We start from the raw sequence: 72089 nt of genomic DNA on the forward strand, positions 1-72089 counted from the left end.
TTTTGGGCCTTATTATTAGCTTTCAATAGTGAATTTGCTGTTATGCATTGTAATTAGTATCTGTTGTTAGTAACCGATACAAGCATGAGTCATGGTGTATGTGTCCTGTTTTTATGCTTTCTGTTGGAGTTCTTAGAGACGTGGCATATATGCCTGATAGGGTCATTTTGTGAATCAGATTATCAATATACAGAATCATTTCCTTTGTTTTCTCTGATTTTCTCTTGAAATTCATCTTGTTCCTTCGTTGAGATTCCACTGTAGGATCCGCTATCCTATCATTGGTGCTTTCATTGATTTTGGAGCTCTCCAAGATTTCATCATGCGTGTCCAGGAATTGGCCGATGAGTTTAGTGCGTTCCAGCTTCGTGTTGATCGTAGCTTGGACGATCTGCAAGCTTGGGTTGAGTTGCGTTTCACTGAGCATCAAAATCAGTTCATCAGTCTTACGGCTCAATTACAAGAAATTCATGTCGCGGTGGTTGGGGCCAATACTCAAACACATGGCGTGCCTTCTGCTTCTGTTCATGATTCTGGCGGAACATCACAGCCGCGTTTCAATGCTGATGATCCTCGTTCTCTTCTGAAATCTATTAGGATGGAGTTTCCTATTTTCAATGGTTATGATCCCAATAGTTGGATCTTTCGTACTGAGTTGTATTTCGGGTTGCAGCAAGTCCCGATTGCACTTCAGGTCCGTTTGGCTGGCATGCGGATGGAAGGATTGGCAGGACCTTGGTTTCAGTGGCTTTTTAATGGTGGTTCCATTCATTCGTGGGAGCAGCTGAAATTAGCAGTTCGTCAGCATTTTGGAGGAACGACTTATACTGACTTGAGGGGAGTGCTTTCCAAGCTAACACAGGAGGGCAATTTGGATGAGTATATTAAGAAATTTGAGGCTCTTATTAAACAGGTAACTGAGTTTTCGGATGAGGTCCTGATGAGTTTTTTTGTCTTCGGATTATTACCTGATCTACGCAGGGCCATTCAAGTACATTCTCCCACATCTCTCCATCAAGCTATGCAGCTTGCCATTACCTATGATGCACATTTTGTCGAGTTGCGTTCTTCTTTTTCTTCCACAGGGAGCAAGAAGATCTTTGCTAAAAATTCATACACAGTGGAGCAACCCAAGCCTTTGACTTCCATTCTGCCAAACCAGAAGCCTTCTTTTCCAGCATTACCTTCGAATGTTCCTTTTAAGAGGTTGAGTAATGAGGAACTAATGAAGAAGAGAGAGCTCAGCTTATGTTATACATGTGATGAGAAGTGGAATTCTAGACATAAGTGTAAGTCCAAGTTGTTTCTCTTGATTGGTGATTGGGAGGATTTGGGTGATGAGACTGAAGAACAGATTATGTGGGAACCAGAAGAGTCACATGAAGTGACACATGAGGTTGCCTTGCACTCTTTAAAAGGGGATACTAATCCAAGGGCTCTCCAATTTCAGATTGAATTCAAAGGCAGGCACATTCCTGTATTGGTTGATTCAAGGAGTTCCCATAACTTCATCCAAAAGCATTTGGTTGATGAGCTGGGATTACAAACAGTGAAGGTTCCTCGCATGAGGGTGTTCTTGGGGAATGGAGAGTTTCTCATCTGTGACAGGAAATGTTTGAAAGTCCCTTTGAGCATTCAGGGATATTCTTTTGTAGTTGATTTGTGGATAATTGAACTCTTTGGATTTGGGATTATATTAGGCATTTCTTGGCTGAGTCTACTTGGCAGGGTTATCCATGATTATGCGGAGTTATCCATGGAGTTTATGACTAAAAGAGGCAGGGTGATGTTGCAAGGTGAGACTCATTGCAGGAATGGAAAATTGGTTGACCAACAATGTCTGAGTTTAGAAGGGAGGAAGGAGAATGTGGAGTCTTCTATTTTACCCGAATTGTAGGAGTTGAAACAGAAAATCCCTGCTATCATTTGGGATGTTTTGGTGCATTTCCAACCTGTTTTCCAATTACCCAAGGAGCTGCCACCTTCCAGGAGCTGCGACCATGCCATTAATTTGGTAAATGGAGCTCGGCCAGTTAATGTCAAGCCATATAGATATGGCTATCATCAAAAGGAGGAGATAGAAAATCAAGTCTCTGAATTATTGGCTTCGGGACTTATCAAAGAGAGCAGGAGCCCTTTTTCTTCACCTGTTTTGCTTGTCAAAAAACAAGACAATTCATGGAGAATGTGTATTGATTATAGGGCCCTGAACAACATCACCATTCGAGATCGTTTTCCCATACCGACCATTGATGAGTTACTAGACGAGTTGAAAGGTGCCCGGATCTTTACCAAGTTAGACTTGAGGAGTGGCTATCATCAGATCTTATTGATTCCAGAAGATACTTCCAAGACTGCTTTCAAGACTCATGAAGGGCATTATGAGTTCTTGGTGATGCCCTTCGGCTTAACCAATGCTCCTTCAACTTTCCAAGCAGCCATGAACCACATGTTTAGGCCTTATCTTAGGAAGTTTATTATATTTTTTTTATGATATCCTTATTTATAGTGGTTCCAGGGATGAGCATTATAATCATCTTGTAATAACTCTGACTTGTTTGCAGGAAAATTTGTTTATAGTCAAGCTTAGTAAGTGTGCTTTTTCCTTGGCTGAAGTGGATTATTTAGGCCACTTGGTGTCTGGAAAAGGTGTGAAAGCTGATCCCACTAAAATTGCTGCCATGAAGCATTGGCCACTGCCTAAAACCATCAAACAGTTGAGAGGCTTTATTGGTTTGACAGGGTATTACAGAAGATTCATTCAACATTATGCAGCCATAGCATCCCCATTGACAGATTTGTTGAAGAAGGATTCCTTTCACTGGTCCGAGGAGGTTGCCCAAGCTTTTGAAGCTTTGAAGGAAGCCATGTCAAGCACTCTTGTCCTTTCTCTCCCTGATTTCTCCTTGCCCTTTGTAGTGGAGACTGATGCCTCGGCTGTTGGAATTGGTGCTATGCTCCAGCAGCATAATCATCCTATTGCATTCTTCAGTAAGAAGCTGGGACCTAAAATGAGGGTGGCTTCCACTTATGTTAGAGAGTTGTATGCTCTCACTGAAGCAGTTAAGAAGTGGAGGCACTATTTGCTGGGCTCTAAATTCATAATTCGTATAGATCATAGAAGTCTGAAGGAACTCTTAACTCAAACTGTCCAAACAATTGAGCAGCAAAAGTATGCTTGCAAATTAATGGGATTTGATTTTTCCATTGAATACAAGCCAGCATCAGCCAATATAGTTGCTGACTCTTTGTCTAGGCGCTGTGAGGAAGACCAAACCGGTTTGACTTTAGCTTTACTATCTGAACCTACCTTTTCTTTGGTGGATCAGATTCGGGAGGAGAACAAAATTGATCTAGAGTTGATCAATATTCAGATGAAGCTGCAACAACAGGAGCTGGTGGATTCTGATATCATGGACAGGGATGGAATTCTGTATTATAAGAGTTGTTACTGGTTGGGTGCAACTTCTGCCTTGAAGGATGGTATTATGCAGGAAGCCCATTCAACTTTAATGGGGGCATGCTGGTATTGTTCGAACTTTTTTAAGGCTATCTGCCTCTTTTCATTGGAAGGGAATGAGGAAGGATGTTCATGACTTTGTCAAAAGATGCTCAATATGCCAAATGATTAAGACTTCCACCTCACCTCCTTCTGGATTGCTTCAACCGTTACCAATACGTGATGGGGTCTTCGAAGATTTGAGCATGGATTTCATTACAGGGCTGCCTTCTTCTAAGGGATTCACTGTGATATTGGTGGTGGTGGACCGCTTGACCAAATTTGCTCATTTTGGTGCCTTAGCCACTCCCTATACGGCTGCAAAGGTTGCTTCCCTTTTCTGTGATATGGTGGTCAAGTTACATGGTTTTCTAAAAACCATAGTTTCTGATAGGGATTCAGTATTCTTGAGTAATTTTTTGTCACAACTCTTCAAATGCAGTGGCACCATATAGGAAAATTACTTTAGCTAACAGGAAGTGCCAAAAGCTTGCTAAGAGGTACTTTGTTCCTTTCCCTATCATTAGAAACTTGGGACCTGTGGCTTATCAAGTAGAGTTACCTGAAGGCTGCAAAATTCATCCATCCTTTCATGTTTCTGTTCTCAAGCTATATAAGGGAGATCATGTATCTGCTGCTTTGGCCTTGCCAAATATGAATCATGGTAATCACCCTATTCAATTTCCTATGGCTGCCTTGATGTCTAAACAGGTTTCGGATGAACAGGGAGGCAAAAAACAATGGTTGATTCAATGTTCCAACTCTCTCCCTGAAGATGCAACGTGGGAGGATGAGGCTGACATTCTGCTGTTCTACGCAGATTTTGTGTTGCCTATTATGAACCTTGAGGACAAGTTTCCCTTTGAAGATGGGGGCAATGTTAGGAATGATCAGCCCAACATGAAGAGAGCTGGTGCCCCTTCGTGGGCCAAGGATTATGTGGTTTAAGCAGCCCAAAATATTACTGTTGTCATGGTTCTTTTATTTGCTGTCATAGGTTCTGTTACATACCATTAAGTGGAGTAATTGTTGTTAGTCACTTTGGGCCTTATTATTAGCTTTCAATAGTGAATTTGTTGTTATGCATTGTAATTAGTATCTGTTGTTAGTAACCGATACAAGCATGAGTCATGGTGTACGTGTCCTGTTTTTATGCTTTCTGTTGAAGTTGTTAGAGACGTGGCATATATGCCTGATATGGGTCATTTTGTGAATCAGATTATGAATATACAGAATCCTTTCCTTTGTTTTCTATGATTTTCTCTTGAAATTCATCTTGTTCCTTCGTTGAGATTCCACTGTAGGATCCGCTATCCTATCACAATCACTCTTTGAAGAAGAGATTAATATCCATAAAAGATCCATTTAATAAATTAAGATCCCCAAAAAGTTAACATGAGATAATTAAAAATAATTAGTTAAGTAATTTTATTTGTTAATTTATGAAGTCCGGGACATTTAAAAGCATATACATATATAATATATTTCTGGACCAATTGAAGATGAGCAGTTTCAGTTTTTGGGATGTTTGGTAGAGAGATAAATTTTAGAATCCTTGGAAACTGAGATTGTGAATCATATTTACCCACATTTGATATAAGGATTGTGAAAACTTTTTTGGGAAAATCAAATTCCCAGGATTTCAATTTATGAATACTCCATCTCTCCAGAAAGTATCTGAATTCTTTCACTAAGGTATTCGCATACCACATGGTATCCGAATACTTTCACCACAATATTCGAATAGTTCACATTGTTCGAATACTTCCACTAAGGTATCTGAATACTTTTCTTCCCATAAAAGTATCTCAATACTCCTTCAAGAGTATTCAACTACCTGCTGATGAGTATTCGAATACTCCACGAAAAGTATTCGAATACTTATCAGACAGAATGCAGAAACTTGTGCAGTTTCTGTATAATCCCATTTTTAAGGGTCCAAATGTGATTGGGAGTCCAATAACTCCACAAACAGAAGTCCATTAATGTATTTCAAACATAGTTCATTAACCTTTAACTTATATAATCAAAGTTTCCTCATTTAGTGGCTTAATCAAGCTAAGATCATGAAAATATAAGGGAGGTGATCATTGTATACCTCAAGCTCCAAAAACTCAGAAAATGGGACAGACTTGGAGCCTCCAACACAGCTCCAAGGTTCTGGATTTAAAGGACCACGAAAATACACCACAAGCTTGATCCTTTTACTATAAAAATGGCTTTTTGAAGCTCCCACAACCAACTAAATGGCTCTCCAACTCAACAACCAAGGATATCAGCCTCACACACTCAAAACAGCAGCTAAGCAACTCAGAATGTGGGGTCTCTCTACCTCCCAATGTTTGCTCACAAGTTTCTACAAGGCTATAGATGAAGAATCCATCATAAAGGTGGTGTCTTAAGGAATTCTATGAAGAAAATGCAATGGTTTGATGAAGAAGAAAGGTGGCAGCAGCTGAGCACCTAGAGAACTCACAGCCTAGGGTTTAGTGCCAAGCACTATTTATAGGTGGTTTAAGTTTAATCACACTATATTAGCACTAATAGCTACGCTTATCATTTTAATCCCAAACTTTGGATTCTGAACCTAGCCATTTTTCTAGGATTTGTCATATTTTTATTTTATTTTTCGCAGCACTTTGCCGGTACGCGCTTTTACGTAACTGATATCAATCCTGACGTCAATTCTCATTATTTTGACTCCAAACTTGTTATACTAGTCCTAGATATTATTCTAGTGATATATACATAATTTTCATAATTTTTCGGAATACCTTATCGGTACGTACTTATACCGTGAGGCAGAATCGGTATCTGCACTTTTCCTCAGAAAAACGACTTTCAACATTATTAGTCACTTACTATAATTATTTAAGCCTTCTCATAATTATTAGGGTCAATTATGGAATTATCTCTTAATCTCATAATTAAATTAATTAAATTTCTAAATTAACGGTGCAAGTTCTTACACTGAGCAATATTGATTCTTCTTCTTCTTTATGAGTTCTTCTTCTTTTTATTTCTTTGTTTTGTTTAAGCCAGTTATGTTTGGCAAATTTTCTTTTGTAGTTAGGGTCATGGATTCGATGTGAACCTTTTATGATTTCTGAATTGTTTTTATAATTGTTTTAATTCAAATAGTTTTATTTTACCTTGAATGAATTTTTCCATATCCTTAGTAGAATTGATCACTATATTATAGGGCTTTGAGGGTTAGAGCTCACAATAGGCATATTGAGGTTTTAATTCAGACTAGGGTAAAATAACAATTTGTACATGATCTAGACATAAGCTTATATGAATTGCAGACTTTTTAATTCATTCACTTAATGCTTGATTCAAGAGGGATTACTAGGACACTAGGATTCTAATTGGGTTAAAGGGTTAAATACACTAAGACATTAGGGTTTAACTAATTAATTTGAGAAAGATGAATTGTCTAAACTAGTGAGTTAATTAATTATAAGAATTAATTCAGATTTATAAGGGAGGATCAAAGATGAAGTGTATCATGGCTACAGTTCTGTATTACAATTTCTTTGCTCATATATTTTCTTTGCGTTCTTGATTTTCATTATAATTAATTTTAATTCAAAATCTATTTGCTAAACCAGATTAGATTGTCCAAATTAAGGGGAATAGTTAGGATAATACTTGGTGTTTTAATCCTCGTGGGAACGATACCCTACTCGCACTTTTATTACTTGAAACGATCGGTATACTTGTCGCAATCGTAACAGAAACCAAGCAAGATTTCACCTTTGTTCATATTCTCTCACTTTGATCATCCCAAACACTTGGAAGCAAGCAACTTGTAGGATAAAAACCCATTCTTGAAAGGTTCTAGCTGCCGCCTTGTGAGGTTAGAGAACTATTCTTCTTTGTTGATTGAGTTGGAGGCCTTTATACCACAATTGGAGCACCAAGGAGTCACCTTTGAGAAGAAAGAACCATCCTTTGACAAGTCATTTTCGGGCACTTGTTTTGGCAGCAGTGGAATGTGTGTTGTAGACCATGAAGTCCCTTCCTTTTGCTGTCTTGAAGCTCATGGGTATATGCCTCATCACTTCCCTTATTGTTTTCATGAAAATAACTTGATTTGAAGATGTAAAATTATGAGTTTTGATAATTTGAACATTGGTTGATGAACCTAAGTGTTAAAATGCATTCTAAGTCGATGGGATAGATGTATCTAGGTAAAAGGTAGCAATTTAATGGATTATTTTGTGTTTAGTTGCTGTTTTTGGCCACTGTCGCAAAATATCCGGATATGTGCAACGACAGCAAACCTGTTTTAGTAAAAATTTGATATCTAGAGCTACAGAGCTCCAAATCAAGTGTCGTTTGGATCTATGTGTATCTAACACTTAGAGAAACAACCCTGTAAAATTTCGTAGCAATTGGATAAGTGGTTTGATCTCAGTATTAGTTTGAAGTCGCGTCTTGGTTGCTGGAAATTCAATTTGCAGTAGTCACTTTGCGAAAATCATAACCGGAGTTATACAACTCCAATTGAGACAAAAAAATATGTCGTTGGAAAGCTTAAGATGTCTAGTTTAAAAATTTAAAATCTTAGAATGTTTGGTAAATATTTGCAACTGCAATTTTAAAAATGGTAAAGACAGTTTGTGCTTGGGGGCTTTGGGAGAAGCCTGCAGTACGCTAAACGAAAAAGAAAATATGTTCCGTTTGACATGAAATTGTAGGATATGATTATTGATGATGTGTTTCCAATTAAACCAAATTGTGGCTCACTGGATTGTTTTGTTGTTGGTGATCACGTTGATACTGAGTTGGTATTAAAGGACTTTACCGATACAGGTAAGCTTTTGGTCCTTGGTTTTATCCGTTGCTTGTTCCGCCAAACCCCATGGGGGATTGTTTTATGTCCATGGTATGTTTTATGGAATAATATTTGTTTATGTTATGAGTATTGGATAAGCTATTGAGCTGGATTATGGAATTATATCTGTTTATGTTATGAGTATTGGATATGTTGTTGAGCTGAATGATGATATAATGCATTTGCCATATGTTATGTATGTGAGGTGCTCCACCTAGACGATAACCCCTGAGTATGTGGAGACATACAAGATGGTAACTCCGTGGGTGAGGTACAAGAGTACTGTGGGTTATAGACGTACGTAATTCCTACCTTTTATTCTCTGGCCAGTAGGATGCATACACACATGACATGGACATATGCGGCATTGCACACTCATTTGATATATTGCATGGCATGCTCATTTTATATACTGCATTGTTTACTTCTATAAATGGCCCGGTATAGCCATTCCCTTCACTTTATTATTAATCTGCTTCTTTATATACTGCCTTCACTGTTTTAGAACTTATATTATACCTGTAAGTGAGCTTGGGGTGGAGGATTCCTTGAGGACCCCTTGTCTTACTGAGATTTCTGTTAGAAATATCACCTTTTTTTGGGGCACGTTTTCAGGAGATGACGTTCGTGAGACGAACACTGATAGAGGCAAGAGGCCAGCATAAAGTTTTCATTATTGATATGAGCAATGCATATTATGATTATGTATTTTGCCATGACGAGACTTTATTATGACTAGACTTGATTGGATTATGTTATTATTTGAGGTGAGCATAGGGGTTGTCTATGCCACTATTTAATGACCTTTTTATTTGTTGACTTGAGTATTTGTATTATGGCACTATGAGTTATGGATGCTTTTGAATTGTTATTTATGAGTACAAGGTATTTCAGGTTTTACTTTAGTGTTGCAATTACATAAGTATTGTTATTAAAAGAAAAAGTTAATCCACCATAATGATTAGACTTGTTTATGTGAAGAAAACAATTATTGCTTCCGCGATTAATTATTGCAAGCTGCGCTTTAAATACCATTTGTATGTTAATACATCGGCTGCAGACGGGGTGTTACACTCGCTAGCCTTGCTCGCTCAAGCAAGCAGGCTAGCAAAGAAGTAGGCAATTTTTGGGTTTTGTGGTACAAGCTTGCTAATGTGAGAAAGCCAGCAAGCATAAAATAATGCTCTTTCTGGTATTTCTTGGCTTGAACTTCATCTTTTTTTGGCTCCCTTGATCCATTAATGTTGTGATTTAGCATTTTATACCTGAAACGAATATAGTTCAAAGTCAGAATGATGTCAAAACATTAAAACCTTAAAGTATTTTTCATTTAATTAAATATGTTATATTCTTGACAAGCTACAATGACATTCAACATACTTTTTCACCTAAAAATATAATGTGTGTGACACTTAAGAATTACCATATGATACTTTCCTCCATTTTCTTGGTGAGCAAACGGAGAAGAAGATAGTTGTTAAAAAGATTGAAAATATTGGGGACTGCATTGCAGTTTGAGGTGTTCGTGATGAGGATCAATTTTACATTTCGGTGAAGGCAACGAAGAACCAGAACCAGCGTAAACAAGCTGAGAGAGCCAAGAATGGAGAAACTGAAAGTGCATATTCAACTCCAAAGAACAAGCTTGATGTTTATGAGAATAACGACTCGTAGTACTCCTCGACAAGAATGGCTGAATGTTAACTACAAAAGTTTTGAAAGAAAATGATGGGTCAATTGAGAATTATAAAGGGTAGTTTTGTAAAATCAGCCCACATTCCCAGTAATTATTGACAATCAACCAAATATAGACTCAGGTAACTTGAGCCAACATTGATAGAAATATTTTGGCCTATCAAATAACTTTTTGATAGTATTTTTGTGAAATTCACTTTCCCAGCATATTCCAGTGATCACTTTTTCAGGAATAAAAAATTTCTCTTCTATCAAACATCCCCTAATTAAAGTCACAAGATTACCTATGAAGGTTACTTTCTATATCATTCCATCATGTATAACTCATATTTTAACTGACTGCATAATAAATATTTGACACCGATGTAATCATCTCCAAGTGGACTTCGTCCAATTTCTTTCATTTGTTTGTCAAATCACGAGGGTTTTTAATTAGACGACAAGATAAAGTCTTTATAAGAACTCATTCTTATTAAAGAATACGTCATCTTAATGATTAGTTCTAATATGGATTAAGTCTGCATGCGTAAGGATTAATTATGTTCAAGCCGACCTACTCTACAAGCCCATACCTAGAACCTCTTATAGGACACCCATGATGAGCCACTTTTCCCTTTGTTACACACACCCCTTTGGCAAAGTCGTTTATAGTTCTTCAGTGCACAGTGATCTGCTTGATTCAAGGGTATCTAACCTACAGATACCTTGGAGAAAGCACCTAGTATAATGACCTTAACTGGTAAATCTTAATTAGAGGTTTAATTTAAGGATTTAAATGCCATAATTAGATTCAGAGCGTGCTTTCGAGTATTTTGACTGTAATCATGACTAGGTCATGAACAGTGCGTTCTGCCGGATAATCTGCATTCTTGTGAATTAACCGGTAGAGCTTAAATGAGAAAAATGATTTTAGAGACATAATTTGATAATTCTGACGCCAAATATGAGTTCAAAACGAAAAATTGTATAGTCTGGCACTTTCCGTGAAAATCTCGTGAATGGTGTTTTCTACCGGGTATTTTGTACTGCTGTTTAAGCAATCGGTAGAGTCCAGAAACAAATAATTGATGAAATAAGAATAAGAAAGTCCAATATATGCCAAGCAAGTCAAAAGACACCCAAGAATGATAAATTAATGAGTTTTAAGTTTTGTATGCAAACGGTGCACAATTAGTGAACCACAGTGCATTTCGTCAAAAACGGTGCAGAAATCGTACTGTAAATTACGAATATTGTTCCGTAGAAAATAAAAATTAATGTAAATGAGTTCCGAAAAATAAAAATATGTCAGTAGCTTTAAGTTAGTTCCGAATCAGTTTAAGTGAAAATACGCGATAGAAAAACAACCGGTAAAAAGGGTCACCTATGCATATAAGTCCAAATCACTTAAGATGACACTATTCACATCAGCTCCCTCCCCTTCTCTCTCCTCAAGGCCGAGCCTCTCCTCTATGGAAGGCTAGGTTTTCAAGCTTTGTTCCTCCTTTGATTTCTCCCTCCACACTAAACCAAATCCTTATGTCCATTACACGAAATTCATAGGAAATCACCTAAGGAATCCATTCCACCACTTTGATTGAGCTGATTTGGCTTGTGGAGAGAGTTATTCCTCACCCCCAATTTGTGGCACTATTCATCCAAGTGCAAAGGAGTGGATTTTGAGTGAGCTAAGCTTAGGTTTTGTTCTTTGGACCTTGAATAAGCAACTATAGGTAAGAAACCTCTATTTCCATGGTTTTATTTTTGTGATTTAAGTCTTGAAAGTTTGGAGCATGTTTTGGGTGGGAAATAATTGAGTTTAGAATTTGATATTGATGATGGATTGTTGTTGTTTAGGAAGTTGTAGTGTGAATTAAGCATCAACATGTGATTAAAGATTGAAAAGCCCCAGTGCACCTCCCTCCCTAGGTTTCGGCCTTGATAGGTAAATAGGGTTTATTATGCAAAAAATTTAATTACATGGATTGTGAAGGTGGTATGGTAGGGTAAGTGGAGATTTAAATGTAAAAATTGGAAATACCAAAGTGAGAAAATGCTATGGTGTGTACCCCTATGTTTGGGTCATGATGTGCTAGTGAGGGGCTTGATATTCCAAAATTTAATTGGAACCTTGTGGATATACATATATATATATATATATGTATGTATGTATGTATGTGTAAGTTGTTAATTAAGTGAAGAAAATGAAATGTAAAAGAAAAGAACCCTTTGCCTTTACCTTTATAGATTTCGGCCTATAGGGTGATTTAAGGATAGATTTTGTTACATTTTATTTTAATAAAATGTGGAGTTTTCAATGCATGTAATTGATGAATTGAAGGAGTAAAATGACTTGAAAATTGTTGAAAGAAATATTGGTTCCCGTTTAAGTGTACCCACTGCTTTATGAAGAAAAATGGCATGAATTATGTTTAAAATTCTCAAGTGGATACTTAGTTAATTTAGGGAACGTTAACGATTATAAAATGGTAAGTTAAAGGAAATTATAAAGGTGTGGTTTTGACTTGTGCATTGGCATAGGATTGGCATAATGTGAGGAAACGAAAAGGAACAATAAGATGTATACCTTGTGTAAATTTCATGGCAATTGTAAAATTTTATTGATTTTTGTTTTGAATCCTTCTCTAGGTGTGCCTAGGGACTGAGAGGGTTTGAATTTCCATTGAAGCTATATAAGTAACTTGCACGACAAGTAAGCGAATTATAAGCTCTATGTTTAAGGAGTCTTTTCCTGCTTGAGTGCTCCACCATAGTTAGTGAACTGTGGTTGGATTGTATGATTGTTTTGATGTTTTGTATAGATGCATTCATATAGAGCTATTTGATAACATGATATGACTTGTTCTGATATGATTTCTGTATTCATTGTATGGTACACTGATATCTTCTTGGGGTTCCCCTGAGATTAACGATGTACGCCTCTGATATGTTCTGGTTCCGCTTGGGGTCCTCCCTTGGGAACACGTGCGTTGATTTCCGCTTGGGATCCTCCCTTGGGAATGACTGTGTACGCCTCTGATAAGATATGTATAAGTGCTTTGTTCTGTTATGATATCTGTTATATGTTGCATTGGTATACTCTGTATCTGACTTTCACGCAGGAGTGAGCCAGGGGTATAGAGAATTCTCTATAAACCTGGAGCTTATTGATATTGTTATCTCACCCCTCTTTGGGGACATCATTTCAGGTTCTCAGATTCCCGGTGAGCCCTCACTAGGCAGGGACGCGACCTGTGGTTGAGGCGTTTGGACAGATCAGATTTTGAGTAGCTGTAGGCTACTACTATTTTGGAGTGTATTTATGTTATTTAGTATTTTAGCATTTTGGTGGATCATGATATCTGATCCTTTACTTTGTATATGGTCCGTATATGTTTTGTAAATGTCTTTCAGTTTGATGCATGTACATTTGTGTATTCAGGCAGGTTGATATGACGATGTAGTATTCAGTTATGTTTACGTGTTGGATTGCATGCTGTTAAATATAGGGGCACGGAGCCCAGTTATGCATTCGCCCATGGATGGGTATATGATTTTATATGGATGTCTAGTACTGCTGAATGTATATACTGTATAAGCTGTCTATCAGGAACTCTTGGGAGTGGGATTGAAAAATCCCCAGTTGTCCGATTTACAGAGGTTACTCTGCCCGATTTTCGTGTCCATCGAATAACAATTAAACTAGAAAAAGAAAAAGTTAGCTCGTATTTTCGTAAGTTAAGTCTTCCGCTGTTTCTGTTTGTATCATATGCATGTTAATTGAACCAGCTCGAGATGGGAATGTTAGTCCTAGATCCAAAAGTAATTTACTAGCCCATTGGGCTAGACATCTCTGTCTCTAAGATATAACACCCTTTATCCCACATTGCTGCCCACTGAGTACTAACAATATAGCAGCATGCCTTGTCACATTGATAAGACAAAGCTAGGCATCAAAAAAGCACTCTCTCTCCCACACTTGAGAGGACTTTCCCTCTCTAAATACTTCATTCACCCATGGAAAAGGCACATTCTCCTTTATTCTAAAAGAGAGTTGTTACTCTGCCTCGATGCAAAGTCATTCTAGCCATACATACTCTCCCCCTTTGCAGTACACATGCCTTGCAACATAGGAAGCTTCATCAGGGCATTGGTCTATACCATTGTCACTATAAACACCCCTATATTAACATACTTCACCCTCCATGGGACACATTTATGAACTCTCTACAGTTCAATTTCTGTTACATCACACTGCATTTCCTTTTTATTTTTTTAATTCCTTTTTAGTTCAATTTGAACAAGTGGAATAATAATAATTATTCTTTTTTACTTTTAACAATATTATTAAGGGTTTATCGGATGTCCTGTTGTAGAACATCCTGCAACTGTTTTTAATTATGTACTAAGGATAGTATATAGTTATACTATTAAAGTTACTTTTTCTCTCTCCTCTACGTCAACAAATTTAATATTTTAACTATGTATTACTCTTAGTACATAATTAAAAAATGATTGAAGGACAAAAAACTTATTCCTACAACATAATACTTATATTTCCTTATTATTAAATTGAATAAATTATTATAAAAATAAAACCGTATGCGTGAAGTGCACGTTGGAATGGCAGAATACATATTATTAGAAAAATAAAACCATATCCGTGAAGTTCACGTTGGAATGGCAATATATATATATATATATATATATATAGGGAAAAGTGTGTGTCATTTTAAAGGATGTAAAGTTGTGTCATTTTAAGAGAGAGAAAGAGATAAATAAAGGGGAAGAGAGAGTTGACAAAAAAAATAAAGGTGTGCGTAAGAACCCGCACCGTTAATTTAGGAAATTAATTAAATAAATATTAGAATTATGAAATAATTTCATAATTGACCTAATTATTATGAGAAAGCTTAAATAATTATAGAAAGTAATTAATAATGCTGAAAGTCGCTTTTCTGACGAAAAGGGCAGATACCGGTTCTGTTACTCGATATAAATGCGTACCAATGCAGTATCCCGGAAAATTATGAAAAGTATGTATATGTCACTAGAAAAATATAAGACTGGCATAATAAGCTGCAAGTTAAAATAATGAGAACTGTTTTCCAAAAAAAATATTAATAATAATGAGAACTGGTGCCAGAACTGATACTGGCTATGGAAAAGCGCGTACCGGAAAGGTGCTGCGAAAAATAAAATAAGCATATGATAAATCTTAGAAAAATAAGTAGGTTCAGAATCCTAAGTTTGGGATTAAATTGCTAAGCGTAGTATTTAACGCTAATACAGTGCAATTAAGACTTAAGTGGGCTATATATACCTATTTGGCCCAAAACCCTAGGCCATATTGTACCTCCTACGTGACTTGTGCTTCAAAATTCTGAGTGTCACCTTGCCACCCTCTTCTCCTCCATAGAAACCTCCAAGAGATCATTTTTCTTGGTTGTTTCTTCACCTAAAAACCTTGGTTGAGTGGGAACTATCATTGTGAGTGTGTGGTGAGCTCCATTTCTGAGTTGTGGTGACTGTGTGAGGTGAGTTGTGGGATGACTTCTTTGTTGGGGAAGAAGGAGCCATTGTCATGGCATTTTATGCTTCAAGGTGTGACCTTTGAAGAGAAAGGGACCTCTTTGTGTGCCATTTTCGTGCATCCTTGTTGTCTGAACTTTGGAGCTGAAGTGAGAGCTCCAAGAGCATCATCCACCTCTGTTTTGGTGCTTGGGGTAAGTGTTGAACTTAATCATGAGTTTTCCTTGTTTAAAGATTGTGTCTTGGCATGTTAATGAGTTAAACAAGTAACCAACCAGAACATGAGCCTAAAAATGATTAAAAATGCATGCTTGGACGTAATAATGGGTTAAAAACCCAACCTTTGGAGTGATATCTCGCGAAATGCAGAAACTGCATTCTATCGCGAAATATCCGGATATGATATCCGGATATTGATATCCAGATATGGGATCCTATGATATCCGGATATGGGATATCCGGATATGGGATATCCGGATATGTCCCCGACAAATATCCAGAAATTCTGGGAATTTCGAGACAGTGCTTGTACTGTTCATACATAATGCTATTTCTGGGTTTGTAGACCCATGATTAGTTAATGTGGACTTCTGTATGATTAATCTAAGTCAGAATCAAAGTGATTAAGGGCTTGAGGCTTTGTGAGAAGCCTAAAGACATGAAACGTAAAGGAAAGGCATTGTCTTTTTATTGTATGCTTGTAGAGTATGAATATTGATATGATTGTTAGCCTAAAACAGATTGTGATCTGGCTATTTGTGGACTTTGAGCTTGTGTGGACTCTTGGCTTGGATAGTTAGCTTGCAAGGTAAGCTTTCGTGTTCTCGGTTTAGCCATTGTGTGGTTCCACCATACCCCATGGGGGAATGGTTTATATGCATGATGTGTTTACATGCTTTGATAATTGAAAATGTTGTTGAGCTTTGTGTGCAATTGCTTATAATATGTATGTGTTGTTTCACTTAGACGGTAAGCCTGAGTATGTGGCGTCATACAAGACGGTGACACTGTGGGCGGGTGCAAGTGGCGTCTTGCATTAGTGTGGGTATTAGACGTATTCCTGCATTTCTCTGTCCAGTAGATTAGTTATACCACACATGACATGATTATCTGCTGCATTGCACTGGTTTTGGAACTGATATTGAATTACTGCTTTTAGAACTTATATTGCACATGTAAGTGAGCTTGGGGTGGAAGATCCTTGAGGACCCCTTGTCTTACTGAGATTCCTGTTTAGAGATCTCACCGCACGTTTGGGGCACAATTTTCAGGTTCAGGTAATGCGGGGGCTGAGACCTCTAGCGGCAGGAGGCCAAAGCTTAGCTGATATTGCTGTTTATATGATGATATGTTTGGATGCTGGATATGCCTGTTGCTATTTTGCTGCTAGTTTTACTATAATGTTGCTGTTGTTGAGACTATGTTGGGCTTGTTGCCTTATTTGGTGAGCATGGCGATTGTCCATGCCACATTGATTGACTATGTCCTGTTTTAGATTCCAGTTGTAATAATGTATCAGGATTATGTCCGGGATACATGTTGTAGTTTCGTGATTTTAGATACTCACTTATTTATGATATGAGGTTACTCAGTATAGATATCTATCTTTTGCATTTACATACAGGCAATGTTTTGGAAATGAATTAAGTAATTCAACTTGGTAATAATAATGACATCATAATTGAAAAGAAAAAGAATATTCCGCATTTTTAATTAAGTGTGGCTTAATACGATGGCATGTTAACAAACCGGGTATACACGAGGTGTTACAGTGTGGGTCTCACCTCTTTGTGAGAGTGAAAGGATATAAGTTGTGTCTTTTGAAAGGATAAATATTTTTCCCATATATATATATATATATATATATGGGCTTATCATTTCTCAAGCTGCTTGAGACAATGTTATCTCCGGCTACTAAATCATAACCGTACAAAGATGGATCAATGGTGATAATGGAAGAGAGAGAAAAAGGGAATCATAACCATTTAAAGGTGAATCAATTGATATACGAAAATAAATAAATAAAACGACGTAGTTTTGGGGTGGCTGGAGATAAACTTTTCTCAAGCAGCTTGAGAAATGTTTCAACTTCTCATGTTGCTAAAAATTTTATTTCTGATGTCACTTATTATAATTATGTACTTTGGGGACATACTTATAACATTAAAGCTTTTTTTTCTCTCTCTTCAGAAGTTGTCGGATGACGTGAAGAGAGAGAATTTTTTTTTTTAATATTATAACATATTATAACTATGTACTTCCCGGACTATATAGTTATAATGGGTGACATAAGAACATTTTTTTTGCAGCAACATGAGAAAAAAGAACCCGATATATATACATGAGTTTAATGTCTCTCATGTTATAAGAGATAATTTTATCTTCCAGATACAAATAAAAGTGTATGAGACCTATTTTTTCTCTCTCTTTTTTTCATATGGCCTCACATGGACCCAACACGCTTCTATGTTTGTGTAAGAGATAAAATTATCTCATACAACATGAGAAACATAAAACTCTTTATGGGAAATATGTTTCTCATGTTTCATGAGACAATTTTATCTCATGCAACATAAACAATATATTTTCCATTATTTATATAGGGAAAAATTATTCTCAAGTTACATACGATTAATTTTTTCTCCTACACACTCATCGATAAATGTGTATTTTTTTCTTTTAATTTTTTGGGATGGTGGATCCCACCACCATGTGTCTATAACTTCAGATTTCCCCTCATATTACATTAGAATAGATAAGCCCATTTATATACCACAAAAGATTTCTCAAGTCCCGAGTTGAAGCTTCTTACAAATTTCTTCTCGTCTTTATTTCACAACATTGTTACTCTTGGCTTAATATGTGATTTTATCTCTTTCGCTGTCATGCATTTATGGAATGATCACTGATTGCATGCAATGTGTAGCTAGAGTAGTGTGAGGCAATATTTGAACATTTCTCGGGCGTTGTTTGGGTCAACAGTATTGAGCAAAATCCAGTTGGAACACAATGATATAAAAATTAAAATATTATGTTGAGGACTCAAGCAAGTTAATTGGAGTTACTTGCTACTTTCGCCCTATATAAATCCTCCCCTATCATTATATGTAACTCACACATCAATACCCTAACTAATATAGTTCGAGCCTTATAAAAACGAAATGGCTTTTCATCTCCAATGTTTACTTGTGCTTGCCATGACCACATTTCTCACGATACCTTCCCATGCACAACTCACTCCTAATTTTTACAACGAAGTTTGCCCTCAGGCATTGCCAATCATTAAGTCAATTGTTCAGCAAGCAATTTCCCGTGAACGACGCATGGGAGCATCTTTACTGCGTTTGCATTTCCATGATTGCTTTGTCAATGTAAGTAACACATCCATGAGATATGGTCTAGTGTCATCAATTACATGTTGCCTAGTTTATTTTACTCTCTCATACGTCCAATATATATATATATATATATATATATATGGAAAAGTGTTTCTCTAGTAACTCGAGATAAAGTTATCTCCAGTGAGCTCAAAATTACGTTATTTTGGGGTTATAATATTAAAAAATTATAATGATAAAGACTAATATAACCCTCCAATATATTAGAATTACAAAAATACCTTGATTTAAACAACGCTTACCGGAGATAATTTATTTTCATTGACAGGAGAAATCTTTTACCCATATATATATATATATATATATATATATATATATATATATATATATATATATATATATGACAGATTATTATTATACTGATGTAAGAAAAAGAAGTCTAGAAGTCTTACACTCAATTTTAACTATTGATCTGCTTAAATCTAATGACTCACATATTTAATAAATCAAAATCGTTAAATATAAACAGGATCAACGACCAAAATTGAAAGTGTAAAATAATTGAAGCTCATATATATATTAAAGTATCCAATTTCATTATGTCAAGTTGATTTCATTAGAGGTAATTTTCATTCGTACTCGATGTAAGCAAGTAATAGCATGCAACCATGTCACTGCTATTATATGTTATTATGCTCTGAAATTAGTGTTTATGGCTGCAAACTATAGGGTTGCGATGGATCAGTTTTACTTGATGACACCCCAAACTTCATTGGCGAGAAGACAGCACTCCCAAATAAAGGTTCAATTAGAGGTCTGGAAGTGGTTGATGAAATTAAAGCAGCGGTTGACAAAGCTTGCAAAAGCCCTGTGGTATCATGTGCTGATATCTTAGCTATAGCCGCACGTGATTCTGTGTCCACAGTGAGTATCATACAAATCTTTCATTATCTCACTTCTGTTTAGTTGCATGCAAAATTCAGAAGATTAACCAACCGTGATTTTATGTTTTAAAGTTGGGAGGTCCACTCTATTCGTACAAAGTGTTATTAGGCAGAAGAGATGCAACAACCGCTAGCAAGAATGCTGCAAACTCCAATCTTCTTGCACCGCTTTTCAGCTTCTCCCAGCTTCTTTCTAATTTCAAATCTCATGGGCTTGACCTTAAAGATCTCGTAGCTCTTTCTGCTGCCCACACCATTGGATTTGCACACTGCTCTACCTTTCTAAACAGGATCTATAATGACACCAACATAGACCCCAAGTTTGCATCTGCTTTACAGGGTACGTGTCCTAAAAGTGGTGGACATAACAATTTGGTTGCATTGGATCATGCCACTCCTACAATAGTTGACACTTCATACTATACGGCTTTGCTGAATAAGAAGGGTCTCCTCCATTCGGATCAAGAGCTATTCAAGGGTGATGGTAGTGAAAGTGACACATTGGTTCAGCTCTATAGCAAGAACCCATCTGCTTTTACTAGAGATTTTAAATCTTCCATGATCAAGATGGGTAACATGAAGCCTCTTACTGGGAATGAGGGAGAGATCAGAGTAAATTGCAGAAAAGTCAACTAAACTACAGTGTCAAAGTGATATAGGTTTCCATAATGATGTGTGTTATAGTTCAATGCTGTTTTAAATCTTGAATTTATTTGATTGTGGTTAAATTAAGTTGCATTATGCCTTTATCGTATACCGTTTGTTTTGATTCTGTAAAGAGTAATATTTTATCATGATCATATCATTGGTGACATTTGTATAAAATAAGAACCTAAAGTGTTTTTCTATTGAAGAAGTAACATCCGTGGGACTTGTTGCAAAAACACATGTTCAACCATAAGTATGTCAAAATCCTAGGGCACCTTTAACACCTCGTTAGCTCGTTGAATTAACGAAACGTTAAACCAAATAAGATATTGGATATTTAACTGTTTTAGTAACAGCATTTTTAATCCTTATTTTTAACCCCCGTACTCTATATGCCCTTTTGTATGAGCAAAAAAGAAGAGCAACATAAAAGATTCTTTTTCCAAAAAAAGATAACTATAAAGTAAAAAGGAAAAGTAATTGAGGTATAGAAATAGGGTTCGCTTTTTGTCATGTGACATGACTAGAGCACTTTCCTGCACACACAAACCAAGTGTGGGTCCCACGCTTAAAAAAAAAAGTCAAACCAAATCAGGATATGACGCCGTATTCTTAAGATACGGAAGCGGATCCTTGTTGCAGTAATGAACAGTGTCATTCCTGCAACATGATTCTTATATTTCCCATAGAAATAATGTTGTTATAACTTCAAATTGTTTTAAAGCTTTCATTTTCAACTAACATGTAAATTCATTCTATCAATGAAAGTTATCTATACTAATAAAAATAAAATAAAATTCACGTGTCAACATATCTATATTCACTAGTCCAAATTTTAATATTTTATGACTGGTAAGGTGGAATGATAAGATAAGAACTTTTAAACATTGTTTTTAAAAGTTTAAACTTTTAAATAAAATTCTATGAATAGATCATTTATTAAATCTCTAACATATCATTATACATAAAGAGACTTGAAATAATGATTCAAATTTTCGACTATTTACGATTTTGTATAATTAAAAATTTATGAAAGACTTTATTACATCTGTAACAAACTGCGTGTCACAAGATAGCTAGAATGTAATCCTTTGGGTAAGTGCTTAATAAAAAGCTGAGCTTTACTAGACATTATTTGCAGGCCAGCTTCGCCTGCAGTATCAAATAAATAAAAAGTTAAAAAGAAACCCTTAAGCTTTATGCTGAGCGCGTAACTTATATAAGGAACAAGTTTCGAAGCAAGTATTACATCTAGTGAAAGTGAAAGAATACAAAAGGAAAGCTTTACTATTTCTTGGAATTGGTATGCTCCTACAGTAATTTTCATTATTATATCTCACAAATCATTTAGATTAAAAATACTAGCATCAAACTGATGGAGACCAGCGAAATTAAGTTATTTGTCACATTATCTCCGTATTATAGTAATAACACCTACCCTATTTTTTAGCTGTATATGATTTTCTAGCCGTACATCATTACCCTGGCTTCTGCTAATTAATCTCTTTCAATGTGTTTGAAATTACTGTTTGTTTTTTCCTTGCTGTGAACAACTCACTCCAGAATTTGGATGTTTATGAAGATGAAAAGAATTTGGCTGTTTATGACAAAGCAGGTCGTAGTTAATGCATTGCCATTTGCCAACTATCGGGTGGGCCATGATTAAAGAAGCCGGCAATGTTATATATGCCTCCATGTTTCTTAAGCAGATTGTGCTTCTGTTAGCTATTTAATTAGCACTGGTATCATGGGGACTTGTAAAAGTTTCCGAATATTTCTGTCTCGACAACCCGGCCAAATTATAAGTGTTTACATTGGCTTTTTAGTAATAAGATCAGCAAATCCCTATTTGGCGACTCCAGGCACAGCTATTCATAGATATTATGGAGAAATCCTTTCGAAAGAAAATATACTAATTACGTTTATGGGAAATAGATGTATCTTGTTGTAGGAAATTGGTTGTGTCATATTATAGACACAACCAATATGGACCCCACCACTTTTAAAATAAAAAGAAAAGAAAAGAAAGTGGTTGGGTCCACATTGGTTGTGTCTATAGCATGACACAACCAATTTCCTACCACATGATATATCCATTTCCCTACGTTTATATATGAAAAATCGAGATCAGGAGATATAACACAAGGTCCGAGGATTAGGATTTAAGCACTAATTATTTAAGTAAGATGGATAGATTGAATGAGATAATTGAATAAAAACTAAAGAACGATAAGATTAGAAACAATAACAAGAACACAAAGCAAAGGTTTATGCAATCAAGAAAAACACAATTGGGGATTCGATTTACCACAATCTTAACTTGTGCCCTGAGTTAAACCCTAATTAATCGCCTTTTTTATATTGTCAATCAATTTATCCAATTTAGTTGAAATTCAATCCCTTGGTATTCTAACCTTTTACTTCCTCAAAATTAAGAATCATAACTCCCTTGTATTTCTTAAAAGGATTTAAGCATTAAGATAGCACAATTTATATGTCTATTTCTCGAATCATACAAATTAACGATGAATGAGTCAAAATTCACATACCAACATCTTTATTGTCATACATGAACCTTAAATTAATCTATAAGAGCAATGTTGCGGATCCGGCAAGTATATTGGTCATACAAGTAATAAAATGTGAGTAGAGTATTGTTCCCACGAAGATTGATCTATCAAGCATTACTTTCACTACGCGATCAAAGTTAGATCAACCTTAGAGTTTTTATGAATAAAATTGGAAGTTAAAAATAGAAACTAAGACTATTAAGAACAAGAACAAGAACTAGAAATAAAAATTAATAATGCAAAAAGCGTATCTAGGGAATCGATTTCCCCAATTTCATCCTAATGAATCTGCATTTTCCCTCAATCAATATTCAAACTCCTGTTATTGACAATTCTTCAATATTAATTAAAACTCAATCCTTTGGTATTTCAATTCTTTACCCTATTAAGAACTCTATTCCCTTAGTGATCCCACCTAGGGCAAGTATTAAGAACAAAAAATCGAAGCAGTTATAGGTTTCGTTAGTCTATCCCTAGATCAAACAAAACCTAGCAATTAATCTAATTGTAGTTTCACACCAACACCCCAATTATCATGCAAAACTCTTGTGTTCATCTAGGATTGGCTAGATCACAATGAAAGGAAAAAGTAAATAACATCAAGAATTCATTAGTTTCATCTAACCTAACTATAAAAAAACTTAGCCTGACACAGTCAGGAAAATTAAGACAAAGATGAAAAACATAAAAGCACGTGTTAACCTGTAACACCCCGTATATATCCGGTAGTGTTATCATTACATTGTATTAAGCGGTGCTTAAATAAAAATGCGGAATATTCTTTTTCTTTTCAATTATGATGTCATTATCAATTACCATCTTGATTACTTAATCAATTTCATAAAATATCGCTTGTATGTAAATTGCAATAAGACATCTACTGAAATACCTCAATATATAAATAAAGTGTGTATCTAAATCACGGCATTACCTCTCGTAATCCGGACAATATCCTGATACATTATTACAACTCCAAAGACTCAAGACATAAACAAGACATAACAGTACTATGTGTCATGGACAATCCCCATGCTCACCAAATAAACATAGTCTCAACAAGATAGACATAAATCGCCATAAGCATGCTCTGAAGCTATAAGCAATAAACAGCATACAAATCCAGCATCCAACATGTCAGCATAAATAATAGCAAATCTAACTCAGCTCCGACCTCCTGCCGCCTGAGGTCTCAACATTACCTGATCCTGAAATAAGGATTCCCTAAACATGGAGTGAGATCTCTAAACAAGAAATCTTAGTAAGACAAGGGGTCCTCAAGGATCTTCCACCCCAAGCTCACTTACATGTGCAATATAAGTTCTAAAAGCATTTATATCATTATCAGTTCCAAAATTATGTAGTGCAACAGATATCTATGGCATGTGTGTAATCACTATCTACTGGCCAGAGAAATGTAGGAATATGTCTATTCCCTACATGTAGTACAAGGAACACCGCTTGTGTAAGAACCCGCATCGTTAATTAAGGGATTTAATTAATAAATTATGCAAAATTAGGAAATGATTCCATAATTGACCCTAATAATTATTATGAGGCTTTAATAATTATAGTAAGTGAGTAATAATGCTGAAAGTTGCTTTTCGGAAGAAAAGTGCAGATATCGGTTCTGCTAGTCAGTATAGATGAGTACCGAAAAAGTGTTCCGGAAAATTAAAGTAAGTGCATGTTAATTACTAGAATAATATTTAGGACTTGTAAAACGAGTTTCAAGTTCAGATAATGAGAATTGGTGCTAGAAACCGGTACTGGCTTGGAAAAGCGCGTACCGCAAATGTGCTCAGAAAATTATAAGAAAAATATGATAAATCTTAGAAAATTATGTAGTTTCATAATCCAAAGTTTGGGATTAAAATGCTAAGCGTAGCAATTAAATTTAATACTGTGTGTTTAAGTGGTTTGGGCTATAAATACCCATTTTTAAGGGCACATAGCCCTGGAAAACATAAAACCAACGTGAGAGGGAGCTGACCAGCTTCTTGGTGACTGCTCTATTGGCCTTTCCTTCCATTCTTGAACCAAGTCTTGATCTTTCTTGATTTTCTTCATCCTTTCACTTGGGAAACATCTTGAGAGGGTGTGAGGGTGCTGTGCTTGAGGTTTGGCCACTGTTTGTGTTCTGAGTTGGGGTTTGGGTGGAGTGCCTCCTTGCTCATTGGGTTTTGAGGCTTAAAGGAGCTTTCTTGTTGAGTAAAAGGACCACCTTGGTATACCATTTTCGTGTGCAGAGAGAGACATAACCTTGGAGTGACCTTTTGAGCTCCAAGAGCACCTCTTGTTGGCTGGTTGAGCTTTGGTAAGCCTTGTCACCTTTGGTCTTGAGTCTTTGAACTTAAAAATGGTACCTTGAGGCATCTAAAGGCTAAAAGATGATTGCTTGTTGTTGGGTAATGTTGAACACACCTAGAAATGCATGTTTAGGTGCTTAAAATCGTTAAAAACCCAACCTTGATGGATATCTTCACGAGATGCAGTTTCTGCATTCTGTCGTGAAATATCCGGATATCTGCTCGATGAATATCCGGATATGTGATATCCGGATATGGGATTTGGATATCTGGATATTGGATATCCGGATATGGGATTCTGGATATCCGGATATGTGATATCCGGATATGCCCCAAGGAATATCCGGATATTCTGGGATTTCGAAGAACAGTAGCTGTGCGGTGATGACAGTAGGCTATTGGGGGTTTGTGGACCTTAGATTGAGAAAGTTGAACTTCTATTTTAATTAAACTAAGTCAGAATCAAGTGATTAAGGGCTTATGGCTTGGTGAGAAGCCTTAAGACATAAAATGTAATGAAAAGGCGTCGTCTTTAAATTGTATGCATGTGGTACATGTTATTGATTTATATTTGGTCCATATCAGATTGTGATCTGCTGTGATTGGACTTTGAGCTTGTGGCATTGGATAGCTAGCTTAGAGGTAAGCTTTTGTGTCCTCGGTTTAGCCATGTTGTGGTTCCACCATGTCCCATGGGGGTATGGTTTATGCATGCTGTGTACATGCTTTTGGATATTCGATATGTTGATTGAACTTTACATGTAATGGCTTTTAATATGCATGTGTTGTTTCATCTTGACGGGAAGCCTGAGTATGTAGCGTCATACAAGACGGTGTACCGGGGTGAATGCAAGTGGTACTTGCACGGTGTGTAGGTGACAGACGTATGCCTGCACTGTCTCTGGCCAGTAGATTAGTATTGACACACATGACATGATTATCTGCTGCATTGTATTGTTTTAGAAATGATAAATGATAAACTGCTTTTGAACTTATATTGCACATGTAAGTGAGCTTGGGGTGGAAGATCCTTGAGGACTCACTGACTTACTGAGATTTCTAGATTAGAGATCTTACCCCACGTTTGGGGAATGCTTATTTCAGGATCAGGTAGTATGGGTACTGATGCCTCAGGCGGCAGGAGGCCGGAGCTTAGCTGATTATGTTGTTTCTGCTTATTTGTTAGCATGACTGGATATTGATGCTGATTATGTTTTATGCCTTTTATCATTATGTTGTTGTTGAGACTGATGTTGGGCATGTTGCCTTATTTGAGTGAGCATGGGGATTGTCCATGACACTTTCTGTTAGTACTTTTTGGATTGGAGTTGTATAAACTGTCAGATGGTCCGGTCTACATTGTTGTAGTTCCGTGACTAGAGCCACATTCATATTCTCTATGTTATGAGGTATTTCAGTTAGTTGCTTTATTGCAATTACATACAGGCGATGTTTTATTAATTGATTATTAAGCAAGTTGGTAATGTTAATGGCATCATAATTGAAAAGAAAAAGTAATTCCGCATTTTTAATTAAGCGCAGCTTAATACGATATTATGATAACATTGCCGGATATATACGAGGTGTTACAGCTTGCACCTCACCCACAGCCTCACCCTCTTGTATGTTCTACATACTCAGGCTTACCGTATAGGTGGAACACCTCCATGCATATCAACAAGGCACTAACATACAATAGCTCAACAGCATTTCCAAAACATCAAAAGTATGTAACACAGCATGCATATACCATATCCCCATGGGACATGTGGAACCACAACATGGCTAAACCGAGGACACGAAAGCTTACCTCTAAGCTAGCTATCCAATGCCACAAGCTCAAAGTCCAATTACAGCAGATCATAATCTGATATGGACCAAATATAAATCAATAAACATGTACCACATGCATACAAATTAAAGACAACGTCTTCTCATTACGTTTTATGTCTTAAAGCTTCTAACAAAGCCACAAGCCCTTAATCACATGATTCTGACTTAGTCCATTAATTACAGAAGTTCAACTTCATCAATCTAGGGTCTACAAACCCCCAATAGCCTACTGTACACACAGCACAACTACTGTTCTACGAAATCCCAGAATATCCGGATATTTCTCGAGACCATATCCGGATATGCAATATCCGGATATCTCACTGTCCATATCCGGAAATGCAATATCCGGATATACAGATTCCCATATCCGGATATCCAATATCCAGATATCCCAAAATCCCATATCCGGATATCACATATCCGGATATCATATCCGGATATCCAATATCCGGATATTCCACGGGCAGATATCCGGATATTTCACGACAGAATGCAGTTTCTGCATTTCGTGAAGATATCCTTCAAGGTTGGGTTTTTACCGATTTTAAACACTTAAACATGCATTTCTAGGTGTGTTAAGCCTTACCCAACAACAAGTTATCATCTTTTAACCTTAACATGCATCAAGCTTCCATTTTTAAGCATAAAACTCAAGATCAAAGGGTGGTACAACATACCAAGGCTCAAAACTCAGAATGGAGATGCTCTTGGAGCTCAACACAGCCCCTCAAGTCTGACTCCAGGATGTGCACGAAAATGATACCATCAAGAGTAGGTTTTTCTTCACAAAGGTGACACTTTGAAGATCAAAATGTCAAGAATGAGACTCCCACCCTTCAAACACCAAACTCAGCAGTTCAACCCCCCTCACACAGGTTCTCTAACTCAGAAAAAGGCCAACAATGCAGTCCCAAGGCCAACCCTCACCCTCACCAAGTGTTTTAATGGAAGAACAAGCATCAAAGGTGATTACTTGATCAAGAAATGGAGAAGGAAGCCTAAGAACACTATTTCTGGTCAGCCTCCAAGAAAAAAGCCACGCAGCAAATCAGTTTTCTAGGGCTTTGTGCCATTACAAAGGGTATATATAGCCAAAACTCATTAAAACACACAGTATTAACTTTAATTGCTACGCTTAACATTTTAATCCCAAACTTTGGATTCTGAAACTACACATTTTTCCAAGAATTAACATATTTTTATTATATTTTTCTGAGCACCTTTCCAGTACGCGCTTTTCAAAGCCAGTACCGGTTTCTAGCACCAGTTCTCATTATTTGGACTTGAAACTCGTTTTACAAGTCCTACATATTATTCTAGTAATTATCATGCACTTACATTAATTTTCCGGGATACTTTTTCGGTACGCAATTATACCGACTAGCAGAACCGGTATCTGCACTTTTCTTCCGAAAAGTGACGTTCAGCATTCTTAATCACTTACCATGATTATTAACGCCTCTTAATTATTAGGGTCTGTTATGGAATCATTTCTTAATTTTGCATACTTAATTAATTAAATACCTTAATTAACGGTGCGGGTTCTTACATAACCGGTCTCCGCGGTGAAGCTTTAATCGTTTCTTCAACTTCTCTGCTTCAAAATGGATCTTTCTTAACTTTTAGGTTGCGGTCATCACGAACTGAATCGCCCACTTTGTAATGATCCTAACCTGCAAATTATGAATTTACAAATTGATTAAGGATTTAATTATAATTAATAATGATTAATCAGATGAGAGGTCTAATTAAATGAATTAAAAATTAATTTTGAGAAAATAGTGAATAGTGAAAGTTTTGGGATAAAAAATGTGAATAGGCAAAACTACTCGAAACTCAAAAATAAATTAGAGGATATTACGAAAAAAATATTCTAAGCCAATAGGACAAGTTTGAAAGAGAGTTAAGCGAACCAGATAAATGAATCTTTACCTAGTTGGATGTTACAACTCACTTAAAGTAACAAAATACACATATTCTCTCATTAATTTTCCTCCTTCTCCTAAGGGTGTCTTCTCCGTAGCCAAAGGAAAGCTTATATTTTCCCCACTAATGTGTTTCATCTTCACTCTCTAGAAATAAGAGAAATCCACTCTCAATCTTCATATCAACCTCATCCCTTTATCTTTTTCCACTTGGTAGTTGTGTTTGAGAGAAAGAAAGAAGACCCACCTAGTTGCCATTTTTGGATTAAACAAGAGAAGGTGTTGAAGGAAATGGAAAGCTAGGGGGAAACCTTCATTTCTTGGTTGTTGAAGCTCCCAAGGTAAATACCATGACTTCCTCTTGTGTTTTTATGGAAATGTCGTGATCGAGGTTAAGGAAAAGTAAGGTTTTGATAAATGGATGGTTCAAATATGAACCCATATGTAGAAATGCATGCTAAGGTGTTGAGAGAGTGGCAATTGGTTGTATTTTGGTGTAAAATAGACTCCATTTCGTGTTAGTTACTGATTCTGCATACTGACGCAAAATATCCGAATATGATATTCGATTATGCATATCAAGATATGCCCCCAAGGAATATCTGGATATTGCCCTGTTTTCGAGAAAAGTTATATTTTCCGATATAGAATCGTCCCAATACTATTAATAGGGCTTAATGGGATTAATTAGAGCCAATCTACTACGAATTTAAGTCTAAACCAACTATATATTGCTTATGTTTAAGTGGAAACATTAAGTCGTATGAATATGAGATTGGGTCTTGATAGTCATGATGTTCATGGGTTATAGAGTGGAACCAAGTGGACTAGTGGAGCAAGAGCAAGAACTAGATCAAGCAATGGAACTTGACCATGGTTCTTAATTGGTCGACAATAGGTAAGTTTCTATAACAACATGTGTCCACCCGGTGTATTATCATCAATTATGGCATTAAGAACAGCTAGATTATTAGTTAGTTAGTTAGTACTAACTAATAATCTAGCTGCGCTTAATGCCATAATTGATGGAAATACACCGTGTGCACACGACGTGCTACATTTTTCTTCTTCTATCATTGTAGGTTATGTAATGCTTGTGGCATGATATATGTATGTGTTACTCATACTTTCACCTCTGAAATAAGTGTATTGATTGAGATTGAATAGTGTTAATATTCAAGTTCTGGACTTTAATTGGGCTTGAAGCAAGCTTTGGTCGAAAGCTATTAGAGGTAAGCTTTCGGTCTTTAGAGTTAATTGCCTTTTTGTTCCACCTAACTCCGAGGGAGGGTGATTTATATATATAGTATGTGATGTTTTATTGGAAAATAATTTTTGTGATATAATGCATTTCTATGTATGTATGCTAATGCTTATGTGCCACACAAGAGGATGGTTCCTTGTGTGTAGCATACGATGATGGTTCCATATGCATGGTACAAGATGATGGTTCTTTGTACTAGTATGTTGCAAGAAGATGGTTCCTTGCATAATTCATACATTTTAGGTTATGATGGAGAAGAGTTATGAAGTGTGTGCAGAGGAAAGGGGTTTAAATAGGGAGAGAACTGGGTTAATCGTGCCCAAATAATGCAGGTTAGGGTCCCTAGTCATGCCCAATGTTCGGCATTTTTCTTTCCTCACTCACGCCCCAGGCTGGACGTGTCTTTCTCCTCATGACTCACGCCCCATGCAGGGAGTCTCTCTCCTCTAGGTCATGCCTAATGCAAGGCGTGAGTGGTCACCACCAATTTTAGGAATGACTGAGTGAAATAGATCTGTTTTTAATTTCAAAACAACTATGTTTTCGTAAATAGTTATTAAAATGGCAATATTTTAATTTTTTTCCCTACCATCGACCACCAGCTCTTTCAATCTTTCCAATATGCTCCACATTCCTCAGGCACCAACTCAGTCAAAGTTAAATCTAAAGGGAGAACCTCGGACACATCCAAATTCATCTAACAAACCTGAATTAAGCTTCCATTAAGTGTCTTGCAAACTCCCAAGTAAAAAAAAATAGGAGTGCCATGCAAAATTGAGATTCACATGGAATGCATCATCCCATATAGAAGACAGAAAACCCTCAAGGGAAAATAATTACTAAAGTTTAGTAGCCAAATGAATCATAACATCCAACATTATAATCCTTGACCAGGTAGTGTGATCAAAAGATAAGTAACCTTTTGTCACCAAAATTATATTTTGTATCAACCTTATTGATAGTAAGCACATTCTTCAAGCCACTAGGGTTTGTTTAGTGGTGAATTTTTTTAAAAAGTTGTATTAAATCATGTATTCAATTCCCACTTGTATTCAAAAAAAAAAAAAGCGCACATTCTTCAATCTTATCTCAAAATTTCCTTCCTCATAAATAACCAGATTCATCAGTAACAGCTATAGAAGATTACAATGGTACATTTTGAACCTATGATTTTATGAAATGGCCTTATTATTCTCAAACGATTAACCATGGGGATTAGCCTCATTCTCGGTTACACACTCATCCTAACCACGCGCTAAATGGCATTAATTTTTTGTTTTACACTGAACCAAATCGCGCGCAGTGAATGGCATTAACTTATGGTTTCACACTCATGATGGCATTAATGCATCCTTTCTTCTTATTTTGTTTTAATTTTTTTTTCAATCAATAGGATATTAGAAGTTGAAATTAATGTAATATGCACATGTTACCATTTTAAGGCAAAGTTTATTTTATTTTATTATTTTTTAATGATTTCAAACACTCTTCTGAGCAAAATGGTAACATACATGTAAGGCATAAGATGGTGTTTTCTTATGCATAGTATGAGACGGTGTTTCCTCTTACGGTATGTTGCAAGATGGTGTTTCCTTGCGTAATGCATACTTGTTATATTCTCTGGCCAGTAGGATTTATTATTTGCATACTATATTGTCATACATATTCTGATGCATGCATGAATATTTTATGTACTGTGATTATACCGAAAATGAGCTTAGGGGTGGAGGAGCCCTCCAAGGGTTCCTAACTTACTGAGGTAATTATATTGTCTCACCTCTCGTTATGGGGATTGCCATTTCAGGTACATGAGCTGATGGTGTTGAGGCATCATGTGACAGGAGGCCAGATGAGAGATACTACTTGGCATGATTATTAGGGTCTTGTGGATATTTTGATTTGTACCAGATATATTTTATTTTGAGTTATGTATGCCATGTATTCTTTTGAGAGCATAGGAGATGTCTATGCCATTGCATATACATATGTATGTTGGTTAGGCTGGAATGTATAGGTTTAATTATCATTACTTCTTGATAGCCACGGTGCGGTGTGGTGATGATATGTAAACCTATTTACATTCATTTTGGTTATGCCAGTTATATGATGGAAGGGCTTAATTGCCTATTTGATATAGTAAATTGTTAATCGGATGATAACTGCATGACGGGAGATAGTCCCAATAGTTCAAGATACAGACAAAATGTCGTACGTGATATTTAAAGATGAAAGTCTTTAAGTTTGTAATACATAAGGAAAAAGATTGAAGATTTATTCAGTTAGCTTCCTCATTAATTAAGTTGAGCATGTTGCGCTTACTATTATATGAATATTAATTAATCGACTACAGACAGGGCGTTACAATCCATATGTCCAAAATTGCTAATACTCTTAATTAATTAAGAACCAATAACAGAAATTTTCTATCAGCATTGCATGTAATCATATCACTTTTTATTTTATTTTTTTAGTGGATGGTGATCATGTCACATCTATCATAGTATTGTTATGCCCTGATCAAATGTCTATGGTTGCAAACTTCAGGGCTGTGATGGATCAATTCTGCTAGATAATGACACCCCAAACTTCATTGATGAGAAGACAGCACTCCCAAATAATAGTTCAATTAGAGGTTTGGAAGTGGTTGATGAAATTAAAGCAGCGGTTGACAAAGCTTGCAAAACGTTCCAACAGGGACAGAATACATGCTCTGTTTCTCTCTTGATACCTCATTTATGCACAAACTCTGTTTCTCTCTCAGAAACGGACCTCCATTTGGGCTTCAAACCCATTGTTAGGGAACAGGTCTTTCTAGAAGAAAAGCTAGTGCAAAGGCCCAAACGTTTTGAAAATTACGCATCATGGGCTAGATTACGCAGAAAGTCCAAATTTCTATTCCTTTATAATTGCTATACAATTTCTAATTTTCATTAAACAGAAACTCGTATTATTTTTTTATTTTTTTAGTACACTGAAACTCGTATCATTTAAATAGCCAGTGGTATGGAATAGAATAATTTTAAAATAGAATAAAATAGACTGAAATAAAATAAATAAAGTGTTATGGAATAGTATACAATACGGCAATATTTTATTTCATTCTATTTAAAATAATTAATATCATTTCATTTTGTTTTTTTGTTTTTTATTTTTATTAATTCAAACATAATTAGGCCACATTTTTTAAAAAAAATATGTAAGTTTTGCGTTGAATTGACATTAATGATATTTTATTGATAAATAATCTATAAGTTTCACATTAGCTATATATAAAATAAGGGAAAATTTGTCTATCAAAAAAATAATAATAATAATAATAATAAGGAAAAAATTTGTGTCATTTAAAAGGATGTAAAGTTGTGTCATTTTAAGTGAGAGAAAGAGATAGATAAAAGGGGGGAGATAGTGGACAAAAATAAAAATAAATATGTAGGTCTTACCTCTCTGAGTGAAATGATATAAGTTGTGTCATTTAAAAGGATAAATATTTTTCCCATAAAATAATCCAATCTATAAGTTTCTGCTAGTGCATACATCACCACCATGTCAAACCTCTCACGGGGACGATTAGAGAATAATTACACTGAATTGCAGAATATGGTTTACTGCTAGGATCTTTATATCTTCTGTAATTCAACATATATCTCATGCTAAAATTTAAAAATTGTAATCTATTTCTTGCTCTTTCTGTCCTTATTCATGCGTAGGGATTGTAATAATATAACTTTTACACCACAAAAGTGGTATGAGAATAACAATAACACTTCTTTTTTGAGGACAAAAGATAAATTATGGAGAACTACAAGAGCATTTGACTGACTATCACACCTTATAATTCAGATTCTCAGATCACTATGACTAGACACATACTAAGCAATACCATAATACATGAAATATTGTGACTGCATGAGCTTGTTTTAGCTCATAATATTTTATTTTCTATGTTTTAGTTAACTTTGCTGCAGCTAGTACGAATCTGGCCATTTTTCCCTGTTAAAGGGCTGAGGTTTCCCATTTTTACCATGGCACTAGCAAAGTCTGCAGAGAAAGCTGAAGGGTTGGTGCTATAGTTTTTAACCTGAGAGTCTGTAGAACCACCACTGAAGAGTTGCTGATCAGAATGTAGAAGTCCTTTGTTGTTTACCAGATTCTTGAAATATGCATTGTCAAAGAACACATTGGTGGTGACATCAAGTGGGGAAAGGTTATTGTCACCATCAGTGCTTGGACAGTTTGACTTTACTGATGTTGCAAAATTTGAATCAATGTTGGTTTCATTATAAATCCGGCCTCTGAACAACTGGCATCTGGCTTGCCCTGTTGTATGAGCTCCTATACATACAAATATAATGAAAAGAAAAAAAAAATCATTAGGTAACCTGATTATGTTGAGATAAAGGTAATTATGAGGCTAACTAGAGAATAAATCCACTCATATTGAACAGATCATGTGAAATAATCTCAGCCATATAGAGACGAATGTATTAAAATATAAGGGAAGAAAATAATAACTGATAATTTGTATATAAACGGTTGTGGACCTCTCATGTAACCTCATGTCACATGAGAGGATCCATTCTTATTAATCAAATACTCGTGAAAGTTCTTGTAAATCAGACATGTTTAACGTGGTGGAAAAATATATTAAGATACAAGTTAAGAAAAAAACAAATATAGATTTATATCAAAACAAATATATATTAATCACATGAGAGGATGTATGATAAAAGATTTTAAAAAAATAAAAATAAATGTGCTTTAAATTTACCTGAGAGGGCTACCATTTCTTGGGCATTAAACCCCTTATTTGAAAAAGCAGATATAAGGTCACTAAGATCCATAAGAGGGGATGGGATATCCTTAGTGGCAGCATCTTTACTTGCAGTGGTTGAATCTCTTCTGCCTAGTCCAACAGTCCATGATGGACCACCCAACTGAGATAATGAAAAAGACACAAAAATGGCTGTCAATTAATTAGCTTTAAATTAATCATATCAAAAAGTTTCAAGGAATGAATTTTCTGGTCAAAATGTCAATGTATAAGTGCTATACTTCTCAAAACAATCTCAGTAGCTTATAATAAATTAAAGTTGTTTCTGTTCAACAGATTACAAAACATTTTTTAATAAACACAGTGAATTTTTAAAAAATTGAAAAACATATACAAATGTAGTTTTTCTTGTTTATTTAACTGTGTTTCTATATGTTCATATTGATCATTGGATTAAACTTACTGTTACAACAGAATCACGGGCAGCAACAGCAAGAATATCTGCACAAGAAACAATTCCAGGACAAGCAGTCTCCAATTGAGTTTTGATGTCATCAATTACATTAAAACCTCTCAGAGAATTCACATTTGCACCAGCTGATTGCTCTCCAGTAAAGCTCGAAGTGTCATTCAATAGAACTGATGCATCACATCCCTACAAGTTAATTTCATCTAACAATCAATAAAAAGATACAATTTTCTGTATGATACAACTGTAAATTAATTTGTAATGCATAGAAACCCATACTAGCTACATTCTATTCCATGACAAAGTCCAAGATGTGATGAAATATTTCTAGACCATCTAAAGTTGAAGGTTTTTTTCTAGTAACTGTTAGTAAATTATATTTTTAATGTGTTTGGGGGATACATATTGTATAAATAATTATATTATGCTATTTAGTATATATTTTGAGTAAATTAAAGTGATCAAATAAAGATGTCCAAATAGATTTCTAAGTAAGTGTGAGATAAGTGGGTGGATATCAGTATTGGATTAACTAGGTATAATGGGAGCTTATTGGCCCAACAATAAAGAAAAACACTATAAAGGGTAATGATTTCCAATATGTCAAATAACAACCTTAATTTCTCTTTCTCATCAAGAGAGAGACAACACACTAAAGAATAAGGATTAAGGTTATTTAACTGAGGAATATCACATTATACCCCAAAGATGAAGATTGAACTTATTCCACTGCTATGGAGACAGGTATGCCTCCAAATTTCTGTTAATATTCCTTTATGATTTGGTATAATGGATCTTGGTTTGTTGGTGATGGTTATCACCATAAGGTTAAGAGGAATTATTATTCCAACAAGGTATTAGAGCCAGATTGGGCTCGGGCTAGCTAGGTGTTTGGCTAGGAGACGGGTGGAGTACTTTGGACCTGGGTACTCGGTTAAGGGAGAGCATACCAATACTGGGTTTCACACTTGAGGAAAAGATTGTTGGAGTATTCAAATGTGATGAGTCCCACATTGATTGGTAATGAGCTAAGTGAAGAGTATGTAAGTGGAAGAACCCATAAACCTAATCCCTTAAGGTTTTGGGTTGAGACGTGGTATCGAATCTACTTGGTACAGTGGTCTAGTTTAGCTCATTGATAATGGTCCTCCACCGTGAGCTTCCCCTTGACCCGTATGAGAGTAACCAACATGTTCGACACCACATGATTGCATCTAGCTATTTTTCCACTTGTGCTATAACTAAGTTCAATAACTTACAACAACTATACACCAAAAAATTTTCTTATTCTTCCACTTAGATAAAGCAGCTTGAATTTAAAAGTTGCACTCATATTTATAATGGACCGTGTGCAAGTCAGAATAGACCCTGAAGCATGTTGTGGCAATTCACTACAATGAATAAAAGTTTATTTTCGCATCTCAACTCAAAATTTTAATTTTGTGTGTTCTTCCAATTATATAGCCCTCATTCAATTCGTTTCTAATCAACATGGGATTTTATAACACGCCCTCGAATTCCCTACAATTTGTGTTTAATGAAAATAATGCTCCTAATATGAAACTATTAACATAACAGAGGCACACACACGTAAAAGGAAAAAAGGAACACATGATAAAAAAAATTCTAATGAAAGAATACAGAACAGTAATGTTATGTAAATATTTTGTAAGTCATGCATGCATGCTCATGCAAGGTGAGTGGATATGAATCCATGCACTTGTGCATGTGCCACAGAATGAAACAAAAGAAGAAGGAGAGAAAGAAGAAAGAACGTGCATTAACAAAGCAATCATGGAAATGAAGACGAAGCAAGGATGCCCCCATGCGATGCTCTTTGTAAACAGCACTGCTCACTGCAGATTTTATGGTAGAAAGGGCTTTGGGACATGTTGTTCCATAGAAATCTGAAGATAACTGAGCAGAGGTTATGGCAAACAGGGAAAACAAAATAGAGAAGTAAAATCTTTCATAATGTGAGTGGAAAGCCATTGTACAAATTAAACACAACTGAAATCACTAGCAATGAGAAGTAAGTAAGTCTAGTTTGGAAAACACTTGTGATTCTGCAAGTAAACACTGCTCCTCTAGCTTAATTTATAGAGAAGCTTGCGCGCTCCATTTTGGACCTTATGTAGCATTTGTCTCTTGTTATGATCAACTTTGGTCAAAAAGCCAGAAAAGAAAATACTACTATACTAATGCACTATTGGGTTTCAACCAAATCCTCTCATCTTATTGATAATTGATAGTGGCTTATTTTGAGTTGTATTAATATTAAAGATATGGAAAAATAAAAATAGATTCTTGTTCTACCACCAAACATATGGATCAACTCGTACACAGTTATTCCAATTTAATAGTAGTTTTGAGTTCGGAAAAGAAAGCTTTGTTATCTTTATCCGACTCGACCGGATTAGTAGATTAACCTATGAATAGATGAAGAAATAAATAAAAAAATAAATAAAAAATCTTGTCCTATTAGTGGATTTAGAAAAGATGCTTGACAACCATGCATTTTAAATACTTGTAATGAAAAAATATTGGAGTTAATTAAGAGAGACTAAATTGAAAATTGAGAGTTATGCATAAATTGTTCTCAATTAAAAATTCTAGATGTACTAAGCCCGTAAATATTAAATAATTAAATAAATGTGTGTCACACATATTTTATAGTTTAAAGTGATAATATAGTAATTATTAATTAATTTAATGCATCCAATTATGCATACCAAAATTACACTAGAATCTCTCGTTTAAACATGTTGTTAGATAGTTGGATTCTTTAAACATGTTCTAGTATCCATGATTGCGTGATCTCTCCGCCTCGAGGAGATTAGTCCTTGATTTTTGGCTGGGGATACTCTTAGAACAATTTCCAAAAAAAAAACAATTTTGGGTTGAATCACGATTTTATCCTTGCACCATTAAATTTATTAATAAGTTATTATTCAGGGCTTTCATAACTCAAGTTCGTGAAAATGCGACTGAACCCTAAAAGGTGCGGAAATCGGAGGACTCAGGAAAATAAAATTACTCTTCTTATTTAATTTCATCTGGTTCAATGCCTTAAGACACTGTTTTGCTTGTAGAACACCAACCTCCGATAACTAATTTTGTCCAGCATGCATGGAAGACGGCCTAATCTTCAACAATGAATAGTAGTCATAAATTCTAGCTACGTGCCAACTTAAATAACACTTATAGTATAAGAAAAATTAAATGTTAATACCAAACGAAAATAGTAGTCATAATATATCTAATTACGACTGATGAAGGGAAAAATAAATAGAATGGCAATAGTGCTTTCATTTATAAACTATTGCACTTTGGAATGTGAACATGCCATTGAAGGAATCAAATTAGTCAGCCAAATTATTTCCAAAACTTGGCAACCAAGTTCTATGCCAATCTGCCAAACTTCAGAACATTCCAAGTGTATGATAATATTAGTAATAATAGAAAAGTAAACGTTATATAAAAAAATTGGTCCAAGAGATTCATATTTAAATCTGGTTCGTGAGAGGTCTAAGTTACTATTGCATTACATCATATACATATAGGGACTTTACTTACGTCACTAGCACTAGCATATTCAACGAGCGTCTCATGCGAGGCCCACCACCATTTATCCTTTGTGATACAACTCATATTGATAGAGATGGAGTATTGGTTTCTTCTTTCCACTACTCATTTGAATTTGCAAGGTAGCAGTCGAAATGGAAAATAAAAAGCAAAACGACGACAACCTACTTACCCTTGCCCAACATCCCACTAACTCATGGTTGACATCTTTCTTTTGGCTCTCTCTCTATCTCTCATGGCCATATTTTTAGTGTGTATTCGTTACTTAAAAACAAAATAAAATTGGAACTCAGGTGATATTAATCATGCAGGAAAAAATCGAATAAATGCAATTAGATGGATACTTTTGTTTAACTTTAATAATAATTAATGGATCGAATTTTTTCAGTATGCAGAGTCCTGAAAATGTCTATAGAATATAGAAGTAGTGAAAATACTTTCTGATCTGGATATATATTATAAAAATACAAGATCCAAATCAAAAATCTTCGCAATGAAGCAAAGCCTTAGTCAATAAAGGCTACAAGCTCCACAATAATAAAAGGCTACATGATAACAAGCTCCTCAATATTAAAGCAACCTCATCTCTATCACAATACTCATCAAGCTGGACAACAGTAAAAACTTATGACAGCAAAGATTCCTTAATAACAGCAAGCTTCTCAACATTAAAAACTACATGACATCAAGTTGCCCCTTCTACATCTTTCTGAATACTTCATCTCCAAGTATGTCTCACCACTTGCAAAGATGTTCATCTCTCTACTATAAATATATATGTATCCACACTAAGGTACACATCTTCTTCTACATAATTGAAACCTGCTTGAACCATAACTGACTTGAGCGTCGGAATGTCTTGCAGGTACACCCCCCATCTTGTTCCATTGAAGACCCATGAATTAAAGCTGTTCCAAACTGCAAGATGCTTTGACTCAAGAAGGATCCAGGCCATTTGTATAGAGGAAGATCACATGGTCAGCCCAGTTGTAAAATCAGTTCTGATCACTTTCCTTTTTCAGAATGTATCTCTGCAAGTATACAGAAGCTTCAAATTGCGAACTTCAAGCTAAAGATTAAATCAAAAGGAAAAAAGAAAAGCAGCTAAAAGAATAATCTATTAATTTCTTCTATGTAATTAAGTATGTTTCCTTGGTTAACATAATAATATGAGAATTATAAAACTAGAAAAACTATAGAAGTTATGCATACTTATTCAATTATTACAATAAGATATATCATGTATCAAATAAGATATATAAAGATGAACAAATTAAAATGACAGCAAATACCATATACTTCTCGTTATCAATAATTTGAAATTACTAGAAATATTGAAGGCAAAATATATATAATGAAAATCTAACTTAAAAAAAAAAATCAAATGAAAAGAACATACGATTTTTTTGCTAATACAATACCCTTAATACAATACCCTATAATGTATCCCATAATTCAGCCTGCTTCATGTGGAATAAAAACTTTGAATCCTTTTTTAGTTAAAAACAAAAAATTATTGGATCTTCATTGCAGCCCACGTTCTAGTAGCCTGATACAACACTTGTGTTAAACGAGCATCTCGCTAATTTCTTCCCACAGAAATAATAAGTGCATCTATGCATGATATCTTCATAAAGAAAATAAGTTGCATTACGTCATAAAATGTATGTTTATCGTATTAAAAAATAAATAGGTATCTATATTCACAATGAAAAATTGAACTATGAACAGAATAAAATAACTAGCAAATACATATTTTGTTTTTACAAACCATACAGGCAGGCTTATACAGTCGAAAATAGTACCATGACTAGTCATGCATATAAATACCATTCTTAAATTACTATCGCCTCCCCTATTTCAAATGCTGTGCTGCTACCTTCCTAGCATTTAATTTTCATGAGATAAATAACCCATTTTTCCCACACACATGCCAATAGTCTTATCTTCAGTGCAGCCTGCCTTCCTATTAAACATATACACTCAATATACAGAACATCAACTGATGAAATTGAACAATCACAATATAATGGCTATCTGAAATTCTAACGTCGACATCTAAATCTGCGGTCATCTCTATTCCAAGAATCTATATCATGATTTTCTTTTCTCTTTCACTTTTAAACAAAAAATAGCAAATAAAAATTGGTGAATTGGGGGGGGGGGGGGGGGGGGGGGGGGGGCTCGTTACCTCTCCAATATGCATGTTGCTAACTATTTTGTTATAACACTTAGAATATAAACTCTTCCTCCGAAGTATTATTAAGCAATTCTCCTGTCTCCCGAAGAGCAGCTGCTGTGGAATCATTTATGCCCAACAAATACTGCAAACGAGATAATTTTTCAGGAGTTGGATTACTCTTCATGTATATAGTGTAAAGATCAGCAAGCTCCTCTGGCACTTCCCATGAGAGGGGCTGTGAGGGTACTGCTTTGTCACAAGACAGCATATCATTGAGTGAAGAAACCTGCGCAAAAGGAGAGAAGCAATCACAATTGACTATCCACAATCAAATCTAGAAATATATTAGAGTTTTCTGAAAATAAAGCTTCAGAAAATCACTCACCACTCCTTCATGATTTCTCTGTCTTAATAGTGCCACGGCCTGAATGAGTGAATTAGATAACCTAGTTTGTGCCAGCTCACAAACAACGCCTCTTGCTCTCCCTTTATTAATGTTGAGATCCGATGGGATTTTTTCAAATACTTCCTCCTCATCAAAATCTCCAGTGCCTGATGAGAAAATATCATCAACAGTTTTTTTGAAGAGTGTCTCTCTCAAGTTCTCAGATACCATGCTGTCTATCTCAACATTGGCTTCCTTAAGCTCTCTTATCTGCTTAATACTCAGCCTCCCTTGAGTTACTGCAGTTTCAAGTGCAGCTGCCATTTTGGTAGTGGTAATACTCTTGATTATTTTCTGAGCATATTCTTGAGGTAAGCCTACTTGCTTCTGCAGACTATTAAGCTGCTCCACCCTGGCCTTTGTCAACTGTCCATCAGCTAAAATGACCTCAGCTTGTTGCCTAAAAGCTTGCTCTGCTAGACTTTTATGTACTTCCACTATTTCTTTACTACTCAAACCTAGAATCCCACCAAGTTGATTTAGAAAAACATATTCTGAATCATCCTTTTTAGTAGTGATCTGGGCACCAAATGGAACCCTTGTCACTTCACCAGTTAGGCAGAAAAGCAGGTAAGTCTTATAAAGATCAGTCCTATCTCTTTCAGGAAGGTCATCTTTAAGAGTAATTTCTGTCTGACCAGGGTTCCCCAACTTAGCTACAAGTTCTTTGTTTGGCCTTATTTTCTCAAGTGTCTGAAGAGAATCCCATTCTTCATCTTCAGTTTGTGTGACGTCCTCCTTTACAGGATCTTCATCCGATACATCAGCTGACTCCCCAGCTGATACATCAGCTGACTCCCCTTTAATGTCCTTCAGCAACTCAGTCACAACCAATGTGTTGAAAGCTATCATCTTCTTGAGTTCTTTAGCAGACTCTGTACGATTTCCAGCTGCTCGTGCACGTTTTATGTAATTAATAAATATCTTCCTTACCTGTAGTGTCATAAAAATAGCATAAAAAAAGTTAAACATGTTTCAAATCCTCATAAATTACCATCATATTTCCTGACAAATGGTACTCACGGCCTTGCTTGCAATAGACATAGCAGTCTCCCGGGTTAGTCGCAAGCCATATGCTGCTTTTCTTACTGATTTCTTGATATCAGCATCATATCCATCAACCCCTGATGCAATTGCATCATTGACAACCTATTCAAGAAAACAACTTATTAATTCAAATTCTTCAATATATCAGGCATGAATTGAAATATATATACCCTTACATTACAACACAGAAAAATTAAAAGAATACCTTAATTTCTTTGCATAACATAATCAACCAACTATGAATTAAGTGTTCCTTTTCAGCTTGGATGTAAGAGAATCAAAACCAACACAGATTTAATAGCAAGTAGATACATGTCTTCAAACTGAAAACGGAACCTAATTAAACTACAAGAATTTTAGATTAACAGCACCGAATGAAACACATTTCAAGAGAATATTGACAATATGAAGTGCAAACACTATGACAATATAAGTAACCCATGTAAAAGATAAAATATAAGCAGACTGTTTCAGGGTCTCCATCTCCATGCTACAGTTAAATAAAGTGTATCATCACCACACGAAAATGTGTCTTACCATTCTACCAATCCAAATAGAGGGTAGGGGAAAAAAAACTGTCCTCAAAAGAGAAATAAATGGCAGGAAACAACAATTCTGTGGAGAAAACCTCCTCCATGCCCCTGCCTCCTAGAAGCTACAAACCATTCTAATTAATTTCTAGTTAGATATGTCAGCAGCCAGCAACTACCGTGGATAAACCTTAATCTATCAGTCTCAGAGGATGCACAAGATTTGTGCCTCAAACAACAAATGAGATGAAGACGCATTATCAGTTTGTCACAAAATGGGTGAATCAAATTTAGTAAATATAACCAATGAACTAGAGAAGAAGAAAGAAACATAGTACCTTTTCAAACAAACTGCCACAGATATCTGAGTGAGCTGCTTCAACAGAATGTTGAGGTATACAGAGCATTACACGTAACCTCAACAAAGCAGAAACGTCCTCCTCACTGAGCTCCCCATCAGCCACCAATTGCTGAAGCTTTTGCCGGTAGATTTCTTAATACAAGTCATTACAGTTAGATTTTGATAAAATAAGATATCATGCAAAAAGATAAACATCACAACAACTAAGAAAACAGATACAAAATTGAAATATTACTGTTGCAACCTTAGGTTTAAGAATCACATAAATATAATCTTAGAACACAAAGTGTTCAAAATTCTGGCATTACTTACGTAAAATTCCAGCTAACCCAAAACATGGAAAAGATAACATAGAACAAGTTACCTTCATGAATTTCACTGGCCTTTTGTGGATCAAAGTGCAATTCATCACACAACTTTTGAAGGAATGCTGCTTTGCTATCTGCCATTTCTAGATCACCACCTGAAACAGCCTGTGCAAGGAGTTTGCGATATACTTTTGATGTAACATCAAGTCTAATGGCTTCTGCTTCACGTTTACCCAACCCAAATATATTCCTCAGCTGATTTAGTGCAGCAAGCTGAAATATATCATAAATAAATTAGAAAATAATATTTACCTTTAATAAATGAGTTTTAAACTAAAACAAAACTACATTCCAGGGGGAATCTTGTGATTGTACATCTTAAGTGTTAAAAGACTACCAGAGTTTAAGACTATAAACAATTTAGTAAGGACCCGAGAAGTAATTTACAATATCTAAAGGCTCCCACAAGTGAAAACCCATTAGCATTGAAACATGGCAAACAACTAACATGTACAATTTTGTTGAAAACAAATTCTACTTTAATTGAAATATTTATAATGAGATTGAGGGCAACAAGGATATAACTCTAATCAACCTATTCAATCAGGCTTTGCACTGTGCCAAAGAGAAAAAGTATAAGGCAAAGAATAGAGAATAAAGAAGGACCGGAAGTCTCACTATAGACATAGCTTCAACTTATATCAATGGTTAAAATTAAATCCACAGTTGCACCTATTGAAAGTATTGAGGAGCCAAATTAGAAGATAAGAAAGCATAGAGCACTAATTTACAGCTACCTTACTCCATTCATCTTTACCAAATATCCAACAATTTTCTGAATGTTCCCATACACTTTTTTTTTTAATATTCAATTAAAAACTTGAAATGTTCCTCCTCAAGAAAACACTTACCCAAACTCAACTTCAAAATATCCTAGTTTCTCAACAAAAAAATGATATTATAAAAAAAAAATCCATAGTTTATGTTCGAATCAGTGGCCATTTACCTTATTATCTTCCATGCAACCACCAGACAAAGTATTTGTAACATATGCTCTGTAAAGGAGTTTCAAGTCCTCTATTTTTCCGTCATCATCATACTCACCACCTTTGTCACCAAAGATGAACTAGAGTCAACTTAAAAAATTTCTACTCAATAATTGAAGTTGAAAAGAAAAAAAATATACATAAAATAAAATCAGTGAGGAAGCTTACCCAGTAAAGAAACTGGGCCAACACCTCGGGCAAAGCGATCGACATCCGGATGTTTCTTTAATGAGATGAGTGAGTTATTGAATGCCAATGTCTTATCAAGCTCCTCCACGGCTTGGCTGACTCCAGGGCTGAAATTTTTCAAATTGATTAGAAGAGGAAAGTTCTACATGCGCAAATTGCTTGCAAGTATAAATTTTTTTAAACAAAACATGGGTAACAGATTGCAATTAAAAGCATCTCCAAAATTCAATATTTCATATGGAAGGATTTTTGCAACATCAATTTTCACAAGCTCAACTACTAATCAAAACCTGCAACGATCAAATCTCTCAAAGAAAAGAATAGCCGAAGTTAGGAAAATCCACCAACATTGGGTGTTTAAGAACATGACTATAAGATACACTTAAGAAAACTTACGCTGCTCTAGTGCGGGATTTAAGTATATCAAGTGCTACTGAAATATTTTCCTCAACCAATTTCCTTGTACTCTCCTTAAACAAGTTTTCAGCAAGCTTCAAGAGGAAAATTCCATTTTAGTTTATAATAATAGATTATGCCACCTCCAAGGAACTCTGTGATAGTGAGAGAAATGTTTACACAATAGAAGCATTTTAAAGTTCTATTTATGAAAGAAGAAATAAAGAAAATGAACCTGATCAGAAAGGTGATACAAACATTGAGCTTCTCTAAGCGTAACAAGTTTCTCTGCATCAATATCTGGTGAGCGATACTTAGTTAGCACTAAAGGAAGCAAAATCAGCTCACTACTTCTAAAAACTACTATGGAATAATTTTGAATGTTTCAATAACAGTTATTTTAGAGAATTACAGAACTCAGTATATACTCTAATATATCAGATGAATACTACCAGAACACTTAAGGCTTCATTTAATAAGATAGACACATGTATAATTAACTAAAGAAAAGTATAATTTGCAACCAATTAAAAGTATACCAAACTAGCTTCTTAAAATCCATGCAAAAGCATCATATGATTATTTTAACATAAAAGGACAACCCAATGCACAAGACTCTCCAACTTCGCAAGAGTAAGGATGAAGGTCAATTGTATGCAAACTTACCTTTGCATTTTTTGCAAAGAGGTTGTATAAACAAATTATGACAAATTAACTTGAGGATTAACTGATCAACTAGTGCGTCAACCACTTCATTACAACAAGACCAACAAGGTCTAGATGTATTACAAAATTACCTCTGCCAACTGATTTCAGCTTGGAAGCATACAATCGCTGGGCATTGTCACGTATAGCTACTTCAACCTAGAAAATATATTATTGCCATCTGGTCAAATAAAAAAAACTAGAATAACAAACAAAATGATAATGAGAACATATAAATATTATCAGAAAAGAGACCATATTCATGTCAGCATTGCCACACGTGGAAATATGCAATTCTGGCAGCAAAATGTCAGTTCTTCATTTTCGGGGAAACACCCATACATGATAAAACAGTTATGCTCCTAGTATAATTGCATGATACAAATACAAACCACGTTACACATGACACGAGTAGTGAGTAACAAATAAATAATCCACCCCTATATACCAAATTAAAGTCCACTCTCTTGGGAGTTGTTAAATCTCTTAATGTACTCTTCCATGAAGAGTGACATGTCATTTTTAACTTCTCTCCTTTTACATTTGAATTTAAATTCTTTTGAACTATTATGCACATCTTCTTTATAATTTAAATATTTTATTTTTACTCTTTACTTTTTCCATTCTATTTGAATTAATTATGAAAATCTCTTTTATAATTTTACTTTTTCTCTAAAATATTTGTTCTCTTTTAATTTATATTTTACTGGAATTCAAATAACTATCCGTGCAATGCACACAATATTGGCTAATATACCTGGGAATCAGTGACCTTGAAAACACGCTTCCAAGGCAGAAGGAAAGATGATGCTTCTCCAAAAACAAGATTTGACACATAAATCAACTTCTGAAATGCCTGCACTGGAGACTCACTAACAATGGTCAAGTTCCAAGTATCCAATTAAATCCCCAAAGGTATTTCAATCTATTGTTTGAGATAATAGTAAAAGTGACTTACCCGGCGTTGCTCAATATCTGCTTCACGATCCCCAACTTCAAGCCTCTGCCTGAAAATTTTCCTACCAACCTGTGGTCAACAAGCACCAAACCAGTAAGATAAGCAACACCTTCCCTTAACTATAATATACATTCTCATTCTCCATAGACATGGACACAAATTAATATACCCCAAGAATACCTCCATATGCATAGCAGCCGCATCCGGGTCATCAATTCCTAAAGAATTCTTGAAGCTGATGATCCTGTCAGCCTCATCACCTTTAAGTTCCTCACCACCAGGAGGAAGCACAGACGACACGAACCTGAATGTAAAGTTGAAATGCAAATTAATCACTCGCAGCTGAAGTTCAACAGATATACAACAAAATCACAACTTATTTCTCACGAAACATCATAGCAATTAATCATACACTCATGCACAGATATGAAACTTGATTTGTCACTCACTGGCAATATATATCACAAATCTCTGCTTTAAATGCCTCATTCTGCTTGTTCACACCATACCTAAAAAATTAGCCATTATAAAAGAATCAAAAGAATTAGATTCACAAAAATTAATATAAGAAAAAAAATTACATTTCACTGATAATCAATTAAAATGACTAATTATCATCATTGATAATGGACCAAAACTACCTTTGAATCCATAAGTTCCAACTTAGATACACATTTTAATGAAAAAAATTAACAGAAATTCAGATAAACCTGTTGGCGATTCCATCAATGTCTTCCTTCTTCAACATGGAAGGGTGATCAAGCCCGGCCACATAGTTATGCAAATTCACGGCTGCAACTTGCGGAGCAACCGCATTCAGAGCGTATGCGGCGGCGCCACCGGCCACGCCCAAAGCAACGGCTCCGCCCAGGGCGGCATTACGGCTTCCGCCAAACTTGGAGCCTAGACCGTACCCGGCGGCGATGGCGCCGGCGACGACAGCGGCGGAGGTAGCCAACCGCAGCGAAGGCGATAGCTTGTCGACGAGGAGCTCAACTCCGGTGAGGTCCTTATGGACTGGCAGCGGCGAAGAGGAGGCGGAAGAACAACGTGGTAAGGAGACTCTAAAACAGCGTCGTTTTGAAGTGAGAGGGGTGAAGGGAAGAGGAAGGAGGGAACGGTGATGCTGTGAAGAAGGGATGAGAGTGAACGAGGGATTCATAGCTCCCTCCAAAAACGACGTCGTAAGATGGGAGTGTGGTTGTTACAGAACAAGAGAGGATTCAGTTATTACAGGGTTTAACGAAACAGAAGATAGTGAGAAAAAGCAAAGATCGCATCTTCAATGGACCTTTCGATTAAATGGGTCATTTTACTTCTACGAATGATCATTTCCAATCATTAAAATCCCCCCAATAATATATTGGAAATAACAAATAAGTTATTTTACCTATTATTTTTTTATCTACTTTTATTTATCATCTTTCAATGTCGTTAGATCAAAATCTCAAGAAGAGAGAGAAAGATAAATGTTAATTAAGATTCTAATCTAATGGTATTTTAAAGTGATAGACAAAAGTAGGCAGAAAAAATAATAAATAGAATAAACTATCCCTAGAAACAATAATTGTATATACCTCTTAATCAATTTTGTAATATTTCTCCATAAAGAAAATATTTAATATTTATTCATTTTTATATATTAAGAGTATTTAATATTTTTATATATTATTGTTAAATATTAGAAGAAATATTAAAATAATATTTTGGAAAATATAATCCACTCGTATTGTATTACCATGAAAATGTTCTAGATTAATGAAAAAAAAAAAGTTTATACAATGACAAAAATGACACGTAGAAGAGCGAAAAATCTTAAAGGGTTGTTTGGTACGAAGAATCTGATAGGAATGTAGGGAAAGTTGTATAGGTAAAATATATTAACCCCGTTTGGTATGTTTTCAAGTTAGAGAATATCAGTATAATATTCCTCCCATGCATTTCGTTTTGTACTGCGCAATGGAAAAAAAAAATTACAATCTGAAGTGTAGTATTTTTTTAAGCCGAGTCCCCAATGCCGGAGAGAGGAGTGAGGTTCAGCAAAATTTCTTGGAATCAAAAATTTTGAAAACTACAATGGATACCAACGTACGTTTGCTTACTATCATTCTAATATTTTAACATTATTTGACCATCATTATGGATAATTTCGTAATATCATAACACATTTTCATCAATATTTCACCATCAACCAAACATAGCATTAGTAAAAATAACTCAACTTTCCCAGTAAATTGTTTGCCTATCAAACACCTTTTTGTAACTTACCCGAGCCAAAAAAAATTACCCATCATATTCGGAGAATTTTTTTTTTCCAGTAATAAAAAATTTCTCTCATACCAAACACCCCCTAAAAGAAAAAGGATCTTTATTGCTTATGAGTTTGAGTACTTTATCAGGTAAATGACTAAATTTAATTTGTCATTTATTATTACAATTTGCTAAAATGAAATTCGCAGTAAAAGAATTTGATTTAACACATGAAAAGTTTAACTAAAATTCACAATTGTTCCTCGAATAGAACCACAAGCTCACAAGAACACTCTCCCCACACCCTCAATGCTTGCTACAAGTCTACACAATGATGGAGAAGGATTTTCAAGAGTAAAAGGTGGAGTCTTGGGCTTGGAAATGGAAAAGGAGAAAAGCTCCAACTTTGCAATGAAGAAGGTGGCAGCCAATGCACCAGAAAATCACATGTAGAAGAGTGAAATTCTGACCTAGAAGAGTGTGCCGATTAGTATTTATAGTTCACTTAAGTTTAATCCGTCGGTATTAGCGCTAATAGCTCCGCTAATCATTTTAATCTCAAACTTCATATTCTGAAACTAGCCATTTTTCTAGGATTTTACATATTTTTATTATAATCTTTTGCAACACTTTTCCGGTACGCGTTTTCACGTTGTCGGTATTAGTTCTGACACCAATACTCATTATTATGACTTCAAACTTGACATTCTTGACGTAAATATTATTCTAGGAATATTCATGTACTTATTGTAATTTTTCTAGATACTTCATCACTACGCTCTTATACCGTGAAGCAGAACCGGTATCTGCACTTTCATCAAAAAAGCGACTTTCAGCGTTATCACGACTTTATTACAATTATTTAAGTCTTTCCATATTTATTCAAGGTCAATTATGAAATTATTTCTCAAACTCATATTTAATCATTTAAATTCCTAATTTAACGGTGTGGAATCTTACAATATGTTGTGAGCAACATTACCCAATTTATGCACAAGATAACCCATGCATGGCAACATGAATCTTGTCGACTGTGTCCTTAGATACTTAAAGTTGTCCTAGGAAGGGAATTTGGATGAAAAAATACAACAATACAAAAATTCTGGGGTATGTAGATGTAGATTTGAGCAGGAAACCCTCTTGACAGAAGATTCACTTCAAGATTTTGCACCTTTGTGGGAGGTAATATTGTCGCATGGAAGTGCAATAAACAAAGTGTAGTAGCTCGTTCCAGTGCAGAGGCTGAATATCGTTCTATGGCTTCTGCTACTAGTGAGCTTATTTGGCTTCAGAGTCTCATTAGTGACTTGACAAATAAAATGTCATCCAAACCCACCAGGCTGTGATGTGATAATCAAGCGGCTATTCATATTGTCTCAAATCCTGTGTTTCATGAAAGAACTAAGCACATAGAGGTGGATTGCCACTTTGTTCGTAAGAAGGTTCAGAGAAAGATAATTGAAACTCCTTACATTAGAAGTGAAGACCAATTAACTTATATTTTCACAAAAGCTCTATCTAAAGCCTCTTTTTAGAACATCAGTGCCAAGTTGACCTTGACCGAACTCTTTGCATCAACTTGGAGGGGGAATGTTGGAGAAATCAAAGGAAATAATGGACAATTTTCTAAGAGAAGATTTAGGAAAATAATTGATCCAAATATAATCTGTAATTCAACCACAAATCTTGTAAGAATAAAAGGAAATAATTATTTTTATATCACTGATTCAAGGCTAAAATCATTGGCTGATTTATTGTACCAACTGTTATTTAAAGTGAAAGGAACCTTGAAAATCATATCAGATAAGGGGAGAAACAATTTGTTGAGGACGTAGGCACAAATTGTCCAATCACGTTATTGCTGTTATTGCTGTTTTTTTCTATTTCTCAACAATGTTGTTGAGCAGTCAACCAAAATGAAGACTCACTCATTAATTGAAGTGCTACATCTTAAATGTGATTGATGCAAGTGTTTGCATCATGCTACTTTGGCTTCTTATAACGAGGTAGGTATCCATAAAACTTCTAATTAACACTTATTCTTCGAGTGACCCAACAAACCACTGATGGAGGAAGACGAAGAAATCATGCATGTATATTAGGGTTAACAAAACGGGCCAACCCAGCTCGACCAGCCCAACCCGCGTGCAACCCGAAAAAAATGAGCCGGGTTAGGGTTGGCTCAAAAAATAAAACGAGCCAGAAAATTCAACCTAATCTGACCCGAGTCGGGTTAGGGTTAGCTTGCGGGTTGGCTAAAAAATATGACTCGTAGGTTTAACATAAAAAAATAGCTCGCGAGTTGGCTCGAAAATTGGCTTATGGGTTGGCTCGAAAATTGCTCGCGGGTTGGCTCGTTTTAATCCTATTTAAATGAACTTGTAGTATTAATGCACCAGCTATGTGGCTTCCATCAGCTTAAACAAAAGGTTGCAGAATGAAAAGTAAATGCAAAATGTTCTAGCTTCGAATTTTCTTCCAACAAATTTGCACCAACATCGAAAAATAATCAGAACCACTTGCTACCAAGTGGGTAAGATATTTGAACCAAACAGAGCCAATACAGCCTAACAATATAAAAATAGGAGCAATGTGAGAAGATTAGGGACTTAGGTTTAGAGAAGGAAGAAAGGCGATGACAGGATATGTGGGTTTTGTCCTTTTTGTATATTATATTTTATATTTTTTATAAAAAAAAAAACTCAACTCGAGAGCTAGCCCGTTTAATCCGCAGGTTGGCTAGTTTTTTCCCGAGCTGGTTGGGGTCGGGTTGTGTAAGAACCCGCACCGCTAATTAAGGAAATTAATTAGATAATTATGAGATAATTCCATAATTGACCCTAATAATTATTATAAGGCTTTAATAATTATAATAAGTGACTAATAATGTTGAAAATCGCTTTTCTGACGAAAAGCGCAGATACCGGTTCTGCTAGTCGGTATAAATGCGTATCGATAAAGTATCCCGAAAAATTATAATAAGTGCATGAATATTCCTAGAATAATATGTAGGACTGTGAAAACGAGTTTCAAGTTAAAATAATGAGAGTTGGTGTAAAAAACTGATATTGGCTATGAAAAGCACGTACCAGAAAGGTGCTCCGAAAAATAAAATAAAAATATGATAATTCTTGTAAAATTGAGTAGGTTAAGAATCCAAAGTTTGGGATTAAAATGCTAAGCGTAGGAATTAAAGTTAATATTGTGTGATTAATTTAAGTGGCCTATAAATAGACCATTTCACACAATCCTAGGCTGATTCTCCAGCTTTTAAGCGTGAGTTGGCTACTGTGTGAGTGTCTCCTTGTTGGTCATCCTCTTCCTTGGCTTTCTTGCATGAAAAACCTCCCAAGTTACCTATTTTTCCATTGATTCTTCTTCTTTCTACTTGGCAAACACTTGGTAGAGTGGTTTGGAAGGGTTGAGCCAGCCTTATACTGAGTTTTTGTCTCTGTTTTGGGGAAGGGAGAGGGCTGGTTGTTTTGGTTGAGTGTTGTGACCATCATTGTCTTGATTGTTGAAGCTCCAAGTGTCAACCTTGGTGGAGAAAGACCAAGTCTTGCAAACCATTTTCGTGCTCTGTGTATAGTCAGTCTTGAGGAGCTGTTGGTGAGCTCCAAGAGCACTCCTTTCTCTTTTTTAAGCTTTGGGGTGAGTTACCTAACCTTGATCTTTAGTTTTAATGGTTTAAAGGTGATGTCTTTGCATGTTAATGAGTTAAACAAGTAACCAACTGATATGTGAACCTAAATGGACTTAAAGATGCATGCTTTAACATTTTAAAGTGTTAAAAATGGAACCTTGAAGGGATATCTTCGCGAAAATGCAAACTGCATTATGTCGCGAAATATCCAGATATTTGGCTGTAAATATCCGGATATGGATATCCGGATATGGGTTTCTGGATATCCGGATATGGATATCCGGATATGGGGTTCTGGATATCCAGATATTGATATCCGGATATTGGAAGAGAAATATCCGGATATGTGATATCCGGATATGTTCCCGAGGAATATCCGGATATTCTGGGTTTTCGAAGAACAATAGTTGCACTGTTTATACAGAATGATGTTTGGGGTTTGTGGACCCTAGATTGGCTAAGTTGAACCTCTGTAATAATTAACTAAGTCAGAATCTAAGTGATTAAGGACTTGTGGCTTTGTGAGAAGTCTTAAGACATGAAAAGTAAAGGAAAGATGTTGTCCTTGTGTCTTGTGCTTGTCGTATATGATTATTGATATATCTATCGGTCCAAAACAGATTGTGATTATGCTGAGTTTGGACCTTGAGCTGGGTTGGATTCTTGGTTGGGATAGCTAGCTTGAAAGGTAAGCTTTCGTGTCCTCGGATTAGTCTGTTGTTTGTTCCACCGACCTCCATGGGAGGGTGGTTTATATGCATGGTATGCTTTTATGAAAGATGAAATATGCATTGATATATGCCTGAGATGTATTAAGTTAATTGTTGACTAGTTGCACAATCAGACAGTGGTGTGTAAGACATGTAGTGTATGAAAGTGATGTTGTCACTTACACGATCAGACATTGACTCTGGTGTGTAAGGCATAAGACTGCGAATCTTATGTTTAGATGGGTCGCAGACGTGCATAATCCCTATCTTGTTCCCTGGCCAGTCGAACCGCATTTACATACATCACATGATTAATGAATTATAGTATTTAGCTCGTTGAGCAAGAGATTATACTGTCATGATATATATGCCTTAACATGAACATGCATTGAAATTAGTGGTTTTGAACTTATATTATACTTGTAAGTGAGCTTGGGGCGGAAGAGTCCTTGAGGACCCCTTGTCTTACTGAGATTTCTTATTTAGAGATCTCACCCCACGTTTGGGGGCGCTTATTTCAGGTTCAGGTAATTTGGGGGCTGATGCCTCTGGCGGCAGGAGGCCTGAGCTTAGTTGATGATATTACTGGTTATATGCTGGCATGACTGGATTTAGATGCTGTTTATGTTTTCCGCCTTTATATTATATTGTTGCTATGTTGAGACTTGTTGGGCTTTGTTGCCTTATTTGGGTGAGCATGAGAGTTGTCCATGCCACTATATTGTTAGTATTTTTAGCTTGAGTTGTATAAACTGCTAGTTGGTCCAGTCTACGTGTTGTAGTTCCGTGACTAGAGACATATATCTGTTATTTTAATTAATGAGGTATTTCAGTTAGCTGTCTTTTACAATTTACATACAAGCATGACTTTATTTAAATGATTAATTAAGCAAGTTGGTAATGATAATGACGTCATAAATGAAAAGAAAAAGATATTCCGCAATTTTAATTTAGCGCAATTTAATACGATGATATGATAACATTACCAGATATATACGAAGTGTTACAGGTTGACTCGAGTTGGCAGCTTATTTTTGTCAACTCAACCCGACTCATTTTTAATGAGTTACGAGCCAACCCGCTCATTTTTGTCAACCCTAATGTATACAATCATGTAACTAACTTCTTTGTATTTTACCTAACCCTGACCAACTATAATTGATTTAACTATAACCGCCACATAATTATCCACTTGACCGTAATAGGTCCTGATGAACTACCTATTGGGTTTGACGCTTTTGGATCGGACGTGTAAAAGCCCAACCAACAGATCAGTTGAAAAATGAAAGGAAAATAAAAAGCACGTCGCCCAAACAATTTTATTTTTTCAATTATATATTTTGTGTATGATTCAAATCTTGAATGGAAAAATTTGATATGCTCACATACTTCAAGGACACAAGCACCTTCGGGTATTAGCATGAAGTGAAACTCTCATAATTACATATTAGGAAAAATATTTCTACTTTTATTGTAGAAAATTTTTTCTGCTTATACTATTTTTTTCTCTCGCGTAAATAATGGAACTTTTTACTTTTATGTGAGTGTGACAAAAAAATAATTTCTGAAACAAAAACAAAAATATTAAACTTTTACATATTATATTAATTTTATGATTTTTTTTTTCTCCTCGAGATTATACAAGGACTTTCCCTGACCTAAATCTCATCCATCCAATAACCTTAGCTAAATCAACGTAACATTGCCTTTTTGTTTGATGATGTGTACTTGTGCAGTCTTTTTTGTCTTCAATTCTTTCATCTATTACACTGCAACATTCGTCACATATATGGAGAGGAAGACACCATATATCTAGTTGTACATACGGCGAATAATATGTTCTGAAATTAAACCTCTCTATTCTCATTCACCAAAAATTTAAGAAGAAAGGAAAACTTCTCGACCCATTTAAAGGTTGAAACATTGTAACAAGAAGGAAACTCAAGCAAGCATATATAGTTTTTCTAATCAGGACAAGAGTTGTTGTTGGATCATTATTGCTGTGTAACTTCCCTCCAATTTTGAATAGCTTGAGACACTACTTGTTCAATTAATTGTGCATCCAAAAGGCGTGTATCTTGATTATTCTCCTGGGACATTAACAAATAATTACTTGTGTCAGTGGCTCCACCCAAAAGGTTATATATAATGCAAGTACAATTAAAGGGTGTGTGATTTCCTGATATAGATTACTATACATGTGTGTGTGTGTGTATGCATGTCACATCATTACTTTGTTTCCAACAGCTTCTAAATTGAAGTTGTCTGCACAAGACACCCTAGCCTGGATCACATCAAGACCCAGCTTTTCAAATGCTTCCAATATGAACACTAGCAACCCTTGGCAACTCCTTTGACTCAGCACCTTGATCACAAAGCCCTCTTCTTGAGGTTCAACTTTAAGCTGCAAAATCATTAATAAAAATCACAAATTATATTATCTAATTATCATCTACTGCATTATATATACGGATTATTTAATTTTTGTGGTTAGTATATATATATATACCATAGGCATTGGATCATAGTTAATGATTTTTTGTGCTGTTGCAACTGGTAACTGGTTCAATTGATCTTGAAGCTTTTTCTTTAAACCTTGTATGTACTCTGACGCATCCAATACCACTGAGGTTCTACGGCGCTGCATAAACACCGAAAACAATCATCATATCTCAACATGATCTTCAATTATTGAACAATATGAATTTAGAGGCAAAAATAAAATATGCAAGAGACTAAATATATACAAGTAGAAAAGGGTTGATCAAAGTGAATGCTTTTTATTCAAATGCTAACATTAAGTGGAGAAATCTCCCTAGAAGCTTTGATTAAAGGAATGAAAAATTATTTGATAAGAGAAAGAGAATGTGATCAAAATGATAGACATGAAATGGAATTCAACTATGTTCCCCCTTTTGAAAATGGATTCTGCATCTAAAAGTTTATTTAGAAACTGAATGAGGGAAAATGGCATGCAAACAGAGAAGAAAGAGATGTTTCAGAGTAATCACTGAATGGGAGTATGTGATTGAACGAAGCACTTGTAAATTCCTGTACATGGCTGTTCGCTTGTGAACCCTGGAAACCATTCTCTCTCTCTCTCTCTCTCTCACAGGAGAACAATATACAAAAAAATCTAACCAATATTTGATGGCTTATAAAGAGGATGAGAACACAGAATCTTGTTGATCACATGTGATGCAGTACTTTAAGTTTTTTAGAATTACCACATGTATAAAAAAATTTAACTTCAAGGGCAATCTTGTTTTTTATACTCGTGTGATATTCATTGTCACTGAACCAATTTTGTTCTTCTCAAGTTAATTAAGACCTAGTTTGACACGTATAAGTTATAGAGAAAAGAATTTTAAAATAAAAAATGTCGAGTTAACAATGAAATAACTGTTGAGATATATAAAATTAAGAAAAAGTGTGTATCATTTTAAAGAATGTAAGTTGTGTTATTTTAAATGAGAGAAAAAGATAGATAAAGAAAGAGAGAGTGAACAAAAAAATATAAAGATGTGGGTCCCACTTCTTTGTGAGAGTGAAATAACACAAGTTATGTCATTTAAAAGAACAAATATTTTTTCCATAAAATTAAGCTGTCGGGTGAGGTCATATTAATGATTTTATATATCTCAACAATAACTAAACCAAATTGACCAATCACATTATACAGTAAGAAAATCACATTGTTAAGTAGATATTTGATTAGTCCATAATGAAATACCTTTTACCATGCCTTATTTTATAAACGTAAAGTGTGTGTCATTTTAAATGATGTAAAGTTGTGTTATTTTAAGTGAGAGAAAGAGATAGATAAAGGAAGAGAGAGAGAAGACAAAAAAAATAAATGTGTGGGTCCCACCTCTTGTGAAAGTGAAAGAATATAAGTTGTGTCATTTAAAAGGACAGACACTTTTTCCATTTTATAATTGCCTAAAATTATTACATCCATTCACTATTAGATCCTAACTTTACAAGGAGGGAAAAAATCCACAAGAATTTCAATCTTCAAGGGCAGAGTTGTTAAGTATGATTTTCTTTTAATCTTAAAAAAGGAAAATAAAACTCGATCATGATTTTTTCCGTTTAATTTGATGTCCTAGAGTTATTATATAGTTACTTCTTCAAACATTTCAACCTGAAATATATGAGAGAAGGAATTGAACTGAAAACAGGAAGTTAATCACATAGGAGGATCATGGGGTTTGATTTGCCACATTCTATAGCAGTCAAAGTGGATAACAGAGAAAAAGACAATATCTGCAAGCTGGTGTAAGTTTGTCCCATGCAAAATATGCCATGGATGCATTATACATATATAAGAAAGAAGAAGCGTGTGGGGTCATAAAATAAGGGAAACAGTGTTATACATGTTTCTGAAAACAAACATTCCTCTGCATGGGAACGTGAAAAACTGATGAAAGAGATGGTGGTGCATTGGTAGCAGTGGGGTTATGTTGGAAGCTGGCAAGGAATCTCAATGGCTGATCAAGACACCATTCACAGTATCAACTAGCTAGCACATAGAAAAAAGTATCAAAAACATGTTACAGTTTTAGGTGTCTTCTTTAGATGCTTCCAAGTTTTCCTCACGGGGACGGATTCTCTCTCTCTTTTTCTCTTTCTCCCCTTATTGGTTTGGCTTCTCCTATATATCTACCCAAACAAGTTAAAAGAAATTTCGGTTCTATTTTTTTTTTTTTTTTTTTGTGTAAGCAGAAATTTCGGTTTTATTATAATGTGTTAGAAAAGGAAACCAATTTTTTTCCGCTAAAATCCCATAGTTGGTGGAGGGTTAGACCCGCTGTTATTCCTATATTCCAGATGGTCCCTTTTTAGTCCTTTTCCCCTTCATTTCCCCCACTTCTTCTTGTCCCTTTCTTTTTTACTTTTATTTATTTATATATACATATATTTTTATTTTATTTTATTTTATTTTTTTATTTTATTTGTCTATTTTTATTTTTTTATTTTTTTATTTTTTCTTTTTTACTTTTTTTGAACCGTTTTGTATCTTTCATGTGGGTTCATCTACCACCGACTCCAATTAATTTGGGATAAAGATGTTGTTGATGTTGATGTAAAATCCCATAGTTACAATTGAAACATACGAGTTAATTAAGCTCAATTAATTAATTCAAAAATTTGTAAATTCTACTTGCATCTTCTAAAATTATATGCTAAGAAAGTTGTTTAATTACTTGTTTGTGTGAATAGAAAAGACTTACTTCTAAGAATGGAAATTAACTTGTGCGTATGTTTTGTTGAGAAAAAAAGTTGTAGTACGATTACTTTTAACATTTATAATATAAAGGAAAATAATTCCTAGCAACTAAATGGTGCTCTATATTTTATTGGGATTTTATTGTCTCTTCTTTACACAACCTAACTGTTAGAAATAGATGAAAAGTCCACATTAATTACAAATGGATCGAGTAAGCGTTGTATAAGTGAAAAGTATCTATAAGGGCCATTGTTCAAGATTTGAATTTAAGCGATACATGCTTGATTCCAACTAAGCAAGTTTTTGGGTTCAAACTGTTGTGAACGCAAAAAAATTCATTTGTGAAAATTAGCTATACTATGATGTGAATGTTCCCTACTCAAACAAGATTACCTTTCATGGAGAATACATGTGATTTATCATAAAAAGAAAAAAGATTTGGGTTAAAATATAATGTTAAATCTACTTATTATAATGGGTTTTATGTTTATCATGTAACATGATATAACATCACTTTCCTACACACACATTAAAGAGGTGGGGTCCACATGTTTTTCTTTCTCTTTCATCATTCCACTTTCTCTCTCTATTTTTGTGTGTGTGTGTTGGAAACAACACTTAAATTATGTAACATAACACTAATAAAACCCTATTATAATTTATCATAATTTATCATTTGGTCAATTGGTAACAATTTTCCTACAAAAGTTTTTGGACTCCTCGTCCGCTTAATACTAACAAGAAAAAGATTCCAATCTAGTTCAACTATCTCAAATTACTTCTCATAAGCCCTTTTTAGAAGAAAGACTTATTAAAATATTTAGCCTAATCCATATCATATGTAAAAATATTCGGCACATCTAACATGATCAGAGATACAGATCTGTGAAAACAAATTGTGGCGATCAAAGATATGAAAGTGACATTAAATTTTGAAATATTGCCAGCCGGTTTGATAATGGTAATAATAATATTACTAGTAAACGCAGCAATGATAGCTGCCGAAGAACTAATAATATTTACCATGGTCAATATGGAGGTGACTATGTTAGATAACATATTTTTAAAGGAAGTGATATCTTAAGGAGAAAAGGAATATAAAAATAAAATATTTAATCAAACATTAAATCATCATTCAAATACTCAGAGATAGGTATTTGAATTTCACGTGTAAATAATCACTCATAAAATCACATTAACTCATAATAGATAACTCAAGTGATGAGTAAGTAGGGTTGTGCATGGGTCAGTTCGGGTCAGGTTTTTGTCCGACTCGACCCAACTTGATTTTTATAGGTCAAGTATTTTGACCCGACCCGCTTTAATTTGAACCAAGTAGGGTCTGACTTGGATTGGATTTTGTTGAACTAGTTCAGAATCAGGTTGGATCTGACCTGACTTGGTTTCTGAAGTGGGTTTGACTTGGTTTCTGAACTGGGTCAAATCTGACCTGACCCGTTTTTGACTTGGTTTTCTCACAAAATTTTGTCAAAATTTTTACGTTGCAAAAGACGAAAATTTCGTCACAAAATTATTTTTTCGTCGAAATTTTTACAAAAAATATTTTTCTATTGAAATTTAGTTTCCGTCAACAGATTTGAAGAAAGTGATTTCTTCCATCAAATGTTTTAAACGAAAAAAGAATTTTGTCAAAAAAGTTGACGGAATGTTTTTCGTTCAAAATTTCGATGGGAATGTGTTCTGACGAAAATTTTGACGGAAATTATTTCGAGGGAAATGTTTCATTTGAAACTTTCGACGAAATTTAGATTCTCTAAAGAATTTTGACAGAATATTTTTTTCGTCAAAATGTTTTTTTTGTCAAAAAAATTTACGGATTTTTTTTATAGATATGTGTTTCGTTGAAAATTTTGATGGATATTTTTTATCAAAAAACTTGACGAAAATATTTAGTTGAAAATTTTCGATGGAAATGTGTTTCGCTAAAAATTGCGACGAAATTTTTTTTTGTCAAAATATTTAATGAAAACTTTTTCGTCGAAAACTTTTGCCGAAATTTGAAATCTGTAAAAAATTTTGATGAATTTTTTTGCCGTCAAAATTTTTTGATGACGAAAACGTTTCCGTCGAAAACTTTCGCCAAAATTTAAAATCTGTAAAGAATTTTGATGAAATTTTTTTCCGTCAAAATTTTTTGATGACGAAAATATTTCCGTCGAAAACTTTCGCCGAAATTTGAAATCTGTAAAGAATTTTAACGAAATTTTTAGCCGTCAGAATTTTTTGATGAAAATGTGTTTCGTCAAAATTTTCAATGGAAATTGTTTTGAGGAAAATGTTTCGTTTGAAACTTTCGACGAAATTTAGATTCTCTAAAGAATTTAGACAAAATATTTTTTCTGTCAAAATTTCTTGTCGAAATATTTTTGTCCAAAAATTTTACGAATTTTTTTACAGAAATGTGTTCCGTTGAAAACTTTGATGGATATATTCTTTATCAAAAAACTTGACGAAAATATTTAGTCGAAAATTTTGGATAGAAATGTGTTTCGCTAAAAATTTCGACGAAATTTTTTTTTGTCAAAAAGTTTAACGAAAATGTTTCCGTCGAAAACTTTCGCCGAAATTTGAAATTTGTAAAGAATTTTGATGAAATTTTTTTCCGTGAAAGAATTTCGATGAAAATGTGTTTCGTCGAAAGTTTTTATGAATATAGTTTTTTGTGAAATATTTTGACGAAATTTAGATTCCGTAAAAAAATTTGACAAAAAAAATATTCCGTCAAATTTTGTTACCGATATGTTTTTAGTCACAAATTTTGATGAAAATATTTTTCGTCAAAAATTTTTAGGAAAATTTTTATGAAAATATTTTCCATAAAAAATTTTGACGTAATTGTTTTACGTTAAAACTTTTCTTTTAATGTAATTGTGATTTTTTTTTCTTCACATAATGGGTATGGGTCAAGTTTTGGGTCAGTGGCTCAATATTAAAACAAGTCAGGTCTAAAACTGACCCAAAGAAAAATGGGTTAGTATTTAAACCAGTTCAAAAAATATGGGTATTTATAGGTCGGGTGAAGGTCGGATCAAGGGCAGGACAAGTGAACCAATTTTTTTGCACACCTCTATGAATAAGTGTAAGCTCCGCAGTTGAAAAGGCTTACCCAATAGTAAGAAATTAAGTCTATAAAATAATTGAACTTCAGTAGCCTGATTGAGGGTTAATCACATATGAAAAAGATATGTAGAACCTTGTAGGTCCTAAAAAACGAAACCATATATTTTTCCTATTTGTTATATCACTCAAATAGTTTTTATAAAAAAGATTATATTTAAGTTCACTAATGAAGCCTATTTATCTTTCTTTTTGTTAAAGATTTATTTTTTACTTATTAGAATCGGACACTATTTTACCTAGCTCGTGCATGTTTGGTTTGGTGGGATTCCTTTAAAAACACCGATGTTTTTCATTATAAGACTTCCATTTTGTTTTTGCATTATGTTTGGGTTGTTAGATTAAAAGCTGTTGGTTATTATTTTTTTAAACAATAAAAATAGCTTTATAAAAAGCAATAATCTCTTTTAGATTCTTAATTTTTTTATTATTTCATAACTTGGACACAAAATTCACTAACAAATTATGCTTTGAAATATTTTATACTTATTTTGCTAATCTAATTACGTCAGAACATTTTTTATAAAATTTTTAGTAACACCTTTACACACTAATAAAAAAATAGGGATTAGGGACGGAACTTAAAGCCATAAATCTGTCCATGAATAATTTAGGAATGGAATTTGAGACGGAATAATTTTTGTCTCTAAATCGCTCCTAGCTAATGTTTTGGGATGGAAAGTTTTGTCCTTAATAGGAACAGAATAAAATCTGTCTCTAATATGTGTTTTCCGTTCCTAATATTATCAACAAATATGATTTGTAGAAGGCTAGAATTCGTCCCTAAGTGACGGAAACCTAATTTCATCCCTACTTTCAAAATATTAAGGACGAAAAAATATCGTCCCTAATTTCATCTCTACTTTCAAAATATATTTAATAATATATTTTGAATTTTTTGTAACAAAATTAATACTTGATAGTCATCATAATATAAATAATCAAAGTCATATAACCAATCAAAGCTAGTTTCAAACTTAGAATAATTATAATCATACAAACCATCGTAATCATAACCAAATAGCTAAGAAGTCTTAATGATAAAAAGTATTATAAAAACAAAAATAACAAATGTATCAAATTACAATATCAACAAATAAGTATTATTCACAAAATGTATAAAAAGATCATAAAATATCTATCAACTATCTTCGTGTAACTCGGCATCATAGACATCATCTTCCGCATCATCACAAACTTGAACCTCCTTTTGTGCCTCAGAGCAGGAAGTGTAGCAGTGGGCATGGAGACATGAGCCATCAAAATCTTCAGTCGCTCTTTCATAACAACCATCTATGTCTGCAATTCTTGATTTTGGGTTGATATGGTTGTCACTATCTCTCTCATACGATTATACTCATTTGCATAGACTCCTTCATATGAACCAACAGACTTCTGTGAAGCCTTGTATTTACTAGCCTCGGCACCCAAATCGAAAATGCTGCCCTTTTTGTTCATACCCTAACAGTTTGCAGGAATAATTCATTATCAGATTGACCGGTAGATGCGCCATTTCCAGTCATCATATCACGTTCATTCCTCCGCTCGAGGAATTTATCCTAAAAATAAACAAATTACATTAGTCATCAATACATGTGGCAATTGTATAAACATATAGGCATTTCAAAAAGGGTGTTCCTATAAAAGGCAGCAACATACCTATAGCTCTCTGCCAACATACCTGTGCAGATTACCAAGTAGTATCATGCATTAAACCAAAAATTACAAATGAACGTATCTAGATTATTTTCAATGTAGCAACTAAACGAACAAGATCAAGTTATAAACATCACTTTATGAGCCTCACAAAGATTACAAGTCAAAAATCAAATTTTCTTTTCCAAACAAACTTTAATCAAATCATAATTTTAAGCAGACACACATTTAATACTATAATCAAGTATACTAAAGGTTACTAAAGTCATCATGTTCATTGTTTTTGATTTGTACACATTTTTAGCTCAACTAAATTCAAATGCTTACAATTATTTTGTATGATCAAGGATAGTTATTCATTTGTATAAGTATATGGTAATGCAACTAACCTTTTAACAGGGCCTATTTGATATATGCTCCAATCAAAGTTATTGCCAGTCTAATGAAAATAGAATAAATAAAGATGAAAATAAAAACCATCAACAATGTCCACAACTTTATAGGTGATAGAAAGAAAATTACAGCAACTTCCTTTGTCCTTTGGGAAGTCCACGAACCGTCCTTTTTAACTATATGAGTCGTCTCATATAACAACCAATCTATTGAATTTAGATCTGTTGCAATACAAAAGTTCAGCCAATCAAACATGACAGAAACATTAAATAATTATTTATAATTATCGAAAGTTATAATTTAAATTAATAACCAATCTTTTTTTGTGCTTGGTAAATGGAATTGAGCCTCCAACATGGGAAGCTCCTTCATAACAAGCTCTATTTTGCTTCTTTTTTTGAGACCATATTTCTTTCATTTTAGCCAAAGCCTCACCCTTAATCCATGTGTCTTTCTCCTTCTATTTCGAATCCTATGCAAGTAATGTGACAACAAAGTAAGCCTTGACATTAACATATTTCTATGGAAGATATTTTGTAGTGGCAAAAGAAGATATAATGTAATAGACTATAATGTATTTGTACATACGAACATGTAAAGAAGCAAAACTTCATTCAAAGATAGCTTTGACATATAATAAATTGATAAGGATGTTAAACATTGCAAGACTAAATAATCGTTACCCTCCCCAAAAACTCCTATGTTGTTCTTCCCTTTGTCACCCTATAAACACAACTACATATATTTTACTTGAAAATCAATATTCAGACAATTAGTTTAAAACAAAAAATAGCTCCCTAAGCAACATTTATAACACCATGACCTCACAGACATTATATTATTAGGCATTAGGAGATTGTATGAAAGCAGTATACACATTCTGATGTAGATAGACCCCAAAAGACATTAAGGGGGCGTTTGATAAGCGTCATTTTGTAGGATTCTCGGAAAAATGAATTTTTCTAAATTTTTAATTTTTGAATATTATAGCAAACTGAATATAAAAATCATATTTTTAAAAATCGAGATTCCCGGATAAAAAAAAAAATTTCTCCTCTACCAAACGCTCCCTAACATAAATGTCTAATGGGAAAAAACTGATGAACACCTAAATTTATATAAATATGTAACCTTCATAGAGCAATGCTTACGGTAATGCTCTGCATCAGCATTATTAGAAGTTTAGAACAGAGTGGTGCACTTAAATTATATACTAAACACAACACCATACAACTCTTGAGAAGACAGGAGCCATCATTTCTATCCACCTGAAACAAATAAGTACATCTTTCTTCAAGCGCATAAAATAAAAAGAAATTCACATTACAATTTGTGGTTACCATAAAAATACTTTTTACCCGGTGTAAGGAGGAGCAATGTTGCTTTGTTCACAGCCTTTACCGTAATTATTAGTTTTATATGTCCTTCTGCAAGCACATCGACCAAAAGCATGCACAACACAAATGTGAGTATAAGCATCTGCTTTAAACTACAACAACATAAGCAATGGATTTCCTAGAAAGTGTATCAATGGTTCGATTGTAAATAGTTCAATCAAACTTTAGAGGATTTCTTAGCTATATAATAGCAGGGACCCATGGTCCCGCTAATGGTATAATGGTAGCAAACTATAACAGCTTTGCTGGGAACACCCCCCTCTTCAATAAAATAAAATAAAATATAATGAAATGAAAAAAAATAGAGTTTCTTAAAATACGAACAATATCATTAGTGACAACATGAAAAGGTATATGGGTGAACCTGTGAAATTTTCCTCCTCCCATGCATAGTAATCCGATGATGCACTTTTGATAATAGAAATATATCTAAAAGTCATTTAAGAAGAAATATCAAAACTTAATTTCCCAAAACATATACAAGTTACAAGCCTAATCAGTAGTCATTGTACCCAAAAATAAAAAAATAAAAAAATAAAAAAAAGTTAGCCAAACCAACAAAGAGTTAGCAGTCCAAAGTCCAAACTCATTTAAAACTTCAGCCAATGCAACCCACTTTTAATCTCAACAATATTTCTATTAACACAAACAGGGACACCTACACTGCAAAACATTAAACGTGAATCATTGAACCTCATTAATGGAAAACTTTGAAAAAGTAAACCAATATAGTTAGCGGGAGAAGTCTACCTCAGTTCTTCAAAATCTCGGTGGCGGAGGCTTGAAAAGCTGTGACCAGAAAGAAGAGAGAATGGTAGGGTTAAAAGTGAAAGTGAAAAATGAATGTGAAAATGTAATTAGCTAGGGCTTGAAGTGTAAGAAACTGCACCGTTAAATTAGGAATTTGAATAATTAATTATGAGTTTAAGAAATAATTTCATAATTGACCAAGAATAAATATGGTAAGGTTAGAATAATTTTCACGAGGGTTTAATAACGCTGAAAGTCGCTTTTCTGACGAAAAGTTCAGATACCGGTTCTGCTTCTCGGTATAATTGCGCACCGATGAAGTATCTCGAAAAATTATAATAAGTGTATGAATATTCCTATAATGATATTTAGGACTGGTATATCAAGCTTGGAGTCGAAATAATGAGAACTGACATCAGAAATAAACCGGCTACGTAAAAACGCGTATCGGCAAAGTGCTGCGAAAATTATAATAAAAATATGACAAATCCAAAAAAATGACTAGGTTCAGAATCTGAAGTTTGAAATTAAAATGATTAGCGGAGCTATTAATGCTAATATCGACGATTAAAACATAATGTGTATATAAATACTAAATGCACAAAACCCTAGGCTGATTCCTATCAGTTTCTACGTGCCTCCATTTCTGAAGTTTAGTGTTCCTCCATTGCCACCACCTTTCTCTTCATAGAAACCTTCAAGAGGTCACATTTCCTCTTGATTTCTTCACAAAAACTCCATGGTTGTGGGTGCATAAGCCTAGGGAGGGTGAAAGGTTCCCCATTTCTGAGTGGTAGTTGTTGTTTAGTGTGAGTTGAGGGCTGAGTTCATTAGTTTGTGGTGAGGGAGTCATCTTCTTGGCACTTGGTGCTTCAAAAAGCTACCTTTGAAGGAAAAAGACCAAGCTTGCAAGCCAAATTCGTGGTCTTAGGAAGTCAGAACCTTAGAGTTGTGTTGGAAGCTCCAAGCCACCTCATTTTTCTGTTTTCTGAAGCTTGGAGGTAACTCATGATCATTCCCTTTGAAACTTCATGGTTTTAGCTTGTTTGAGTCATTAAAAAGAGAAACTTTGATTAATCAAGTTAATGGATGATAATCTCTGCATAAAAAGTGTTAATGAACTTCTGTTTGTGGAGTCATTGGACTCCAAATCGTGAGAGGACCCTTAAAATGAAGATTATGCAGAAATTGCATGAGTTTTTGCATTCTGTCTGATAAGTATTCAAATACTTTTCGTGAAGTATTCGAATACTCATCATGAGGTATTCAGATACTCATCAAGGAGTATTGGGATACTTTTCTGGGAAGAAAAGTATTCGGATACCTTAGTAAAAGTATTCGGATACTTGCTGGTATTTGAATACTGTAGTGAAAGTATTTGGATACTTGGTGGTATTCGGATACTGTAGTGAAAGTATTCGGATACTGTGTGGTATTCAGATACTGTAGTGAAAGTATTCAGATACTTTATGGAGGAGCACTTGAGGATTGTGTTGCAGGTGCTGAAGGAGAAAAAGCTATATGCTAAGCCTTCAAAGTGTAGTTTTGGCTCAAGTCAGTGAAATTTCTTAGGCATGTGATTTCTGCAGAAGGAGTTGCAGTAGATCCGAATAAGATTGAGGCAGTGTTGGATTAGGAGAGGCCCAAAACAGTTACAGAAATGAGGAGTTCCTTGGGTTTGGCAGGTTACTATAGGAGGTTCATTGAGGGATTCTCCAAGGTGGTATTGCCACTGACTCGCCTTACCCGGAAGGAGACCCGTTTGTGTGAACTCATGACTGTGAGGAATGCTTTCAGGAGTTGAAGGAGAGATTGACCACTGCACCAGTGTTGATCCTTCCTGATCCTGCGGAGCAGGTTAAGCTTTATTGTGACGCCTCTAAGAAGGGGTTGGGTTGTGTGCTGATGCATACTGATAGAGTCATTGCTTATGCTTCGAGGCAGTTGAAGCCTCATGAGGAGAACTACCCGACTCCTGATTTTGAATTGGCTGCGATTGTTTTTGCCTTTAAAATTTGGAGACATTACCTTTATGGCATAAAGTTTGCAGTGTTCAGTGATCACAAGAGTTTAAAGTACCTGTTTGACCAGAAAGAGCTGAATATGAGACAAAGGAGATTGATGAAATTTCTGAAGGACTACAACTTTGAGTTGAAGTACCACCCTGGCAAGGTGACACGAGCTGTCAAACTCGCGCAAATTAATTAAATCAGGTTTATTAGAATTTTGTAGTAAAGCGTCAACCTGAGTCGTCTCTCAAGGAGTTTGCAATGAACTTAATCGCTCAGTTATAAAAATAAAAATAAAATGGAAACCAAATGAAAATAGAAACTAAATGAAAAGAGAAAATAAAAAGAAACGAAAATTAAAGAAAAATGAAAACTAAAATGGGGGGTTTTAATGTGATTGTAAATTTAAACGGGAATGAAAAATAAAATAAAAAGAAAGAATAATCAAATTAAAAGAAATCAACCCAAGAATTAAGATTCCAAAGATATCCATCATTGGACAAATAATTACCAAATCGTGATTGATCTCAATTGAATCAGAATCCTTATTTCCAATTGAGAACCCTCTCTAAGCGATCACTTAGCGTTTGGTCGAATACGGCGCGTCTACTCACGCAATCACAAAGTATCAACCCGTTCGATTTGAGTTCATTGGGTTAATCAACCTAACCATTAAATCCAATGGTTAATCTCTTTCCTAAGAACGCAATCGCATATCTCAGATTGAACACCCACAATCGCGCGATGTCATACCGAGTTGAAAAGAGAAACGAATTTGGTTCAAAATGAGGCGCAGGTCCTCAGGATTCAACCATGGAATCCTCAACCCTTGGGTTGATTAAAGAAAAGATGAGAGAGAAAAGACAAAAATTCTCTTAATTTCAAAACTGTAAAATTCAAATTCAAACGAAAAAGATCCTCCACAAAGTCCCTACTCTTGCCCTTTTAACCCCTAATCAAGCTGGGCTTCGGGCTCTACAAATCCAACCCAAAATAAAAGGAAACAAAACAGAAATATTGGCTCTGGGCCTCATGTACATTGGGTTCAAAATTATAACTTAAGTTCAAACGTAAAAATAAATTTCCAGCAAAATACGTCCATCTTGGGCTCAGGTTTTGACCATCTTTCTGTCCGAATTGGGCTTCAGTAGATGAAATAGAAATTGTAGCTATTCCGGTTAGCTGCAAAACGCAACAAGAACGGAGTTAATCGGACATCTGTAGAGTGAGATATGACAAAAATAAATTAAACCCAATTAAAATCTAGAATTCTGATTTGATCCAAAAGACCTTTATTTAATTCAAATAAAACCTAAAAATACCAACCAAGAGTAATAAATAAGTGTAACAAAATATGTGTTATCACAATGCCAATATGGTAGCGAATGTTTTGAGTCAGAAATCTGTGAGCTTCTCCAGTTTGATGATGGGTGACTTTGACGTCATCGAGAAGTTTCGAGATTTGACAGTGACCTCTTTGTTTGGGGGAGCACTTCTCGAGATGGAGACTGTGAGAGTTGAAAATGAGCTAATGGAAAAGATCAAAAAGGCTCAAGTGCAAAGAGAGTGTCTTGATTATGTGAAGAACCAAGATGGTGTGTCTTGGAATGAAGATGGATTGTTGATGTTTCAGAAAAGGATTGTAGTTCCTAGAGGTCCATTGACTGAGGAGGTGATGTCAGAGGCTCAGAAGGGCCAATTCACTATCCACCCTAGGGCTACTAAAATGTATCAAGATTTTAGGAGAAATTTCTGGTGGCCGGGCATGAAGAAAGATATAGTTGTGTATATGTCCAAGTATTTGATATGCCAGAAAGTGAAGATTGAACACCAGAAACCGTCTGGTAAGCTTCAACCTCTTGAGATTCTGCAATGGAAATTGGAGAGCATTTCCAAGGACTTCGTAGTGGGATTGCCTAAGACTCAGGCTGATTGTGACTCTATCTGGGTCATTGTGGACATATTGACTAAGTCTGCCCATTTTCTTCCGGTAAAGGTGAGCTTCACTACAGAACAGTTGGCCAAACTATATGTTCGCGAGATTGTGAGGCTTCACGGGGTGCCCAAGAGTATCATTAGTAATAGGGACCCAAAGTTCACATCTCAGTTCTGGGAGACGCTGCAGGGAGCTTTTGGTACTCAGTTGAGGTTGAGTACAACCTATCACCCTCAGACTGATGGAAAAACTGAGTGGACCATCCAGACATTGGAGGACATGATGAAGGCTTTCACTTTGGAGCAGGTCTCAGCATGGGATCGATACTACCATTGGTTGAGTTTTCGTACAACAACAGTTTTCATGCTAGCTTGAGTATGGCACCTTACGAGGCACTGTATGGTAGGAGGTGTCAGACTCCTACCTGTTGGTCTGAGGCTGGAGACCGTGAGTTGTTTGGCTTGGACTTTGTCCAAGAGACTACCCAGCAGATCCAGATGATCAGAGAAAAGCTGAAGCAGGCACAGAATCGCCAAAAGAGTTACTATGACAACAAGTATTAGCCACTGGAGTTCAGTGATGGTGAACACGTGTTTGTGAGACTTTCACCTATCACCGGTGTTGGTCGGACCCTCGGAGTGAGGGAGTTTAACCCTAGATTCATTGGGCCATATCAGATTCTTGGTAGGGTAGGGCCTGTTGCCTACCGGCTTGCCTTGCCTCCGAACTTGGCCAACATCCATGATGTATTTTACGTGTCACAACTTTGGAGGTACATAGAGGATCCCTCGCACGTGGTGCAACCTGATGATGTGGAAGTTCGGGAGAACTTAAAAACTCTCATCGGACCACTCAAGATACTTGATCGTGGCAAGAAGAAACTGAGAAGTAAGGTAATTCCCATGGTCAAAGTGCAATGGGAAGGAAGAACTTCAGAGGAGTGCACTTGGAAGCGGGAGGACGAGCTTCTCCGACAATACCCCGAGTTTAAGGACAAGTATGTCTCTAATTTTGCGGACAAAATTCTTAAAAGGTGGTGTGAATGTAAGAACTCACACCGTTAAATTAGGAATTTGAATAATTAATTATGAGTTTAAGAAATAATTTCATAATTGACCAAGAATAAATATGGAAAGGTTAGAATAATTATCACGAGGGTTTAATGACACGAGCTGTCGAACTCGCGCAAATTAAAAATTAATTGTTTAATTAGGGTTCAGAAAATTTGTAGTAAAGTGGAAACCCTAAGTCGTCTCTCAAGGAAATTGATTTGGTTAAAATCGCTTACGAGAACAGAAAATTAAAAGGGGGGTTTTGGATTTTGATTCAATAATTAAAAAGGCAGAATATAAATTTGGAATAAAAATTCGTAATTAAAAATTAACCAACCTAAGGTTTGGGATCCATGGACGTCTTTCCTCGGATAAGAAAATATCAGAATCGTGATTGATTTGTCAATCGGATCAGAATCTTTATTTCCAATTGACAACCCTCTCTAAGCGATCGCTTAGCATTTGATCAAAGATGATGCTTCTACTCATACAATCGCAGAGTATCAGCCTGCTTGATTTAATGTCACAGGGTCAATCAACCTAATCATCAA

General features: G+C 35.1%; 4 protein-coding genes across 4 annotated transcripts; 1 reads left to right on the forward strand and 3 right to left on the reverse strand.

Moving 5' to 3' along the window:
• The first annotated feature begins 18709 nt into the window (after nt 1-18709).
• On the forward strand, nt 18710-20466 carry LOC133286163 (peroxidase RIP1-like). Its single transcript, XM_061483541.1, has 3 exons — nt 18710-18919; nt 19616-19810; nt 19903-20466. Exons 1-3 carry the CDS (start codon nt 18710-18712, stop codon nt 20464-20466), a joined length of 969 nt encoding a protein of 322 aa, XP_061339525.1.
• Nucleotides 20467-34325: 13859 nt separating this feature from the next.
• Nucleotides 34326-37611, reverse strand: LOC133286154 (cationic peroxidase 1-like). Its single transcript, XM_061483525.1, has 4 exons — nt 37399-37611; nt 35614-35805; nt 35148-35313; nt 34326-34711 (listed from the first exon to the last, which is right to left on the reverse strand). Exons 1-4 carry the CDS (start codon nt 37609-37611, stop codon nt 34326-34328), a joined length of 957 nt encoding a protein of 318 aa, XP_061339509.1.
• Nucleotides 37612-39682: 2071 nt separating this feature from the next.
• On the reverse strand, nt 39683-48623 carry LOC133286162 (protein TIC110, chloroplastic-like). Its single transcript, XM_061483540.1, has 16 exons — nt 48082-48623; nt 47821-47880; nt 47552-47675; nt 47372-47440; nt 47171-47269; nt 46506-46572; nt 45944-46008; nt 45709-45803; nt 45292-45419; nt 45084-45184; nt 44134-44350; nt 43747-43901; nt 42855-42980; nt 41772-42764; nt 41396-41672; nt 39683-40235 (listed from the first exon to the last, which is right to left on the reverse strand). The coding sequence occupies exons 1-15, from the start codon at nt 48531-48533 to the stop codon at nt 41436-41438; spliced, it is 2988 nt and encodes a 995-aa protein (XP_061339524.1). The 5' UTR covers nt 48534-48623; the 3' UTR covers nt 39683-40235; nt 41396-41435.
• Nucleotides 48624-55968: 7345 nt separating this feature from the next.
• LOC133286180 (uncharacterized) lies at nt 55969-57063 on the reverse strand. Its single transcript, XM_061483564.1, has 4 exons — nt 56986-57063; nt 56484-56615; nt 56208-56378; nt 55969-56064 (listed from the first exon to the last, which is right to left on the reverse strand). The coding sequence occupies exons 1-4, from the start codon at nt 57061-57063 to the stop codon at nt 55969-55971; spliced, it is 477 nt and encodes a 158-aa protein (XP_061339548.1).
• Nucleotides 57064-72089: the final 15026 nt, after the last annotated feature.

Source organism: Gastrolobium bilobum, unplaced genomic scaffold (assembly GCF_033153095.1).
Source record: "Gastrolobium bilobum isolate Gb01-03AN ecotype WA unplaced genomic scaffold, APGP_CSIRO_Gbil_v1 utg26470, whole genome shotgun sequence".
Lineage (NCBI taxonomy): Eukaryota > Viridiplantae > Streptophyta > Magnoliopsida > Fabales > Fabaceae > Gastrolobium > Gastrolobium bilobum.

Coding starts and splice junctions, on each gene's coding strand:
- LOC133286162 (XM_061483540.1), bottom strand. CDS start 48,533: ATGAATCCCTCGTTCACTCTCATCCCTTCTTCACAGCATCACCGTTCC. Junction 47,881..48,081: donor ATTGATGGAATCGCCAACAG/GTTTATCTGAAT, acceptor CTAATTTTTTAG/GTATGGTGTGAACAAGCAGA. Junction 47,270..47,371: donor CAGATATTGAGCAACGCCGG/GTAAGTCACTTT, acceptor TCTCCAGTGCAG/GCATTTCAGAAGTTGATTTA.
- LOC133286163 (XM_061483541.1), top strand. CDS start 18,710: ATGGCTTTTCATCTCCAATGTTTACTTGTGCTTGCCATGACCACATTT. Junction 18,920..19,615: donor TCCATGATTGCTTTGTCAAT/GTAAGTAACACA, acceptor TGCAAACTATAG/GGTTGCGATGGATCAGTTTT. Junction 19,811..19,902: donor CACGTGATTCTGTGTCCACA/GTGAGTATCATA, acceptor TATGTTTTAAAG/TTGGGAGGTCCACTCTATTC.
- LOC133286154 (XM_061483525.1), bottom strand. CDS start 37,611: ATGGCTTTCCACTCACATTATGAAAGATTTTACTTCTCTATTTTGTTT. Junction 35,314..35,613: donor CCCGTGATTCTGTTGTAACA/GTAAGTTTAATC, acceptor TCATTATCTCAG/TTGGGTGGTCCATCATGGAC. Junction 34,712..35,147: donor AGAAATGGTAGCCCTCTCAG/GTAAATTTAAAG, acceptor TTGTATGTATAG/GAGCTCATACAACAGGGCAA.
- LOC133286180 (XM_061483564.1), bottom strand. CDS start 57,063: ATGGTTTCCAGGGTTCACAAGCGAACAGCCATGTACAGGAATTTACAA. Junction 56,379..56,483: donor ACTATGATCCAATGCCTATG/GTATATATATAT, acceptor ATGATTTTGCAG/CTTAAAGTTGAACCTCAAGA. Junction 56,065..56,207: donor TAGAAGCTGTTGGAAACAAA/GTAATGATGTGA, acceptor TTAATGTCCCAG/GAGAATAATCAAGATACACG.